The following is a 71,653-nucleotide window of genomic DNA, read 5'->3' on the forward strand; positions in this document are numbered from 1 at the left end:
CAAAATGTATGTGTAGTGATACAGTGAAGTGTATAAACAGATTGGTTGATTATGAATTTACTGTTGGGGCTCTGCCATATCGTATTATTCGCAATAATTGTTTGGTTACAAAATATCAGATGTACTATAAACCTTGGTAATTGTAAGATATGAAAGAAGCCTGTAACAACAGAAGGGAGAAACACAACTTCTGTTCACCACATCAAGCACAAGCACCTAGTTGAGGATGAGGAAAGTCAAAATGCCATGAGGAGAGTTCAACAGCCAGTGGGCTCTAACCCAAATAGACAGACTACACTGACTCAGCACAGCAAGTATTTGTTTTGTTATTTATTGTAAAGCTTTTAAGTGATTTTTGTATAATTGTTTACATTTTTGTAGGCACTCACTTAATTTTCTGCACTATTTCTGAATATTTGAAAATGTTACATTTGTACTAAAATAAAATTTAATTTAATAAAATGAATACATACCAAATTACATATATTGTTAATTTAATATATTTGATATTAATATTGCCCTGTGAAGGACTGATGCCCCCTCCATGGTGTATTCCCGCCTTGCGCCCAATGATTCCAGGTAGGCTCTGGACCCACCGCGACCCTGAACTGGATAAGCACTTACAGATAATGAATGAATGAATGAATGAATTAATGATATTAATATAATAATTATTATGTTGCAAGCGTGTTCCTGAAATAATACAAGTGTTTTTCAGTGTTTTGTCACTAGGAATATCATTATCGCCCAAAATACCCTAAAATATATAGTGATATAATTTTAGGGCCATAATCGCCCACCCATTACTGTTACTTGGAATGTAAAATAAGTTGTGACCTCTGGCTAATACTTGAATGTCTGTTTTTATTCATTTTTCTCCATTTATAACTCTATAAAAAGTTACATTATATCTCTCTGAAGCACTGATGATGGATGCAATCTTAAGTCCTACATTGTTTATATAATTGACACTAGCAGATATGTACATTAAAAATAACTGATATTTGCATTGGGTCAAAATTACCCATCATTGTCTGTGGATATGATATATGCGGCATTATTTAATACTTAACCATTTAATTTGATAGGTATTTACCTGAACTGGTTGTTGGTCCCGCCACACCATACCTTCTCCATCACTCTCCCATCTCATGTGAACTTCCTTGCCTTTCCAGGCCTCTGGCATCTTCAGGACAATTTTGAACCAGCAAGTCCACCATCTATAATAAGCTGTATTATTTATAACTGTTTTCAGATTCAGACTCCACAGAAAAACAGATTCAATATGAACTTACGTGGGACCAAAGGCATCTCCAACTTTGTATGGCTGGAAATGTTGCTGCACTGCCTCTGAAAAGGGGATACGCTTTGAAGTCTGAAAAACTGCAATGGACTCAAGAGGACAGGAGTCTCCATAGAGTCTGAAATGAATGAATGAACGTCTACTAAGTTCATAGCCATAAACCACAGAAGTCAGCAGGGCAGGGGCAAAGTCCCTTACAGACACTAGTCTGGAAATAAGAATAAACCCTCATTTCAAGCACTCATTGTGGGCAAAAGTTTAAGATTGTAAACGCTGACGTGTTCTAAGAGCGTTTTTACAACATCTGCTTCTGTCTAATAGTGTTTGCATCTGACAAACTAGACACTGCTGTTGAGCAAAACAAACATGTATAGTATTACAGAGAATCAGAGACCTCCCTCTAAGGTTGCAGTCGGTGAAATACACGTTAGAGATGAACTTCTCCGCGCGTTCCAGAAGAGTGCGTCTGTTCTTCAGCACCGGGAGGTGATACATGATTAAAAACAAACCGGTTAATATGAACGGAGAGAGATCAGACCAGTGCCACAGAACATACTGATACAAACTACACTTTGCACCCGGAAGCAAAAGGGTATTCATTGTACATTGGTCTCCCCCAGAGGGCGCCGTGACCACGAGTTTCTCTGCTGTCAGAGGCCTGACTCCTGAGAGGGTTTGTTCACTTCGGGGATGAAGTGTTCACACACAGCTGTAACGCACATCTGTATCATGTAATTTAGCTGATAATGATTTCTACAACTGTGTTCTGTAGTTGTGTTTTTGTGGCAGAAGAGAACGATTGGACACCATATATCTTAATTACAATGGGGAAAAAAACACAAATCTATGGATTACCCCAAAAACAACTCAGTACATTCAAACGTGTGCCCCAAGACAATTCATATTTTTAAGAAAGATTTTAACACTCCAGTCATTTTGCATTTTAAATATTGTTAAACTTTAATGAAATTACATTTCATTCATATATACATTTCATATTTGTTTCAGAAAAAAACAAAATCAGAATGATAGCACTCTTTGTGTGGAGTGGACCGAGAGAAACCCAGCCAGACTGTGCTAAGGACTATCTAAAGCACAGATGTGTGACTGAAATCAAAATTCTCCGTTAAATCTCATTAGAGATTTCATCATTAGACCTTTTTAAAGGCTTTTAAGTCTGAAAGCACTATGACACAGACACATCAGACAGAGAAGGGCTATGTGAGTGATGATGAATTAATATAGAAGTTCTGCTAAGCCTTTGATCTCCAGAATAAATTGGTCTTGTATATTTTGTTGGTGGAACCATCTTCCTACCTTCATATTGCAACACGAGTCTGGTAGCAGAAAATAGGCTGTCCCATGGACTTCCCCTTAACCTGAATATAGTGTGGATTAATGCTCTTGACTCTCTCCTCTTTCTGAAGCCAATACTGGCTCTAAAGTAACAGATAAGAGTGAAAGTGGGACTAAAACAGGTGATGCCAAGAACCATTAGCCCACTCATGTGCATGCCCAAGCCACACCTCTGGCCTTTCCATTCCTCTTAAAGGTGATGATAACGGTATTACATTATCAAACCATAAGGGCAAACTTTAAACTGACAGACTGCTGCCAGTGCTGCACTGCACAGAGCTATTCAACACACCAGCAGTAAGAATGAGATGTCCTCAAGTCAACTTTTCTGTTAGGCTTTTATTAGACCTTGTGTTGCTGTAATCAAACAATACAAACAAAAAACAAACAAATGGCAGAGTGTGTAAGTGATGTGTTTCATTATGATGTTCATGTTGAGCTTTGAGAGTATCACGTGCCCCGTGTGAATTGGCCTGACAAATCCTTTGTGACAGTATTTGTCTGAAAATGTTTTGTAATTGTTTTCTTCTTCTGCAGCCGGTGCTGTATTGTTAGTGAAATATAACCCCTTTAAGACATAGCTTAGCAGTGTCATGACTTTAGTTTGGACCTATCAGATTTTCACCATTATTTTCATTCTTAAAATGCTTTATTAGAGGCACTGAAATTAAAGCTGTGATTATTTCTCAAAACGTTTGAAGGAAATTGTACTATGAATATAATGTGATTGAATACATTTTATATAATAAAATGTTACATTCCAGTGGCAAGAAATACTGCTCAAACATGCTAAATGCTATATGTTTTGCCTGTGAAGCCAGACATTTGAAATATATACAATTGAAATATATAACATGTAACATGCATACACAATCAATAATATAACACTTACAAAAGTCTTTGTAAAATGTGAAAGATTATTTGACTAGATTTCAGAAAAATATACACTGGGTCTTATTTGCGTGTTCAAAATTCATAAATTGTAAAATGAGTAAAGGAATTTGGGCTAAAAAGAAGAATGGACCATTTAAATGGTCTCTGTTTGCTTTCAAAATAAATTGTACAGGAAACATTTATGAAGAATAGTTTATTATTGCATTATATGTCCAACATAAACATAAGGAGAATCAGAAATTTAAAAAAATAAACATTTATTACACTTTTCATGATATGCATATCACATTTGATAATCATTAATATTACACTAGTCATAAATGAATAATAAATACAGCTAAATAAATATGCCATAGTTTGTTCAGTAGTACATATCATATATTTCCAGGACATGTGTGGATCAAGCTGTAAATCCAAAGCACTGAAATGGAGAGAATGCATGTGTTATTGTAAAGGTGGGTTTGTTCAGATATTATCCTGGCAGCTATCTATGATATGGAATACTTCTGTGGTTGGTAGAAAATTATAGCATTTGCATGATATTCAAACCTCTAACAACTCTTTTCAGTGTGAGTTTTATGCAGCTTTAGAGGTGCAGTCGGCTTTGAAAGATGAAAGGGGAGTGCATGGGAGTTTGTCTCATGATTGGTTGGGGAGAGCAGGGTGAAAGGTCAGCCCACGTGCAGGCCAAGAAACAATGGGCCATTTCTGTGCCACGTTCAGTGGGAATGTATTGTGGTCCATTTGCATGAAGCATAGTGCCCTTTCATTATTCTAATCGGTGGCGCTGCACAATAGTAAATACAGGGTGGAGCCGTCCTAACTACCCATCTCAGGCCACCCTGGATCAACAGAGAACCGTAATGCACTCTCTGCTTGGACAGTGGCTGTGCTTTTCCACCATGTCTGGCTGGACAGAGAGACACATGTCATGATCTGGGTGAACCACAGAGGAAGGACATCCTAAGTTGACCCTTTTTCCTGGTGTGTTTTCCACATATTCTGTGCCAGCCTCATGTCTATGAAGCATTGCCCTCAGTGGTTGAGAACACTTAACACGCAAATTTTAATGGTATAGGAAAGCGTAGGAAACAGTGGCTTTGGCACATTCAAGGGACTCTATATATACTGTGTGAAATGAAAATGCACCCATTTCCCATTGTCTCTGTATTCAGAATCATTTGTGATTCACAGGGTCTTATGGCTTCAGTCAAAGTGAAATAAAATAAGAAAAGTCCATTCTTGAACATGGCTGTAGGGACCCAGTTTGCTCAAGCGAAAGCTCTGGATTCACACTTCACCCCTCTGTTCTAAATATAAATGCATGCTATTGGCCAGCCCCAAACTCATAAGTCAAATTCAGGAACACAAAGATGAAAGATTCACAGTGTTCTTTTCAGTGATTTGGACAAATTTTGAAGATGCTCCATTGCACAAGTCTTCAAATGCAGGGAAGATAAGTGTGGTTACACACTCGAGATTTTTTCCTTCCTCTCTGTAGGTTTATATCCATCAGTGCTGAACTTCTCCTGTTCAGCCTGTGACCTGAAAACATATTTCACCGTGAATTCATGAAAACCTGTTGTTTAAAAACTTAAGCCCTTAGAGTGACCTCCTCACCTTGCAAATACACCACACATGTCAAACTGTGTGTTACATTATTGTAAGGCAGTAGCACATAAGCAGTGGAATACTGTGGCATTTGTTTTATAGAGGTCTGTGGGATGTTGCTGACACAGACCTCAGAGGTTAATGATCTGTATGATTCAATTAAGGGCAAGACAGAGAAAGATTGTCAGTCACAGCAATGCTCAGCACTGTGTCAATGACTGAAAGTCAAAGTGCTTTGCATTTAAGAGCCTGACAGGGATGAATGCTCTTCAGTTCTACCTCACAGTCAGAGTCATGCAGTGGTGTGCTTTCTAAAAATATACTAGACACAGTATTACATAATAATACATTTGTCCAAACCTCTAGTGAATTCAGCAAATGTAAACTGCACTCAATGTTGACCCAGACATTCAACTGTGTGCTTACACCTATACATGAGCTACTAATCAATTTGCTCAATGCAAAAGCTTCAGCTATAGTGGGATGTAAACCCCTCTCATCACTGGGATTTCTGGAAGTAAAACTGCATTCTAAAAAATGATGGTGCTCCGTTCAATGCCTGAGATTAGTTGGTATGGCTGTTGTGATCCAGAATGAATCATCCAACTTCAGCACCTGATTTTACTAATGACAACGTTGAATGCCATCACATTCTCAAAGCAATGATTCAACATCTATCCTAAGCCTCACCAGAAGTGCTGAAGCTGCTACTACAGCAAGGGACACAATCACCATATTAACATTAATAGTCTTGATTTCAGAGAAGGCCACTAATCTCAGTCATTACATTATTTGTTAGAGAAGAAAAATAATTAAACATCACAATTGTCATGTATTTACTAAATATCCATCCCAATGGTTGTGTTCATGTCAAATTTACATAACTAAACATGAGTCACCCTTATTTTGTTTCTGTCAGAACAACTGTGAAGTTGTAATGTCTGGCTTTGTTGTTTGGTTGTTTGATGTAACATGGCAGCCTCTGGTGTTAGTGTCTTGTCCTATAAGTTTGGAAACGTCTTTCGTTCTGTTATCTGATGATTGTACAAAACCATTTGTTTAAAATGGATACTAATAATGTGACAATTATAAGTGGCCTGAAATCTTACCTTTATTAATGCTTAAAACACCTACCTTTTCCTCAACATGCACCAACAGCATGTGATGAACAGCAGCAGCCCCAACCCAGAGGCCATCACTATTGAGGTCAGAGCACCTGTAAAAACAGCACTGTGTGACTGAATTCCTCTGGGTGTGGGGGTGTACTGAACTGACACACAATATGACTGAAATATGTCAGTGTTTCAATCAATTCAGTTAATGCAGAGCTTATTTAAAGCCAACATAAGCCCAACTAAAGGCACATTTTGTAACTTACAACAGAAATAATTCTTCATTTGCTTATCAAAGTTTTTTTGTCTTGCTCACACAAATTAATAACAGATGTTATTGGATGTTAAGAGAAACAAATAAAAAATGATTATAGTCTGAATGTGAAAAAGCTGCTTTGTTTTGTCATATTATATGTAAACCCTGGTAATTTACATATATTTAAAAACTAAACAAACATTTGCATAAAGTTACACATGAATATATGAATATATCTGGAGAGTGCTGTCTGAACCTAATCTCTATATTAAATTTGGTAAGTTATAGTAGATAATGTAACCTGAAATTGAACAATATACTTTAGCAGAAATATGACTTGAAAAGGTAACTTGACCTCAAGCATATTTGCTTCACAAAAATAAAAATAAAATAAATAAATAAATATTTTTAATTTAAAATGATCTGAACATTTAATTTAAAATGATCTAATATACATATAGGGGCAAAGGGACATATCGTATATATGTGATATATTTGCTCTTCCTCCTTCCAACAAATGAGTCAAAATGACTATGGTCCTAGAAGATTATTGCTAAACCCAGATGAGTGAAATGGCAGAGTTAAAGTGCAACCTTCATGTATGTCAAAGCTATGAAATATCTTTCTTACAGCAAATTCATACCTACTGTTGCAAATAGTAAGTATCTACTGTGTTCCTTAAGAGGGTTCAACTTTACCTCTGCCCTTAAGAGAATCAAATAATACAGAGAGGTGCAAATTATGATGTGCTCTGGATGAAGGAAATTTAAAACCATGAATGGAAAATAAACTGGAAAAACAGTCTGGTTTCAATTGCTTGTTTCTGTGATTTTACAAAAAGCAGTTTTCATAAAAGCACATTCAGCCAATAGCAGTCTGATTTTGCACACTCAGGCCTTTATAAAATAAAATACAAGGGCAGGTTAATATGGGCCTTTTCAATTCTAAACTGTATTATTCAAAGCAGAAAAAAAGTGTCCAGACTTCATGTGACTTCAGCTGTAATGTAAGGAACTCAGTTTAACACTGATGTAAACAAATTGGCTTTAAGAAGGCTTTGCTGAATAGCTGGTATGCTACTGACCTCACTGTGTTAAGTACAGTATGCTACCATCAACAAACCATTTATAATTTGCAAGCTAACCACTTCATTTTTAATTTTTAAATCAACAAAAATATGTTATTTAGAGATGATTAGTGTCATCTTTGTCCCTTGTGAGGCAGCTGCATATGCCAGATAAACAATCATCAAGCATCAGTTGTTTTGATTGTAACACAGCCATAGATGTCATAATGACAAGTGACAAGACAAACACAAGGCCACTGAGGGAGTACATGACTAACAATATGACATCTACTTAGACTTTGATTGTACAGCATAATGTCTAGAATTAGTAACAATAACACTGACATGCTTTGATCGTTTGAATCTTAAATCATCAACAATTGTAGCATGGTTAGAGAAAGAGACAGCTCTCTGACGCAGTTTACAGGCCACACGTCACTGGGCTGCCGCTTACTCATTCATACACTGTGTATTAGGGCTTGCATTTCACTGTGTAGTAAATAATGTCAGGCCAGTAACCTAGAGGTGAGAGAGTCATGTTGCAGACAGAAAGCACACAACACACACAACTTTGCTAAAGTTTCAACATAAAACATACCCCAGCTCATCCAAGTGACGTCATCTTAATGAAGAAAAGAATAATAAACATTTCATTATAAAAGGACAAAAGGTTGGTACAAATATATTTCCCTTAAAATACATTTAAATAATATGATCTAAATCCAAATCATTTCAACCGTGTAATGATTTACATAACAGTAACAAAAAGTAACCATTAGTTCCAGTCCTATGGTAAAAAAGCGACACTGCTGCAGGTTTGGTATTTTATGCAATGCTTTATTTTATAGTTCATGATCCAGACACATAAAAAAATCTGTGTCAACCCATAAAAAGCGATCCCTCTCTGGAGTTTTATTTGGGCTATGCTCACACCCAAATAAGCCACGCACCACTAGAAAACCAGGAATGTTTAAAAGCTTAAGCACCATTGTTTTTCATCTGTAGCTGCCCTATAGATTTTTTATATATAATTACTGCCACATTAAAGTACACTTCTCCACAATAATGTAAAAATATTTCCTTGCCAACAGAACATAATTTCAGTTGTTGTGCTATTTAAATACTTCATCCTACATCTTCCCATGCAAAGTGAGCTAACATTTATAGCAGCTGCTGTTTGTCTAGACTGTCTTTGGTTCAGCTACTGGAAATGGAAGAACTTTGAAGTTTGTGAAGTATCTGCCTATTGAAAGAGGTACTAGGTATGTCCATTATATGTCATACCAAAATCACAGGCTCTGTCATTGTCAGACTAGGATGTTTCTAAAGTGCTAAAAAAAAATCCTGGCACAATATAAATAATAAAGTTCTGTGTGCCTTTCGCTATATAAATATCGGCTAAATTTTTCTAAATATTTAAAAAGTAAAATGAGTTCTAACATGAGCAGCATAACACAAGCATTACAAATCTTGCTGACATTAGCAAAGATCTGTAAGAACTGATGTGAAATGGATATCAAAGTATTTAAAGTACAGTTCTGAGTACTGTACTGCGCTCTGCCAAATGTTTTCAGCCTCAGATGTGGTTCTAATCTTCATACTCTGTGGGCTGAAGTCTGTGATTAGTAGGATTCATGTTGAAGACATTTTTAAGGCCAGTAACTTGGTTCTGCCCTGTCAGCTTGGTCAGTGCTGGACTGTGGTATTGCGTCATGGCTCGCTGTCTTTCCTTTTTGGTGGCTTTGGTCAGGGTCTCCTCCAGCTCAGCAGCTTCATCTGTAGGTCTGGTACGGAGAAGATTTCTAATGGTCTGCAGGTCTAAATCAGATTTGCAGTTTAAGTAGCTCCTCAGATTCAGCTCAGGGAAGACGGTTTTCTTCAGAGCATGTATAATCTCACCATCCTTGTGATGCTTCCTCAGCAGTAGAGAAACATTCTTTTCCATGGATAAGAAACAGAGTTCATCTTCATTTATAACAATCTTCTCCAGATAGGGGCTTGTGTGTGCATTCTTCCCGGCTGAGGGATTGTTTCCATGCAACCTGTTTTTTTGCGGTTTATCAGTGCTGCTGTGCTGGTTGATCTGATTCTCCTTCCACGTCTTAGGTGCCCAGGGCTTGTGTTTGATCTTTGGCAATAGTTGCTGAAGTCCTTCATCAGCCAGGTCTGCAAGGTCTCCACTCAACAGCTGTTGGATGACAAGCCTCCTCTGCATGGGAGATGCCACTGAATTAGTAGCATACTGCTCCCAGCCTGTACCAGACACAGGATGTAAATAATTTTAATCACTGTACAACCGAGTAAGAAAGATCACTTTGAGCCATGTGCCTCAGGTTGGGCAAGCAGCAGCACTGAAAGTCAGATGTCTTGTACACTTTGAGGGGTACAGTGCAGAGGAAACCATAAGCAGCAGGAAAAATAAGCAGCAGGTAAAACTGTGTTTGTAGATTACACATTTATTTCCAGCAAAAAAAATAATAATAATCAGAGATGATATGCATTGACTTTATCTTTGGTATTGACAGCAGCCTGAAGCATTCTCTCTTACTATTAAAGTCTATGCCATTTAAACCAAACCTCTGTGGCAGAAAACCACCTAAAACTATGGGAGGAAAGACAGATTTATGTCCGCATAAGCATCTAATTTAAAACCTCAAACATTTAGAGGTGCAGTAGTTCAACTGAAGAAGGTCACTGACCAAGATTACGACAAAAAAGCACAGCTGGTTTAATATATAATATTCCAAAAGCAGCAAGCAAGCCCAAGCCATTTCGTCAGCCCATCTTTCATCATAGCTCATGCTACAATCCTACATCCAGCAAACCATTTAATCACACAGCCATTTAGCAGGTGAAAATTGACCACAAGCTTCCCCAGCATAGCGAATACTCCACACAGTACTCACCCTCCTGGAAGGACACCAGCACCACTCTGTTGTCCATTATCTGAGGCTTACGGTAGTTTCCGAGCAAAGGCATTGGGGCAGATTCTTGAGCGTGAGAAGAGAACAGATCAGTGGCCAATGTCAGGTACTGTAAACACAGAGCAAGAACAGAAACATAACATTATACTGAGGGTTGCTATGGTTTCATGGCCTCTAGATTTTGCTTCATTGTACTCACCTCATTAGCATATGTGTTTACCATCCATATTTCAATAAAGAGCTAGTATAATTAGAGATTTCTATTGAAAGGCCCAATCAAGCTGCAACTGACAGGCCATGTTTGACATGAAAAAAAACAAATGTTTTAAAAGGGACATACTAAAAATATATATATATATATTTTCAGTGTATTAGCACATTAATTTGGGGATCTGGAGATCCTACCAACCCACAACTCTGAAATAAAACAATCCAGTCAGTTTTTCGTCATCTTAGTCTGAAAACATGATTAAACTAGTCATTCTGATTTTGTGCTGGGTTGGGTTGTGATGGAATTCAAGCCACAAGACCAGACACCAAATAAGCAGTAAATTATGAAGTCTAAATTGTGCCAAGCTAAATTAGCCTATAACAAAAGTTACATGCTTCCCAGTATAAGCCAACTATTTGCAGCTCAGTTGTATTTAAGAAGATTTTCAGATAAGTTTTCTGGTCATTTATTTTTAATGGCCTGCAGTAAAAATAATGTCAGTGATTATCATGTGTATTCCAAATGTGAGGTGAAAAGAAATTCAAGTGAAAAATATTATAGCATCATTCTACTTAGGTTAAATAAGTTGCCCTAAAACAATCTTGTAAGGGCTAATAATCTGGACAGTCCTGGAACGTACCTGTCTGAGTGAGATGGTGACAGGCTGCCTGAACACTGTCCACAGCACACTGGGGAAGCAGGGTGGTGTTGTAAGAGAGCCGTCATAGCGGTAATACTCATCTAGACGGGGAGGCAGCAGCTCCCGGATATTGAATGCAGGCACCTGCACTTTCTGGTCTATAACATAAGCATAAGACAAAGTAATATTTTAGTATATTTACATTATTATTTAAGTGACATTTAAGAGTATTTTTTTACCCAAATTTCTTCTCATTTCCAATCCCACCTGCCACACAAGACTCCCCCATTCACAAGCAATGCCTTCAAACTGGGTGGCTGGGAGGTTTAATGATGCAACTGAAGCAAAATGAAACCTTACCTCTGTACTTAATGCCTTTGACATATCTGAGGAACCGCTCAAAAGCAGGATTGAACTCACCCACCTATAGTTCAAACACATATTTAAATGTAGAACTTCCTTTAATATATATATATATATATATATATATATATATATATATATATATATATATATATATATATATATATATATATATATATATAACGTTACACTCCAAAACTGTTAAAATGTTATTACTGATATTTAAATAACTTTAAAGTTTTCATTTAGGATATATGACATTAAGATTTTAAGGGATTAATATCAGCTCACCTCAATGAAAACACCCAGCACAGCAAGACCATCTGATTTGTCCACTGCCATGGAGATGTTGGGATACTTACCAGAGTTGTAATGTACCACATGCATCTAGAAAAGCCAGGGAAGTCAAAGTCATATAAAGAGATTCTCTTTTGTCACGTGACCATTAGTGTGTTGATGTGTGGGAGATAATTAATCTGAAAGAGGCTTTTCCCACATTTTGCCACTAGGAGAATAAAGTTTATGAATGTACCACAATGAGCAGAATGCAGAAATCAGCAGAAAATCCCTGCAGAACCAGGGAAACCTCACAGAATCTCTTTCAGCATTATAAACAATAGGCTGCTGCCCCAACAGCAGGAAAAAAAGGTTCTGTATGGACTGTGTCAGGAAAGGCTGATTCTTTGATGCAAACACACAACCATGTACTGGAAAGTGTATTTATAGACTGGGTGTAGGCCTTGGGAAAATAGGGGACAATTTAGCTACTTCAGAGAAGTGCTCATTTGAACATTATTCTTCCCTTTCAAGGCAGAATGTCCTCATGAGCTATCCTGACAGAATTTGTGGTCATGAAACCAGAGAGGGGAACAAAAAAAAGGATGAAAAAATTCCATCTGTTCTTAACGTGTCTGGAGAGAAAGGCACATCAAACCACAGGATGCCCCGACTGGATACACTGTGCCCATAAAGACAATTCACAGCAGGCAATATCCAGACACTCACAATGGCATTCATCATGGCCTCAAAGCTTTAGCCCTTCTCAAATTAGTTCTTGAAACTCTTTCCACATTTAAACACACTTTCAGATACAGTTTATTTAAAGATATCTGAGAGTTTATCCTTAATTACAACAATGTTACTTTGGGGTCCACAGTTTAACTGTACACATTCTCTGCAGTGAAAGACAACAAGCAAATACCTTTGGGATCAGTACCCGACCTCACGTTTTATAGCTAAAAGCAATCAAACCTTTATGGCAAATATTTCAATATCTAGTATAAAGCTTTTTCAACAACCAAAGAAGCTGTAAGTGCAAAAAACTTGAGATGGAGGTGGGGGGAGTGGGCATTTTGTTTGTAAGTGTCTGCAATATGTCGGCCATATTTTATGTGCTTTCACTGTCCATAATATATTTATTTATTTATTTTAAATAATTGTTGGACCTCTATATTAATATAATGTTGTCCTAAACAAACAAGCAATCAGAGGAGTCTCATATCATTATTCTGTTGTTTAATTGCACAACAGGAACTTAGAACTCAGAGTGCAGTGACTGCATCTGTTCATATTCCTATCCATATTCAATAGCAAGTCTCTGTATGGGTTAAGGTTCTTTGCCAGACCATATTCTGATTTAAAAAGGACATCTGAAATGTAGAACAGAATATTTTGTGACAATAACACAGTACATCAAATTGTAGATCAAAAATATTTAGTCTCAGTTATACAGCCATGTAAGTGCTTGTTTCCTCAGCCCTAAATTGCTCTGAGCCTAAAATCAGACTGTTACATACACTGCTGGGGAAATTTAAGGATGGGTTGTGATGGAATCCAAGCCACAAGACCAGACACCAAATAAGCAGTCAATTATGAAGTCCAAATTGTGCCATAAGCTCGTCTTGCCCTTACCAAAGGCTGTATGATTCCAAGCGTAAGCCAACTATTTTCAACTCAGCTGTTTCCTCTGCCTTAATCAACTGAGGTTCGGTGTAACCATCTTGGCTGCTTTGTATTTGCTGGCCAAAATCTGGAGCCTGACTCATATAACCACTATGAGTAAAAGCAAACTAATGAGATGGAATCCTATTCACTTTGTTGTGTATGAAAACTGTCTCACCTCAGCCGCAAACTGCTTGCCATCCACAGTGTGCTCAGAGCCAGCCAACACATTGGGAGAGCCCCAGTGGAAGTGAAGCTGAGCTGCTGAATAGTGATGAGGCAGACCGGAGAGACGCATACGAGAAGACAGAGACAGCTGCACTGTGAAGACAAACCCCACACAAAATCAGAAACATACCTTTGCAATTCACTGAAATCTTTATATTAACAACATTTAGCATATGCTTTTAACTAGAGAAATTTACCGAAGTGCTTAGTATCACGGAACTTATTTGCATATTATTTACCTCAAATAGACTAGAGTCTAATTGTATCAATAATCAATGCCCTTAGCTAACTAGCTAACATAGATATACCAAGATTGAATTAAGCCTTCACTGACACTCTTGTTGTTTCTGCATGTGAAGACAGCAATAGATTCAGTTGTTTGGCGGTCAGTGGAAGTCTATCATACCCACCTGAGGTTCAGTGCAGAGAACAGATTTAACTCTTGGCTTCATTGCTGAGTCAAGCTGAGCTGTACATGAGGCTCAGAGAGCTTAAGGTTTGGTGCAGGATAGGCATGCAATAATGCTTAAATATAATCTCTGGTAGCCACAGGATAGCAATGAAGGGAATGTAGCACTTGAATAATGTGGGTAAATGCAAGCCAACTCTGAATAAATTACAAGGACATAAAAACATCAAGACAGACCAATCAGCAAAGAGTTGTGAAAGACATGCTGTGAGATGCCAATGGACTGGAAAGAACCTGAATGGAAACCCTGGACATAAAATGTTGAATCTTTTTGTGTGTTCATGATTTTTCAGTATAGTGCACAGAGTAAGCATATAATATTGGGTCATTTCAAAGGAAATTCATGAAACCTACTGTTAAACTGAGATGCACTGGTCCAATATAATATCATTAACTCGAAATGAAAGAAGCAATCACAGCAGACCCACTTGCTTTTTGTCGCATTACCCAGATTCTCGGTATCTGCTTTAGATAAGAGCTCAGTGTGTCTCTGCGCTTTCAAATAACACTGACTACTGTAACCACAGAGCTGCTTCGAGATCAGCATCGGTGATGCAACCATCCCAGCTGCAGTCAGGATGGCCAGCAGTGTACAGAGAGCTTGGTCAGCATCCCTCAGGGACATGATTCTTCTCTTTGTCAGAGGCACACGCTCAGAACCTCACCTGGCATACCAAACACAAGCGCTTGCCACACAGAAACAGGAAGCAGTGCTGAGGCATAAGAATGTGCTGAACACCTGCAAGTCTGTCAGTCTGTGTGATGTGTTTACTAGCACAGCTCTCTCTATGACTGAACACACCATATCTACAATACAGTTTAAGAACAGAATAACTGTCTTAAGTTAAAATAAAAGTTTAAATTAATTATATTAAATTGGAGCACAAGGCAGACAACCTGGCGTGTATATATATATATATATATATATATATATATATATATATATATATATATATATATATATATATATATATATAACTTATACTTATTATAGCCCACATGGTTCTTATTATTTATGAACTAAATACAGCTGTATGGTAATATGTCACGTACACTGAAAACCAATACACAAAATGAATGCCCATTAAAAAGATGACGATAGAAAACAATTTTATCTCTGGCACTGCATATTTTCTTTAAGATAATTACCCAGGTAAATACTGTGTTTTAAACTTGAATTATGACTGAAAATGCAACAGAAGCCCTTAAGAGGGATGGCATAAATTTTGTTGTTTAACAGATTACCTGCAGCGTGAGTCATGACTCAGAAGACTCCATACTTTACTTGCCCAATATATGAGCTGGTTGTTGCGTTTGCGTACACGGACGGTTATTGTAATAAGCAGGTGATTACAGAAAATTGCTGTGGTGGACATGCAAAAAAGATCCTCCTGTCATTTTCTCCATGTTCAGCTAGAAATTAGCCATGAGAAGAAAGACCATTTCAGACATTGTGGCTAATGCACATGTCTCCATTAGTTTAGCCATATTTAATCCTTTAGCTTTTCTGTCTATGCAGTCAAAGAATCTGTCGTTTTACAGGACATACATTAGCATGAAAATAAATATATGAACGCAAATAAAGGCTCACCTCGCGGACTGTATGTAGAATTAAACATATAATGTGTTAACATTTTATAATATGAACAAAATGGTAAAAGTTAATGGACAAAAGAGATTTCTCTTACCGGAGTGGCCATTGTTGCTAAAAGTGAGTTGCTCTTTGCTGGACAGGTTGTAGTTCTGGAGCTGGATGGGGAGCAGTTCTGGATCATATCTTAGATGGTCTGACTGAAAGTTTAGGGGAGACTGGAATGCTCCTCCGCAGTACGGGAAGTGTTTGGGCCAGTGGTTCTCTCCATTAGGCCCTGAAACCAAAGGGAGTGAACAAAACTACTCACTCTTTGCCATAACACATTCTTCTAAATTTAAGTGAATTAGCCAATCCTCTTTTCTGATGGGACCTTTGTATAAAAAGATTGTTCTTTTAAACTTTGTCATAGAAAACTTCTTGATGTTCTGCTGTACCCATAACTGCTTCTTGGATACGGCTCATGGAGCCTGTGTTATACAAATGTTTACAGAATGCCGCCCTGCAAAAGTAGTGCCCTCAGAACAAAATCCCAGAAATTGCATATGTTTTCTCATGCATGATTCTCAGGCTGCCCACAGAAGGAGAGTACAATAACAGTATCCATTTACAACAATCCTGTGTACACCAGGATTGTTCAGACCAGAGATGAGATGTCAGAGGTGCCAGCCTGCAAAGTAATTCCTCTCAAATTACAACCATGTTATTGTATGCAAAACAGCTTTAGAAACAAATTCTATTAGCTTTAATTCTAAAGCAGCCAGTGTCAGTAAACAGTCTGAAGTTAGTCATGTTACAGAGGGAGACGGCTCACTGACTTGATCCAAATGAGAGGCTTGTATAATTTACTGTTTACCCCAAAAAAATAAATAAAAATAGAGCCACGTAATGTGGGACAAACCACTGTCTAACGGGTAATGGTTATCTTATAGGCCTATAAAATACTCAACCAGGTAAATGTATGAAGTTTTCAGCAGCCAAGAAGTCATTTCAGTGCATCAATTCATTAATGCACTTAAGGTATTTGCTTACTCTTAAATCACAATTACCTAAGACAGTTGAAAAACAGAAACACCCTGATATGTTCTTCCAATTTGAAAATCTCTTACTCCTTCTGTTGTGTAACACTATGCTTAATCAATTGAATGGATTCTGCTAAAAACCTGACACAAATGTATGTAGATAACCACTGCTGTGTCTGCAGCAGTAGCTTGGAAATTACGTAATTTATCATATCTTATTTTTTTGTTTGTTTATTTGATTCAAAAACTTCTCTGCTGGTAATTCTATAATATGCAAAATCCTGAGGTGAGGGGTAAGGAAATTTGCATAGTATTAGACTATCTGTGAATTTATAGTACGTCAGGAATGGTCATCCAGGTTAGGGCAGGCAAACTGTCACTATTAAAAGCAACACACTCCCATTGGTCATAATTACTCATTTTGTGAGGTTATTTGGCATTTTAATTGAGGTAATTTTACAAAATTTGTGTTGCTCACAGCCAACACTTTGGCACAGACAGCAGTGTTTGTGGTGAATGGCACACTACTACATTCATAGTATCATGAATTCTGTGATTCCTACAAATAAGCAAAATTATAGGCAGCTTCCTGGACTAAATGAATAGTATGATATCAACAGCTTGAAAGACTAATGAAAAATTAGAACAAATTAAAATTAAAAAAGTAAATGGAAGTTTTGGCTTAATTCTAAGATAAAGCTTATGTTTATCAGGTCAATATGAATAACGTGTCTGATACCGCAGGATAATTAGCTCAGATTTGTTAAGTCACAAGCTACTTTCATGTTTTAGGTGGACATGTTTTTAAAAAGTATTTGGACCGTTTCTATTCAATACCCCTCCAGCAAGCGAGGAAAGAGAGTTTGACTCATCTAGAGTCAGCAGAGAAAGTGAAATGGGCCTCAGGGCCATTGGTTAGAGAGAACCACTCAGCTCAGTTTAGCCTGATGAAAGAGATGATCCCCCTGAGTGCTTCTTCCAGGGGAGTTGTGCTGGGACTCTCATCAGTGGCATGGCCCAACGCTAAAAAGCTTTGGGAACTCACTCTCATCTTATTTGCTTTAGAGCTGAATAATACTGGGATAAGTCACATTGCCAAAAAATCCAAAACGCACAGTGAATACTTTGAGGCCAATTAATCCATAAAAATTCATTTTATACATTTTAATGGAAAATGTAATTACATTATGTATTTTGAACAGTCACATGAAGATGAGTACAAAGCAGAGTAGAAAAAGGGAAGAGACAGAAACAGAGCAAAAGAGAAAGAACAAGATAACACAGAAATTCCATTGTAACCATAGCAGTATTTGCAGTATATTATATATTGTGCAGTTCTTCTAGTTTCATTAATATTTCTTGAGAATTCTGAAGTGCACAATTCAACCGGTTTGGTCAGTCGGGTTGGTTAGACTAAAACAATTTATAACTACTGTGAAAATGTGCTCAAATTAACACAATGGAGTCAAGTTCATATTCTCATTAAATTTCTAAAAATGTGCAATGTTCAGGCAGTACATTGAGGGAGCAATTACAGACTGTTGCTATCTAAGTTTAGGGAACACACTAAGTGGGAATCAAGTGCCAAGTAGTTAAGGGAACAATACATTTCTCAAAATAAAATAATTACAGTAGCTCTTTATCACAGCTGAAATATGGTGTCTGACTACACACTATCTTCAGGAAACCAGAGAGTGTTATAATTCAGCTTAGGGCATGTGCACTAAAGTGAGTTATTTTTCAACATTTAATTTAATTTTGCCAACCATTATAAATACACATAATTAACTAACATACTACAGGGCATCACTCCAGCCACCTTAGACTTTCAGAACAGTTTGCTGCCCAAGCTTAAATGTATAAAAACAATGACCTGGCAGAATCCAGACGCATATGTAAGAATGGAGGTTGCTGATGCAGCAGATGTAAAGACAATATGACTAGTGGCAGGGTCAGAAATGAGATGACATAGACAGTGGGGATAGTGCTCATGTCTCAAGTGCCCAATGGTTCAGAGTGAGGTCAGATCCACAACACAAGGTCCCTTTAATCTCTAGGTTAGTTGGCCTTTTATACCTCCCAAATTACCACTACCAATATAGACTGTGTTGGGACTGGTATGGCATGACATTTTGGCACTGATAGAGATAACGATAAAGCAGTATTTCCAACAGTTATGTAATAATGAGGGGCAGTAGCCAGGGCTCAGTTTCCTTCACTAGAGTTGTGGGCAGACAACTTGGAAACTGCCTCAATTTCAAAATGAGTAAGCATGCTAATTTTATGGACATCATCATTAACATCATGTACTGCCACTCAAATTTGGATAATGATACTTTAGTTACAGTAAAGTAATATTATATTTTTGGGAAGGGATGCTGGGTATGAATCATCTTTCTCTGAAATCTTTGAGTGAACTGAGGCTTGAAAAGATGATACGAGCTGAGCAGCTGTTTTCTTGTCCTTTGACCCTACATTCTGCCTCTGTCCTCTCCCACTGACCAAATACCCTCTGCACTAAAAGTGAGAAAGACCACTACATTTGCCCTGTATGGATCAAAACACAGTACTGTGAAGACTTATTACACTACTCAACTCGGGTGCAGTACAGTATAAATATTAGAGTTGTTAATGCCAGCTAAATATGAACCATATAAGCAAATTAATGAAAAGCTACCACACTACACAGAAATATGCTTACCACTGTATGTCCACTTTACACCTGAAACAAAAAAAAATTACATTCAATTAAACATATTCAATAAAACATTTGCCTTTAAAAACAATGTCTTGAATGAAAATGAAATGAAAAAATGTTATTAGAACAAACCAATTCTTTAAACAAAGTCTTGACTATTCTTGAAACAGATCTCTTTTCCTTAAATGGGTTACACATACAGAGTCCTAAATCAGCTGAAATAATGCATTCCAGTGGCCCAACACTGTCTCTGGCTTCAGCCAGCTCCTCTGATTAGTGCCAACCTATTTTAGCCAGCTCTGATTTCAAGCTGTGTCTGACACCCAGGGTCCCTACAGAGAGATTATTGGACAATACATCATCCGAGTCCCAAAACGCAGTCCGCTCTAATTCAGCTATCTATAAAAATGCTAAAAGTTTATAATGAAATAATTTCTTGTTCATAATATATGCAAATTCCACATAAAACTGTAGAATGACTGCTTTAATAGACACTGGACACATTGTGTCCTAGACAACAATAAAAACATTCATGAGAGAAATCATTTAAAAAAAAAAAAAAGCTAAACTGAAAAATTGTCTTAATTGCAAAAGGAAATAATTATAATATGAGCTCCCTAAGCACAGGTCCTAAAAAACAGGAAGTGAAAAAAAACTCCTCAGCAGTTTAACCCACACACATTTTCTTTCAGCCTCTCCCAATCTGGATGTTTAGTCTGCAACTGCTGTATATTCACTCACCTGAACTGGGTATGTATTCAAGGATGATTCAGGGATGATATTACCTCACAAAAGTTAGACTAGTGTGGACTGTAGTGTATAGGAAATTTTGGTTTCCTGCAGCTGTTTCACTGTTATAGCTTTCACTATAACCTGAGGCTACCTGGTGTACACAAGTCCTGTTCTGCATGGGCACTGGTGCAGATTCAGAGGGGTGATAGCTTTTGAAATCAGCCAGGGATGGCTGTTTTTTTTTTCACTTATTTTGTTAATAGTTCCTGCATCAGTATTGTTTTGGTTATTTCTGCATATATTATTTTAACTGTGTCTAAATACTGACATACACAGCAAGAGATATCCTATAATATGTATAATCATAGAAATACTGTTTTATATTCACTTCTGACATGGCTTCCCTTACTTCTTATCCATACATTCATACAGTCATTCACACAGAAACAAAATGTCCTTAAAATCAGGCACTATATATTCCCACTAAGTTTAAATGCCAAACTCCAAGCTATTGTATAATGGGAACTGGAATCAAAACTTCACAGACAGTCCAAAGTGCAGCATGCAGTCTCCACATCCAAAAATCTAAATCTGCTCTTTTTCACAACTATGTCTCTATGGATACAGCATCTCTACACCTGGTCTGTGACATCGTCACTCTCTGAGAACCTGAGGTGAGATCTTGAAATTGCAGACCTACACTGAAAAATCTAAAATTAGTTCAGCTCATAATATCCAAGAAACAACTTAAAATAATCACACTGAAAATTTTCTGTGCCAGTTTAAAAAGTTACATAAAATAGCACATAAAACACAGTGTACACACAGTGTACACTGTAGAAAAATACAGAAAGCGTAATGCATAATTTCATGTGGTAACAGGAACTGAAATTATTTTATTCAGGTTAAATAATAATAATAAGAAAACATTGGAACAGTATTTATAAGAGTATAACTTCATTGGCTTGTAACCACATAAAGTCTTTTCAGTGTATGTTAATTAGACAGCACAAATCAGTTAAAACCATCAGTAGTCTAAAATACTCATTAATAAATACTAAAACTGCAGACATTGTAAAAGATAAATTTAAAAAATAATCTTACCACTGGAGGACAGTGGAAAGGATATTAGAATCATTATTAAGTGAGTGATGGGCATCATTGCCTCAGAATCTTCTGCTCTTATCGCCTCAGAAGGGAAATCATAACAGTGAAACGCGAGCTGGCTTTTATAGTAAAGCATGGCAGGTTCACACTGTCGAGCCGTGACGTCACCGCGGTGACGCCACTTCTCCTCAGAGCACGAGATAGAGTTGGGCTTCAAAACGTAACTCCATTCACAGGTAATTAACAACAAGACAAAGACACCGTGACAAACACCGAGGCGCTACATGAAAAAAACGAGAGAAAACTTACCTTAGAGTAAGTACACAGTGACAAGCAGAGTCCAAGCCGAGTCGAGAGAGAGAGAGAGAGAGAGAGAGACTACACATCTGATTTATTTACTTGCTAATAGAGGTGAGCGAGTGTACCAAATCACGTTGTTTTTAACTAACTTAAGTTCACGTCACTGGCTACCATCTCTCACAGGCAACATCCCTTTACAAAACAGAATAAGAGCTTCCAAATTATGTGAAAAAAAAACAGATAATACGAGGTTTCTGCAGCACACTGACGAAATGAGGGGGAAGAGAGCGAGGTGGAGTTACACGCGGTCCACTTAACGTGTATTTCAATTAAAGGGCCCATATACTACATTTTGTCAGGTTTTCTATTTTTTAACCTGACGTTAAAAAGAGTTTTCATCTCCTTTTATCCCTTGCAATTAAATGAACTCCTAGAGTGCACTTATGTTATTGAGCGGTACTACTCATTGGCTGCTCTGCAGAGTGCTGCATTCAAGAAGCATGTGAAGCAACCCTGTTGTTTTTTTTGTAATACCACAAAAGGTAAAAACAATGTAAATACCTTTTATGTAGCCTAGTGTCAACATATGGACTGGGGAGTTAATGGTACTTCTTGAAACTTAACTTGTACTTACAGTTTACTTCAAACGTTTTAAATAAAAAAAAAACGAGGGAAAAGCTAGATTTCCATCTTACTGGTCCTTTAAGTTAGCACACTAGGTGCACATAGGACATGACTGTATATCTCAAATGTGAAGTGCATTAGGAGGAATCTGGTATCAGCCCATGAATGCTAACGTGGAAATTAGAAGAACAAAATAATAACATAACTTATGCAATTACTGAGAGCAGGTTTGCTGGTCGTGTTGGAAAATAAAGATGTTACAGCAGCTAAAACTACCTAAAACAAATGTTTTATGTAATATCACATTTTTAAGACTCCCCTTCATGTGAGATATTTAAAAGTCATTCCTATAGTGACATAAATTTCTTGTTACCGTACTGCACTTTGAATGACTATCATATCAAAAGAATCATAATTTAATTTTTTCCTTCTTCACTGTTACAGAAGAGTGAGAAGGAAAAATAATGACATTTTACTTTGCTTCCAAAGGGACCCTTACCCTTGAATTTTATAATATTATTATATTTTATCAACACTGTTAAACTGTTAGTCACACAGCTCCAGGGACCTGAAGGTTGTGGATTCAAGTCCTGCTCCAGGTGACTGTCCATAAGGAGTTTGGTGTGTGGGTTTCCTCCTGGTGCTCCGGTTTCCTCCCACGGTTCAAAAACACATTGGTAGGTGCATTGGTGAAATTAAAGTGTCCATAGGTGTGTGTGTGTGTGTGTGCGCCCCCTCCAGGTTGTATTCCTGCTTTGTGCCCAATGATTTCAGGTAGGCTCCTGACACAACGCGAACTGGATATGCGGCTACAGATAGTGAACGTGAATGTTAAGATATAAAAAACATACGGTTTATTTATCAGTCTTTACATGTCCATATCTCAGAAAGCAGACAAACTTATCTGAATTCACTGTCCCCATTAATATATTTTCTCAATGAATTCAATATACCATCATCACCTATTCAACTTACAGCCAATATATTCAACAAAAATAGCATAAATAAATTAATAAATAAAGGGACAACACAGGTCCAGGATGCTGGTGTTGTGGGTTTGAGCCCTGCTCAAGGTCACTGACTGTAAGGAGTTAAGTGTGTTCTCCCCATGTCTTCTTCAGGTGTTCCAGTTTCTTCTCACAGTCCAAAAGCACAATTTGGTAGATGGATTGGCTACGCAAAATCAGATATTGGCATCTGAGATATGTGTGTGGGTGATGGACTGTCACCACGTCCAGATTGTGTTTCTGCCTTGCACCCAGTGACTCCGGGTAGGCTCTGGACCCACTGCAATCCTAAACAGGATAAGTGGTTACAGACAATGAATGACTTTAAGGTATTAGTAAGGATGAGCAGTAATAAAGTCAAAAACTATATATAAAACAAATATATTACTCTGGTACACATAAGTCAACACAAACAATTTAACTGTCTCTCTGGGGAAAAAAATAAATACACAAAAGCCATAGGACATGAGCATGTAAATATAATTTAATTGTATCATTTGAGAACTTGGAGGAAAATATAAATAAATAAAAAAAAAAATATATATATATATATATATATATATATATATATATATATATATATATATATATTAGATTAAACTAAAGGGCGCCACGGTAGTGCAGCAGATAGTGTCGCAGTCACACAGCTCCAGGACCTGGAGGTTGTCGGTTCGATTCCCGCTCCGGGTGACTGTCTGTGAGGAGTTGGTGTGTTCTCCCTGTGTCTGCGTGGGTTTCCTCCAGGTGTTCCGGGTTCCTCCCACAGTCCAAAAACACACGTTGGTAGGTGGATTGGCGACTCAAAAGTGTCCATAGGTGTGAGTGAATGTGTCTTGTGTTGCCCTGTGAAGAACTGGCGCCTTGCGCCCAATGATTCCAGGTAGGCTCTGGACCCACCGCGACCCTGAACTGGATAAGCGCTTACAGATAATGAATAAATGATTAAACTAAAGAGGAAAATATAGATTTGCCAAATAGAATGATTAAAAGCTGAGCTTTGAAGAAGGAGAATGAAAAGCAGGATCATATACTATGGGATAAAATATGTCACAGTTTAAGCTTAATTCAGAATGGAAGTCAATGCCTCTGACTTTTCTATTCAGACATAATATATTTGGCACCAGTAGATTTGTTAAAGCATAATTAATCGTTCTTCTTCTGTCAAGTTTCAAACTGTGTGCTTATCACAAAAAGTACAAAGGTCATAATGGCCTACCCTCGTCCACTGTAATTTATGATTCTTCATTCACTTCAGCTAGATCACCACAGATCACAGCACCATGAGGGAGCTTCGCATACTTTTGTTCATTTTAGTGCTATTCCACTACACCAAGGGACAGACTGCACTATCATGTAAGTGTGTGACTGTTTAACTTTAAAAAATATGTTATGTTACTTATATTACTTGTATGTTGAAAATATTATTTGGTGTTCTAAATGTGTAGTTTTATTTAAGAGGTCATTGTTGAAAAGTGATCTACTTCTAAATGTTTCCCACTCTGTCAGAAAAGGCTGTTCTAATCTAAATTAGAAATTCTGATTTGATACATATGCTACAAAAATGTATGGCTCTTCATATTATATGATGTTTGATATTGTACAGGATCATAAAAAGACTGTAACTTGGTTGTACAATGTCAGTTATGACCAATAATGCATTTGAGATCAACAGTCACTCCCACCTGACCAAAATGGGCCTTGCCTTTGAATAGCATTCAGTGTAATAAAAGAAAGAGAAATACCATAAAGCGGTTTGAAATAGTATTTTAATTAGTAGTATTATACTAACCATTAATATTAAAGTAATGATTGAATAAAAACATTTAATTAACTAGAGTAAAAACATTAAATATAAGATATATTGAAAGTACTCTGCAGGAGCAAAGGTTATTTGAACAATTTACAATGTCACATTCCCACCCAAAACACGGCCATCTGTTCCTGATCTCTTTTACTGCAACTGATCTAACGAAAAGTTTAAACAATAATATCCCCACACCCAGCTATGAAAATCTACACTGAACAGTTTTACATTTTACAGATCACATCATTAGCTCATGGTCAGGTTTTTCAGGAGCTGGTTTTTTAGGTGTGTCACAGCAGGGAGAACACACAACTGGGCAGTGCAGAAAGTGGACTACAGGACTGGAGCATGTTCATGTTTAAACAATAAGTAATTCAGGATATAAGTTACCAAAGTAGATATTGCATATACTGTAGAATGTGAAAAACTATGGTTTAATTGCTGTAAGTCCTTATTAAAGCTATAACAGGCATCTCTACATCATTTTACCTTGTCAGGTCTAACAACCTGAAATCAATGGTACTAAAGAAAAGCAGCTGGTCATCAGACTATTTTCCTCAAACATTTAAATGTGAATATACTGTGAAAACAGTCTGGTTAAGAGCTGCATTTTAGTATATTTAACTAGTGCAATGTTTTAGATATAAGCCAAGTCATCACACTTTCAATTACGAATCACGACTTATATTGTTTTAAAAAAAATTATTCCAGAGCAAAACTCTTACACTTAAAATATCTAAGATATTAAGTAATATACAAATAAGAGAGTATATTAAACAGTCCAAGAATATTCACTAATGCATTAATGGCTGTCTTTTCATACTGACTCTTGTGAGACTCATGATTATAGTTATATTGCACTGATGTAATTTATCCTCATATGAGGAGTTCTTTTATCTAAACAGTTTCTGAACAAAAATGAACAGAAAATGTTTCAAGCAAGGAGATTTCTAAGGTGCCGTGAACTATAACACAAGACTTGTTAACAGTATTACCAGAATCAAAATCAAGTTTCAGGTTGCCTAGTACTTTTACAGCCGTTATAAAACTAGGTGTGGGCTGTCTCGAAACTAGTTAAACATTACTCTTTTGATAGAGAATACACTCTTATATGATGTTTTCCTGCACTTCTTTTCCATTTAAATATATTTTAAATTTGTTTTATTATTTTTTTTAACCTGGTTCATTGTGACCACTATTTAATTGTGCATCCTGAGGTTCTAGCTAAAAATGTGACACAGGTTATATGTTACCATATCATCACTGCCCCAAAGAAAAAAACATGTATCTCCCAAATTTGTAATTTTACAAGATAAGGGAAAAAAAATCTTAACTTTCTTAAATTCTCTTAATATTATTCATTCATTATCTGTAACCGATTATCCAGTTCAGGGTCACAGTGGGTCCAGAGCCTATCTGGTATCATTGGGCGTAAGGTGGGAATACACCCTGGAGGGGGCGCCAGTCTTTCAAAGGGCAACACACACATTTACACATTCACTCACACCAATGGACACTTTTGAGTCGACAGTTCACCTACCAACGTGTGTTTTTGGACTGTGGGAGGAAATCGGAGCACCCGGAGGAAACCCACTCGGACACAGGGAGAACACATCAACTCCTCACAGACAGTCACCCGGAGCGGGAATCGAACCCACAACCTCCAGGTCCCTGGAGCTATGTGACTGCGACACTACCTGCTGCGCCTATTTCTATTGGTCCATTCATCATGACATCTTCAAACAATGTGAAGGACAGCTGCTGTGTTGAAATTATGCAAACTAAAACCTGACAAAAATGGAGATACATGTTTTTAATTGGACAGCGACAATATATAAAGGTTAAAAATTTTTATAAAATAAATAAATAAATAAATACACATTTCTGGAATCTCTTACCCCAACTACAGCTGTCTGTGACCTGCCAAAAGATGAGGGAACAGGCTCATATGTAATAGTCTACTTGTACTATGACAAGGCTAATGACTCTTGCCAGCCATTCCGTTTCAAGGGAGAGGGTGGAAATGGAAACCGTTTTATTGCTGAGAAGTACTGCATGAGAAACTGTTCAAGCAGAGCTGAGTCTTTGTACCCTACAGACCGTGAGTATCTACATTATTTTTATCATTTTCATTTCTTTGATATAATAACTCTATCTCTCTTAGACACTATTGCAATGTTTGTTATTGTAGGATCTGGTGCAAGCAAGATCTGCCACCTCCTGGTGAAAGAAATAATATCTAGCACTATTTGAATTTGCAGTGTTTGTCCCCATTTTAAATGTTAAAGTTCTTTATTTTCCAGCAAACAAAGCCTGTCGTTTGCCTAAAGCTCAAGGGGAGTGTTTAGGTACTTACATTCGATATTACTATGATCCTGCTCAAAGACAGTGCAAGTCATTCTTCTGGACTGGCTGTGAAGGCAATGGAAATCGTTTCCTGGATAAGCAACGCTGTAACGACACATGTTTTGAAATAAAAGGTAGGTATAAAATAGAATGATTTTAATCTATTGTCAAGTGTCTAAAAGAGAATGCCATGCCTAAATACATTTGTTTCAGCAGATGAAATAGAGGAAAGCCCAATAGAGTCAGATGAGGAAATAGACACACCAGTCGGTAGGCCACATTTGTTGCGTGTTTTTTGTTTGTGTGTGTATGTGTGTGCGCATGTATAAAATCTCCAAAGTGATAGTTCATCAACAATCGTTTGTCAGTTTGTCATTTGGATGTTATCTTCTCTTTCCACAGGCATCATTCTGGGAGTTGTGTTAGGCATTGTTGGAGTGATCATCCTCATTGTTGTGATTGTTCTGGCAGTGAAGAATAAGTTAGTTTCTTTACATTTTTATGTTTTACTCATACTAAACAAGTTATGTTCTATAGTGAATTTCTGTTCTAATTTCCATTCCACTCTCTTTTGTGCTTTTCTTTGATTTTCTTCATAGGCCTAGCCCTAAAAAACCCCAAGCAAAAGCCAAAAAAGATTCAAGCTCTCCTGGACCAGAATCACCTCTTCAAAATGATAAAATTGAAATGGCATAAGGAAACACTTTGCAGCCTGAAACACTGGAAAACCACTTTCACGTCTTAAAAATCCCAGTGGGTGTACACACTGGCAAGATGATGAACTAAGAGAGTGAGGTTTTTCTAGTAGTTTGTTGTCATTCTCCTGTTTGTTTTCGTATTGTATTGAGTCAGATTACTTTGTTTTGTAAAGGGAGGCCATAAGTTTCTTTAACACCCCACAGGCATTTTTAATTTAAAAATGTAATTTAATTTAATTCCAGTTCAGAACACCCTTTCTCAGCTCCACTGTACACACTTCTCCACATCAAGGTGCATTGTATATAACGATTTTAGTTTTTTACAGCATTTATTTCTAATTCAGTTAATACATGCTCTTAGTCTGTACCTTTCATTTAATCACAGGGTAAACGTGTGCTACTCATTCTACTAGCTGTAACAATGCCAATAACATTTAGTAGAAAGGAGTAGGGCTATAGATTATTTTTGTTACTATGGAGTAATATGTAATGACATTGACAGGACATGAATGTTTAAATATTTTAAAAAGCTAAAAATTCAATCTGTGATTAATATTAAAGAATATAATTAATAAAAACAATTGATTTTGTCAGTAAGTCTTGAAACCTTGAGCTAATAAGAGTTTGAACATATCTTTGCATGTTTACCAAGACTAAGTCTTAGTTACACTGTTGATAATACTAAGTATTCAGGTATGATGGGCCAAAATCTATTCCACACAAAGTTCCTGAATAGCAAAAGTGTAAAATGTTGGGGTGAGCTAATCGCCATAGGACAATATTAAGATTAATTACAAAATTATTTAACAGATGCAAACAATTGTTTATTAAAATGAAGAGAAGTCATCAAGACAAATTTTAATTGAAGCTTGAAATTATTTTAAAAATGCAATATTTTACTACTGTATTTTAATGATAAAATACAGATAAAAGAAGTGACAAAAGTGTTGCAAGATTTACCTACCTAAACACGTAGGATATAATATTTTATTTTGTACTAAAACATCAAACAAACACACAACAGCAAAATGGACTCTATTTAGCAGTCTATTTCTCCTAACGGTGTGTAGGGTAGTGCGTCTTCATCATGTACAGAATCGCCTGTTTAACTCTACTATAAAGGGACAAATGTGGGGCAATGAAACCTACTGGAGGTGTGCCTTCTATTTGTGTGATAATGAACATTTTCACCCACCCACCCTGAGGCCTTATCTTTGGGGGAACGGATGGCGGTTTTTAAAGACCACTGTAAAGTCTCATATATTTCTCGCCTATGGACTCTGCGACCCCGTGGCCACTGACGTTTTCGTCACGTCATTGCTACGTTCTACTTCCTCCGGTTCAGTTTTGCTCGCTTCATACCCAGGCCCAGAGGACCAGGATTAGTCTTTTTAAACCCCGAATCTACCTGAAGGCGCTTCAGGCGCAGGTTTGTGTCCGTGCTGTGCGCTGACCGCGACACTGAAAAACAGCAATACTCATTCACGTCCCGAACGCTAACGTGTTAGCCGACCAACAGAGCTGGGAATCGATTCCTTAACGAGTCGACGCTCCGAATCCCGCCTGTCCAGACTCGAGAGTCGACTCCAAAGCGTTGGACTCGAATCCACACAGATGATATGCTGCCACTTTAGACTTTTACAGAAACTAATTTTTTTCGGCAGTCAGGTATGACAATATTAAATCAGTTCAGCACACGCATTAATGTTGCCATTCATGATCACTGGTTAACAATGAACATCACAAGAATCACAAGATGATGTGAATACTGCAATCCACTCTTATTCTTGGACACTAAGGAGAGTTATATGAGAATGTTGTTGAACTCCAAGTCAGCATTCACATACCATTAAAAATAATCAGGGAACTCCACACACTTGGATAGAACTACCCATTAGGCACACTTGTTGGCATATTACAAGGACAAAAAAGAAATGATTATTGATCCAAGGACAAGGAGGGAACATCACACAGCTTTACATATAGGCGAGGCAAAGGTGGAGAACGTGAACGCGACCTTGCTAATGTCTGTAGCAATGTTATGTGCTATTGTTTCTATGTGAATTGTTTAGAATCGACGAACCAACTCTACCGATGCGTCTCACAGCAAATCAGAGTCTGACTCGGAGTCGACTCGTAGATCTTTCGAATCGAGCAAAGCGCAAGGGTCTGGTGTAGTTTAGCTCAGCTTTAGCCGCTGATATTGTTTCCCTTTAGTGTTTTTTATTCACTGTGTTTATCTGCGGCCTTGTATTTCTCGGTGTTGAGCTGTCGGTGTGAGTTTGTGTTGTGCAGTGTGTGTTTTTTTTTTACTGTGTGGTGTGTGCGCGCCTGGTGTGTTTTCTGTGCTGACCCTGATGGAGTGTCCTCACCTCGGCTCCAGCGTGTGTGTGTCTGTGGACGCCACTCGGTTCCCCAACGGCTCTCCTTCCTCCTGGTGCTGTAGCGGTGAGTCCTGTCCGTTAAGGACCGGTGAAACACCAACCTACTGCGTGTGAAAATAACACTCAATTTGATTGTATTTACACTGTTGGCTAACGATAGCGAACGTTACGCCGGTGTTCGGTGAGCTAACGTATAGCTAAGCTAACCGCACAATTAGCCAGCTTTTAACTTCAGCTGAATTTACTCTTATTGTTTGTTATCACACGAAATACTTATCTTTTTTTATCAGCACTGTGTGATTGGTGTTTGTTCGTTAGATGAAACAATTGGGTTGGTTCCATGGCGGAGGGTAATCTATTTATAAACACCGTAAATGATAGATAATGGGGAAAATTAACTCGAAACATTCTTTATATTAAACACAGGCATTTGCTTTTATGCCAGAGTTTGTCTTTCAAAATGTGTTTCTGTGATAAAAACTCAACCTATAAGGAGAGACTTAAAAATCGCATAAGCAGAGCTTTAGTTGATTAAACCGAATCAAAAGGTTGTATGGCACGGTGGCTTAATAAAATGAACGGGATGAATTTACAAAAAAATCATTTATCATGCTTTACCTGTTTTGGGGATGTTTAGACAAAATTATATAAGGAAGCTGCTTAAGAAGTTTACTAAGTGAACTATGTAACAAATTAATATAATACTGTTATAAGCAGCAGTGCTGTAATATAAACAATATTACTGATAGTATTATGCCTGTGATGGCACATTACATACCAAATCCAGGATTTTTTAAAGCACCAATATTAGCTAGACATGTCTACACAAATCCAGGGTACTCGTAATGATCGGATGACTTATAATAATAATAATGTGTCTTTTTCCCAGTTTGCCGGTCAAACAAAAGTCCCTGGGTTTGCCTTACCTGCCTGAGTGTACATTGTGGAAGGTCAGTTTTTGCTTCTGCTCTTTCAGTAACACATTGAGTCCTTTCGTGTGCTTTCATTTTACTTATCAGCTACAAACAAAATACTCGCAGTGATTTTGTCATGCAAACTGTAAATGTATCTCTTTTGTAAGATATGTCAATGGCCATGCAAAGAAGCATTTTGAGGAGATTCAGACTCCAGCAAATTGTCCAAGGAAACTTGAAAAGGAGAAGTTACAGCAGCACTCTGTGTGTATGGATTGCAGCAGTTATAGCACTTTCTGGTTTGTATTATTTCACAGATTCTCTAAAATTATAGACCTGATAGAAGTATAAAATTATTGAATACATGTATACTTCCTTTTCTTCTCTGTTCAGTTACCGATGTGATGACTTTGTGGTGAATGACACCAAACTGGGCCAAGTGCAGAGGATGAGAGAGCATCTTCAGAGTTTAGAAAAGTGAGTACTAGCTTTTTGATGGTTTATGAACCCTCAGTTTCCTCTTTATGATTGCAGGCTGTTTATAGGGGTTGAAGCAGTTTGACGTATTCAACTAATGAATGTATTGCAATAATTAGGGTTTATCTTATTTTCCCTGTCCTGTCTTAAAAGGAATCATTCAGGCTAAACAGTAAATTGTAGAGACAAGAAACTTAATTGATCGATAGTTATCCCTCCTGCTACTCAGTAACAATGAATCTAGTTGGCCTCAAGGGGCGCTACAGCACAGGTCGATGCGTTTGATGCTCAATATCTTAAACTGTAAGGTGTTAAGCCAAAATTAGTTTAGATGGCTAGAAGAAGCCCGAACTGCTATTTGCATTATTTTTGCTAATTTAGCAAAATCTACAAAACATACTTTTGCAAATTAGTCCCTGGGTTTTTGTCTGATTCTTGCCAAATTAGTGTCAAAATTTGTGCCTGAAGTTCATGAATAATAAAAGTCCTAATATTATTCAATCATCGTGAAGCATGAATGGTATGTTCATGGATTTAGTTTCTAGTACCCAGTTAATAGTCATGTCAACTGGCACCTGGGGATGTTACTGTTATTTTCAAATAACCAATAAATTAAATAAAAAAATAGAGGTCTGTTGTATTTGCACTGTGCTGCTTCTCAGTTATGCTTCGCTCAGTCTTGCTTTCAGATAAGTCCCGAGTACATTCTACATGCCCCAGTACTGCGAGTTTTAACTCTCTCTGTCTCTTTCACTCTGTACATATGTGTACATTATATATATATATATATATATATATATATATATATATATATATATATATATATACACACACAGTACTCTCCCCTTGCCCTGCAGTTCAGCTGAGCCACCACTGTCTCTACACACACACTGCTGAACTTAGAGCAAGAGCAAAAGCTATCTACATCAAGAGCAAGGTGTGTGTGTGTGGAGCGGAGATGGGGACTCGGACTCAACTTCAGACTGAAATTGAGACTCTCTTTCAAATGACTTGGACTCATGAGCAATCTTTGTGTAATCATGTAATTTATTATTCTTATTATTATTTTCTTAATGTATATCTTGGTTTGTTTGATGAACTCTCATGTGCAACACATCACCTGCGTGCAGCTACAGATATCAGCACTGACCATGGCAGCAGCAGAATCACCTGCTGGAGCTGAGCCTTTTGTTGTTAAATTTGGTTACAAAATATCCATCCATCCATTATCTGTAACCGCTTATCCAATTTTAGGGTCGCGGTGGGTCCAGAGCCTACCTGGAATCATCGGGCGCAAGGCGGGAATACACCCTGGAGGGGACGCCAGTCCTTCACAGGGCAACACAGACACACACACATTCACTCACACACTCGCACGTACGGACACTTTTGAGTCGCCAATCCACCTGCAACGTGTGTTTTTGGACTGTGGGAGGAAACCGGAGCACCCTGAGGAAACCCACGCAGACACGGGGAGAACACACCAACTCCTCACAGACAGTCACCTGGAGCGGGAATCGAACCCACAACCTCCAGGTCCCTGGAGCTGTGTGACTGCGACACTACCTGCTCCGCCACTGTGCCGCCGGTTACAAAATATACTTCTTATTAATAATTATTGGTTAAATTTTTCTTTTTTTTTTTTTTTTTTAGGCTGCATACATATTTGTAATTATCTGGTTAATTTAGCCAACTACTGTCTATATTTACTATGCTGTCTGCAGCAAAGCACAACCTACCGAATTAAAGGTATAATATTTTTATTCTTGCTTGGTGTTTATTAAAAATATTCAATATTCAAAGCCCCCTCAGTCAAGTGCTAATTCCCCGCATGAGAGTTCACACGCAAAGCACTCTGTGATTATTCCACAGTTCTGTGAGTCAGAGCACAACGCAAACGCAGCTTTCTTTTCGTTTCCAACAGATGTGCTGTGTAACACAGACCTCTACAATAGTTAGGTATGAGATGCCTAAGCTACACAGCAATGTAAGAGTTAGTTATAACTGATGCTATATACAAACAGCTCCAAGGATCCTGTAGTGCAGAAAAAATAGCTAAAATAGTGCAAAATAGAATTGTAAACCTTTTGTGGGTTTCTACATTTTGCATTAAAATATACTTTTAAAAGTGATCATACAGCTGATCCATTTTGATACTGTAGTGTGTGCTAAAAATGACAGTACGGTGCATGATTTAAAGTCACAAGAAATAGAAATGCAGTGATGTGGACAGGGGCCAGATGGCATTCATGTTTTTCAACCTTAAGAGACTTGGACTCGAGCTCAGAGACTTGAGACTTGACTTGGATTTAAAATGACTTAAGAACATCTCTGGTGTGGAAGTGTAAAACCCGCTGGCTTTTGCTGATGGTAGTGAGGCGTGTAGAATATGCTCCATGGGCTGGGCTTATCTCCAGCTGCCAATGGCTGACCAGATCCTGCCCTCCTGTCAAAACGGCCAGAGCTCAGAAGTAAGAAGCTTTTGATGTTAAAGCAAGACCGTGGAACTTAAAAGCGAGAAGAAGCACAGAACAAATACAAAATAAAATTAAATATGGATATATCCTCTTATAAACCTGTTTTTAAAACTCTCAGTATTAATAACAGTCCTCTCCATTTCAAAATTGACACGATTTCTCACTCTAAATTATAGAAAATTATATAAAATATAACATGTACACATGAGATATGATCCATTTTATAAACTGTGCAGTCTCTTAACTACTTTGAGATTACAGCTGTTGTCAAAAAGGTGTAGTATGTAGTAAATGCTAGTTTTCAGACTAGCTCTGAATATTCATCCAGTTACTACAGATTAGGTCTTGATTTAATATGTAGTGCCTGTAGGCAAGTTGTTATTAAAAAATAAAAGTGTTTGTGCTGCAACCTGTCAGTTAATTCATGTGGGTGGAGTCCTTTCAAATGTTTTAGCTACAAATAAATGTATTGTAATGTTCTGAAAGAGCTACTGGGGGCTAAATTAAAATAGAGTTAAATTAACATATCTCTGGCTAACTGCGTTAAATACATAATGTGTCAAATTACTCAAGTCTTTCTTTTGAGAGGTTTTGTCAATAGATTTTGAAATAAGTGCTAGAGACAGATGAACAGATGGAGCCCTTAAAAAAAAACAAATAAATAAAAGTAAAAAAAATGTTTTCTTTCTTTTTTTCCCTTCTTTTTTCAAATCGGAAAACGAAGACCATGTCCACTGCACCATAACTCTTAATGCCTTTGCTCTTTCTTGGACTTCTTTGACTTGACACCTGCAGTTCTTTGGTTCAAATTCATGTAATTTGAAGTAGCTATTATTCTTTCATTAACGCTGGGAACCTTTCGGGTTCCTGAAGTTGTATAATGTCGTTGTCTTATTAAAAACATGTATCTTCATTTTTGTTCATTTTTAGCTTACTACATCATTTGAACACAGCAGTTGTCCTTCACACAGTGTGAACATTTCATGATGAATTGTGGGGTGATGCAATTTGAGAACATCATGTTTTTATTGCTAGAAATTTTTTATTGTAGAGTCTAACATCAGCACACGAGATGCTTAGTCTACCATTCAGCCAAGTGTTCAGCTGCAACCCCTTGTGTAGTGAGACTTGAAGTAGTTGTATAAGACTACTGCGGACAGCAGGCATTAACTGGGCATTGGTATCTTGCTGGTTGTATACCAACATCATTTGTAGCTGATCATACAATTAACAGAAAAATTTTACCTTTCAGCTCTGTGGTAAATCCTGACAGACAGAGGAAAAGAAAGCTGTCGGGTAGTTCCTCTCCTGACAAAATGCCAGAGGATAGTGTAAGTGTGTGCTGCAGTAATTTACATTTGAGCAAGCTGCCTGTGTCTCAGGGGAAGATAAATAGAATTATTTAATTTACTGTGAGTGACATATCTGAATGACGTTTATGATAAATGGGGGGCCCCATGCATTGTTAAAATGTGTGTTTGTTGTTTTGGTAGACAAATATAGCCAAACCATGGATGCTGTCTGTGGATAATAATGCTCATAGGACATTGTTTGTGTAAAGGGTTTGCGTGTTAAGTTTACAATCTGTCCTGCTAGTTACTGTAATTTTCTAGTTAGCTTATTATCATATCTATTTCATGAACAGATGAATAGGGTATAACCATCTATTTAGAAAGCACAAAGCATAAATGTATTTAAGTATATAAAAGTAAAATATACACACATTAAACAGAAATCTATAGTACCTTTTCAATTTACATAGTTTTCAATGTCACTTATCTTTCACTATATATTGTAGGTATACTAATGAAGAACAATTGCCAGAGTACAGTGTACACAAGATTATGGGGCACAAAAAGGTCCCTGATTATGTGGTGCTTTGTGATTATTTACAGCAAGAACAAAAATAGTGTTGCTGATATTGACTCCCAAAAATAGCATCATCTTCATAGTCTAGCATAGTTGGCAGTTGTTGGCAAAATGGTCTGGCAAAAATCATCTTCTGCCTCTCCACATTTTTTATAGCTCAAACTCTAAAAAGAAAAAGGGAAATTCCTATCAGAACACTTTATCAGATTCTACACTTAATTTATTCATGTTCATATTCGAAATGTCTAAATGTTACTGATTTTGTAATGAGAGCAGAAACATTTTCAGTGTGTGCCACATGCATTTGATACTAACGTATTCAGTAGTGAGGTACAGCCTTGTAATTGGAAAGTATAAACGTTTTAACGACATTTTTTATTTTATTTTATTAGGGTGGCTCTCTAGCCCTGTGTGCCACTGGCCTGCGCAACCTGGGAAATACGTGTTTCATGAATGCCATCCTCCAGTCTCTCAGGTAAAAGCATCTCTAGGTCCTTTTCCCTGGGCACCAAGTCATGTGTGTTGAGGTGAGGTGGGAGTGGTTGGCCTGGCTTACAGGACCTGGAATACACTCCAGTCCCTTGTGGAGCGACTGGGCTTAGCTACACAGATGGAGAGCGCGGCCTCTGGCCAGTCAGCTGCCAGTAATGGATGCTGGGCAGCAGCCAGGAGCACTGGGCTGACTGCCTTCTTACCACAGCCAGGCTCACACTAGCTGACCTGACTGTTAAACCACAAGAGTGGGATAAGCCAGAGTTCACATCGGTCATTCAGTTCAAGTTAAAAGCTGGACATAAGCTGACATTAGCTGGGCAAAAATGTCCCTTGGATTACATATAACTTCCTTTAAATTAGTGTATAAATGCCACCCAGTGTTTATTTTGCATACAAATCTCTTATTTTTTGTTACTGAATGACAAAGTATAATAAATTGTACACTTTAGCCTGTGCTTTAGCCTGGACTGCAGTGTACTTACTTAACAGTCTGTACTGTTCTGACTCTGGACCTATGTCTATGAAAGAACACTAAATCTGAACTAAATGCCTCTGTTGGCTCCATTTCACTGTCCCTAATCCATGAAAAAATAACCTTGCCAAAGCTTCAACAGTAATTTTTGCATTATATGTGCTTTCTTCAAAGCTGCTGTCCGAACTGAATAAATACTCAATGTACTCAAAGTCAGGTTATGTGGCCTCTATCTTTGCTACCATGCACTACTTCATTTTATGGTTTAAAGCTGAACTGATCCTTCTTTTCCCCCTAGTAACATTCCGGACTTCAGTAGCTATTTTAAAGACTTGCCAGCAGTGGCGCTGCGAAGCGGAAAAACAGCAGGAAGAAGAACGTACCACACCAGAAGCCAAGGGGACAGCAGTGTGTAAGGTCCTTCTAGTGGATGGGGAAAGTGGGGGGAAAATGCTTATTTTTCTACTCTGATTGTGAATCAGGTAGAGAAACTGTTTAAGGAATGTTGGCTTTTAAAGTTAACATAGTTTTCCTGGTGATTAGTTTGCCATCGGTTCTGAGAATGTCAGTATTGTTTTGTCAGCCAATTTTACAGCTATAGAGTCATTTTAAAATGTTTTGTAAACATTAAGCATTCAGCTTGTCAGTCTACCCATTTAATTTCACAGTGAAATCTGTGCTTCTTTTGCATCAAACAAAATCAAATGATATATTTTTATTATTTTGTTGTCAAGAATTTAGATTTCTAGACTTGGGTTTCATTTCATTTGTATTTAGTATCCTTTTCTGACCTAGTTAGCTAGGTTGTTGCCTGTTTTATTGTAGATTTTTGTAGTAGATCCTAAAATGGCTCAGAAATATAATAGACATTGCACCCATACCCCTCAGCATGCCTTTAGCCTTTTACAAGCTGGAGGACTCAAATGTGCCAGTGGGATTGTCAGCCACAGGGCATCTCCTATGCTCAGAATGCAGCAACAATGTGAAATCACATTACAAAGCAATGATTCTAACTAATCAGACAAACCACAAGCTTTAATTAGGAAACAAGCTGCATGTGTAGGAACTTTTGTAAGTCTTGTTTTTATTTAAGGTAAATCCAGAACTGATGGTGTTGAAAATGTGGCAACAAGAGCTGTTAAGATGTGATTTCATCCTGAAACCGCATACATATATTCTTTGTCTGCTGACAGGTCCCTGGTAGAGGAGCTCAGGAAAACCCTGTGTTCCCTTTGGCAAGAGAATCAAACTGCCTTCAGCCCAGATGCCCTGTTCTATGTCATCTGGAAAATTATGCCAAGTTTCAGGTAACAACTTTAAGCTACTTTCTGTCTACCTTCCAGATAGGGCCATAGTGTGGTCCACAATCTGTTTAGGCTTTGCCTCTTTTAATGGTTCTGCCTTATGAGAAATGTGAAACCAAAAGGCATTAATTTCACAATCCAGCTGTTATATTTGAGAGTTGGTTGCTCACATTGCTGAGCTATCGTCGTTTCATATTTACTGGAACGTGGTCTCTGGTTTTCTTTTCATTAATTTGTTTGTAATCTAACTTAATATACTGATTTATTTTAAGTGCATTTAAATCAATCTCATATTTGCTGAATACTCACTTACATACCTTTTTCAGGGGCTACCAGCAGCAGGATGCTCATGAGTTCTTGCGATACATGTTGGACCACCTACACAGAGAACTACAGGGAAGTAAGAATGGATTACCTGGCCCCAGCCTGATTCCAGACAGGCCTGACCTTACCTCAGACAATAAATGCTGCATGTAAGCACAGAAAACAAATACACACACACACACCAGCAACAACTACAGTTTTTGCTCTTCTGTAGACTGGATCAGTCGCCGATTTTAATTTACTTTTAAGAATGTAACAGGTATTAAGCAATTATTTTCAAATCTAAAAGCTGTACTATGGAGCTCTGTAATGAAGCAGGCACATTTTTCTGCAAGGCAAGTCCCACATCGGTTAGTGGAGAACCAAAGATTAAAGTCACACACAGCAGGGTGCCTCTCGTTTACTGTTCCCAATTATTTTAGTAACTTTTTTTCTTGCATTAATAGCGTCAATGCTAACTCTGCACTACTCAAATATCAATCTCTGGCCAGCACACAGACTGCTGTTCTGACAAAAGTCGCTGCTGGAAGCAAAGCCATCCTGTTGTGATTAAATTACCAGACGTACGTTGAACGAGTGAAGCCCACCACAGGCTGAGAGGCAGCCTAAGTGGATTTGTTTGGGGTATTGAAAAAGCAGAGCTGTGTTGTGGCGTGTTCATTGGGTTGTGTGGAGTGATATGGCAGAGTAATCCTGTTCTGAAAGAGAGGCTGTGGGAGATGGGGTAGACATGCTTTACTGAAAGCAGATTCTGGGGAAGTGATGTTTAATGTATAATGGAAAGTGAGGATGGGTAATATAAACATTTGCATTGAATCTTACAGTGTATTGTGATCACTGAATCACATTGAATCGGTCTGTCCAGACAGTTGCAATTTATTGATGCCTGATTTGTCCATTGTTTATTTACAATTGAGATGTGTTCTTGGTGTTCATTTTGCTGTAAATTTCTCTGGAAGTTCACAAGAAGTTCATATTATCCCCATATTTTGTGGTTGCATGTTGACTGAAGATGGGTATTTGGCAAAAAATATGCATGTACTTTAATCCGTTTCGGTTTCTTTTTCTCTCTTTCAGTAATGGGACCCCCACTGTGGTTACCTCTGTATTTGGTGGTGTGTTGCAGAATGAAGTCAACTGCTTGATATGTGGCACAGAGTCAAAAAAGTTTGACCCATTTTTAGGTGAGTCTTTCCTCCAAAATGTCTCATCTGTATCATTTCAAAAAGCTTTTGTTTACTGAAGTGCTTGCCTTCCAGACCTCTCTTTGGACATTCCCAGCCAGTTTAGAGTGAAACGGACTAAGGACCAAGAGCCGGGGCCAACCTGCAACTTGCATAGTAAGCATTTCTGTTGGATGTTTGGAAAAAATTAATAGACCTTTGCTGAATGGTGGTCTGTGAAGTGTCTAAAGTGTATTTTTGTGTGTGCTGGGTTTGAATTTTACATTGAAGACTGCCTTTTAAGTTTCACTGACCTGGAGGAGCTAGATGAAACTGAACTCTACATGTGCCATAAATGTAAAAAGAGGCAAAAGTCTACAAAGAAGTTCTGGGTTCAGAAACTGCCTAAGGTATAAGGAGATATGCTTCAATACTTCAATACTTATATAATTAAAAAAAACTTTGTGGCTTTAAGCAATTTTTTTCTTCCTCTTATTTCAGGTCCTGTGTTTGCACCTAAAAAGGTTCCACTGGACAGCTTTTCTGAGGAACAAAGTTGATACCTATGTGGATTTTCCACTACGAGGCCTTGACATGAAGCGGTATTTACTGGAGGTAAGAACTGGACATGTAGTTCATTTTTAACTTTTTTAATAATTTAAATTCACTACAACTCCTCTAAATCCTACACAGTAATGTTAATTTTTGTCTGTGTTTGCTCTAAGCCTGAAAACAGTCTTCCTGGGAGTTGCCTGTATGACCTTGTTGCAGTAGTGGTGCATCATGGATCAGGGTAAGAAAACCTCCTTTTGTATAAAAGTTCCTTTAAATTCCCTTCTATATGCATGTTTTTCAGTTGTAAAGATATTTAAATACTAATATATATATATATATATATATATATATATATATATATATATATATATATATATATATATATATATATATATATATATATATATATATATTTCTGTTGTAGTTTGAACACCACTTTGTTTTATCTCTAATCTCACCAGTAGATGGAGATATTGCATTATTGCTTATTATAGTGCTTTGCTGACTTCCTCACATTCAGTTTTGCACTTGCGTGCTCTATCTCTCTCTTTCTTGCCTGTATTATTTATCCATTGTGCTGTAGTACTGCTCAAATGCTGATAGTTTATTTCCTGTTCTGTCTCCTGCAGTGTGGGATCAGGTCATTACACAGCATATGGTCATCACGAAGGCCGCTGGTATCACTTCAATGACAGCACTGTGACTCTGGTCAGTGAGGAGACGGTGGCCAAAGCTAAGGCTTACATCCTCTTCTACACAGAGCAGATAGAACAGGACCAGGCAGCCTCAGAGACTGAGACCAAGCTTTAAACAGCCTTACTGTACCAAGTAGCCTTCAAAGTAATAGCCCACCTCTTCTGCATACATTTCCATGCTCAGCTTCAGTTGGCATTTCACCCACACCAACAACAGAAGAAACCTCAGTAAAACCTCATTGCTGCTTTTTTTTTTTTTAAATAAACATTCCTGTTGTTTTGTTTTGAGTCCAAGGCAGGTGGTCACATTTAAAAAGAATGTTTTGTTTATACTGAAAATTGGTCTAATGAAATGATGGAGCAAAAGGAGAATGCTGCAAATGGTGAAATCAAAAATGTGGTGGTCTTTTACGTTTTTATTTTTTATTTCTTCAGATGATTAAGCCAATCATGTCTCTGTCAGATGCCGACAGTGATCATCAGTTTGATCAGGTCAGTTAGGTTCCACAGAAAAGAATTTATGTAGACTAAACCTCAAATGTTTTCTTACTGCTGTTTTTGGAATAGAAGCAATTCCTCAAAATTGTAATTTACATTCATTTTTGTTTTGTATGGCACTAGTTTACTCATGTAATACCTCCTCAATGTGAAAATGACTTTTAAAATGGAGGTCTATTAGCCCTTGAAAAAAGTTTGTTTATACTGTTTTTAATGACAGTAAGCATAGACTGATTTAAAACCTTATACTGCCATAATGGCTGATAACTTCATGCTGGCACTTACAGAAGTAAAGAGATGCCAGTTGATCAAACCTTGGTCAGTGTTTTTAATATCATAGTGTCCTGAAGTGCAATCAAAAACCTGAATTGTTTTGTTTATTAGCTGGAATGTAATCATGTTAGAGTTATGGTGCTTATCTCGTATATGATCACATCAGAGTTCCAGACATCTGCTCTATCCCTGCTCACAGCCAAATGGACTGGGCATTCAGTGTTCTTGGGTTTTGTTTTGTTTTTCAGGCATATTGGCAATGTTCCTCTCTAGCAATAACTGGAGAGGACCCTAGAAACTGTGTTTGGCAACACTGGTGTTAGGGTATGACAGGAATAGATTTATAAATCACAACCATGACATGTACAGGGTGGGTCATTTATATGGATACAGCTTAATAAAATCGGAATGGTTGGTGATATTTCACAAGAAAAACAATGGTGTGCTTGTTTTTAACGTAACTTTATTCTTTCATGAGTTATTTACAAGTTTCTGACCACTTATAAAATGTGTTCAAAGTGTTGCCTATTGTGTTGGATTGTCAATGCAACCCTCTTCTCCCACTTTTCACACACTGATAGTAACACTGCAGGAGAAATGCTAGCACAGGCTTCCAGTATCCATAGTTTCTGCGGTGTTGCAACAATGCACCGTTGTTTTTCTTGTGAAATTCCCAATAAGTTTGATGTGTCACATGACCCTCTTCCCATTGAAAAAACAAAAGTTAGATCCAAAATGGCCACCATGGTCACCACTCATCTTGAAACGTTTTTCCCCTCCCATATACTAATGTGCCACAAACAGGAAGTTAATCCATATAAATGGCCAACCATGTAGATATGTTGTTTCTTGTCCTGCCAAGCAGGAAGCAAAATGATTGTGAACTTACAAAATGTTGTTTGATTTAACTCACTAAAATGTTTCTGGTGATATGTGAGTAAGCCTGGTGCATTGCTCTCTCCAACTCCTTCCTCCTTTCCTTAGAATTACAGAGTTATAAAAATGTAGGTGCGTTTCAACTTATGCAGATATATGAGATAAGGTTAGCCTAAACACAAGGAAAATCATTATTAGCTTGAGCTTAAAACCCACAGGTCAGCATCTTATTTATTACTAAGTAACTAGAACTGCACCAGCTCTTTCTGCCCCCTCCATTACATTTATCATATTAACTATACTTTAGTGGTGAATCATTCTGAGCAGAGCAAAGTTACTGACATGATGGTCTGTATGTTGAGCAGTTACGTGTGGATCGGGTACAGCAGCACTGCTGGAGTATTGAAAAAACCATGTGCCCTCTGTCTATTAGACAACAGTTTTTGGTCCACGTTGTAGATGCAAAGTCAGAGAGAATAGCTCATTTGTTGCTGCAGTTTCTATTGGTCATTCTCTTGTTCTTCATCTGTGGTCACAGAACGATGATGGATTAATATTTTTGGTTTGTGGACTATCAAGCACTGACACGGGCGATTTGAATTTGCAGTATCACTGGGTCTGATTCACTCTCTTATACATCAGGTCCTAGTCACCTGCAGTGCAGTGACTATTGATTAGGGAGAAGGGGGGCTAACAAAGTATGCAGAGCAACATAGACAACAATCTGTAATTGTAGAACTACAAAGTAATCCGTATATGTGGTAATTGTCGAAGCTGACAACATAAAGGACATACTCACACACATACGTGTGACGTCAGTCCACTGTGTCGTCACAGTGGGAGGAGGTTCCCAGGCACGGCTCTTCGTGTTCTCAACTATAGGCGCGTGGGCGAGTCCTGAGGACGTTGACCGAGCTCACGCGACTGTTTTGTCCCAGCCCCATGTCCCAGTTTCACATGAAACGCTTCTCTTAACCACACAAACATTAGCAGGTACATGTCCACGACGCCCTCCCCCTGTGGTTTTTTTTTTTTTGGTTTGTTGTTTTTTTTTTATTGTCTTTTCCTTGGCGCTCTTGGTGAAATGATAATGAAAGCCAGCTTTGATTATGTAAATAACAGTGGCACGGCGCACCTAAACCCTTTTGTTTTATTTTAATGATACTGCCCGCCCACACACAGACACACCTCCCTGGGCCAGAACAAACAGGACTCTAGGCACACGTGCCGCTAAAGACAGCCTCTCTGACAGACTCGAGAAACAGGACCTCCTTGTGTTATAAGGAGGAACAGCTGTAGAGTGAGAGACTGCACACACAGGTGTCAATCTAAGGCTGCAACACTATCCTCATTAAGTACATATCCTGAGCTATACCGTCTCTCTCTCTCCCTCTTTTTTTCCTCTTTCTCTCCCCTCCCCCTCTCCTCTGGTCGAGCTGTTTGCAGATAAGCTCACGTTGCCCTGTACGCTGTGCTGGAGCGTGCGTTGCGCTTCAGTCGTTGCCTGAGCGCGTCATGACTCAGTGAGAATGAGTCAGAGGAACAGGCTGTCTCTCTCTCTCTCTCTCTCTCTCTCTCTCTCTCTCTCTCTCTCCTTCCCTCCCTTCCTCTCCCCGCAGTCGAGGCAAGTGTGGCACGTAGCAACTCCTAATGATATCAGACTGAGGGGTCACATACATATGCACTGCGTTCTATAATGAAAAACCCAACAAATATGGGATTATTTAATTTCACAATTTTACCACTGAATAATAACAAAGCAAAAACAAAACACAGTTGTACAGAGAGACATGACATAGATAACATCTGTCGATAGACATCTTACACATCAGCACTTAATTTGTCCATTCTGTAGGTCATCCTACACATTCTTCAAGCTTCACCCCTCTTTAACAAGCAGCGTATTCTGTCCATCTTTCTACTGTAAGAACATTCAACAACGTGGGTCTGAAAGGACGTGACGTGGTAATTTGGAGTTAGGTTTAACTTGCATTGTGGTAAACAGAAAATGCAACCAAGTTCAAAGACTTTTGAATATTGGAGGTGTGTATTAATATTTTTTTATTATTTCATTGTTCAAATTAAATGTACTTTATTTACCACAAATGAATGACTTACTGAGAATTTACAAATGTGTGCTGAAATGCAAGTGAATATATATATATATATATATGTGTGTGTGTGTGTGAGTGTGAGGGTGATGTAACATGAAGCAGTCTTTAACATATTTAAAATGTGCATGTACATTACTTTTTCTCCAATGTTTTTAAAGCCAGGCTGTTTGGCTTCTTCTGGGACACTCATGATGGTGCACAAAAAATGGCGCTGTCATATTTTGCTGTTGCCAATGTAAACTATATTATTTTCATGTCAAATTTCAAGTGCATATTTTTTAAACACAAGAATACTTTTCCTGAGCACTCAGAACTTGCTTGTTCCCATGCAAAATAAACATGGGCGTGTTCAGATTTGCACTCATGCTCAAGTTTACCTTGTGTGATTGCAACACAATTCTGTTCTGTGTTCATAGTATTGCTGCAATAAGTTCTTAAGTTTCAATCAGAAAAGGTTATGGGTCACACTGTTACTGCCAATGTTGTCATTTGCATTGGTTAAGAAGGGCACGGTAAACACACCAGATTTAAAACTGACATATAAAGAGTGAACAACAGTTACTGACTACTGAATATATATAAACACAAGCACAAATGCACAGAGGGTAAACGTGAGAAAATGCACCACATATTTAAAGCTCATAATTCTTTTACAAGAGCAAACATACTGCTACTTCAAATGTGCTCTCATTTCTTAAATTAAAATAATGCAATAAAAACCCAGGCTCACAAATATGTGTACATGGAAAAAGCAACTGTGTCTTCAGGCCCACTGTGGAAAATGTTCTATATATACTTTGTTTCGACTGCAGTAATTAAAGGATATTTAAAAAAATTATAATTGTAACATTTTTCAAAAGTTATATTGGTGTTTGTTGTTAGCCAGGTACCAGAATGACCCACTGCCCAGTTCTGGTCTGCCAAAACTGCTCCAGCTAACACCCAACACCCATAAAGTACTGTGAAGTTATTATTATGATTCTATTGTGATTGTACAGGGCCAACTTAGAACTTGTGTCATTTCAACTGGCATAAAGGTTTCTCCTGACCACAACTCAGCACTAACACGATAGCTGAAATCTATTGGTTATCATTATTGCTGGGTTAGGTTTATCCTTTTTCTATTGTTCATATTTATGGCCTTAAAGTCCTTGCTGTTATAGTCACAAATTGCCTTTTTTACTAAGTTGCAACTAAGAGACCGTCAATAAAAATGTACTACTGTTAGATCAATCCATAACAGGCAGTCACATGAGACAGTGTTTTGTTGGGTTTAGATCTAACTCTCCTTCCATCTATCACCCACCTCCTGAGAATGTAAATGTTAATTCCCTTTCTTGATTAAAAAAGCCTCTACTGTGAGTGATAAACACAGGCCACTGTAGTCCAAACATCTGTCTGAGTTCTGACCAGGCAGGAGAGACAGATGGAGCAGCACTGTGTGTGTGTGTGTGTGTGTGTGTGTGCGCGCGTGCACAAGCTTTACACATTTCCATTTTTGACTGTGCCTGCTGTTGTCCTCTTAAAATAACTCCCTTTCTTTACGACCTTATATGTGCAGGGCTACTGTGTGTGAGGAAGAGCCTGGGAAGGGATCGTGTGTCCAGGCTATGCTGAGTAGAGTGCAACCACCATTGCTGTTGCTGTTGCTGTGCCTGTGTGTGTATGTGTTTGTATGTGTGCAGGGAAGGGCATGGTGCAAGTGTGTGCAAGGGCATGTGTGTGCAAGTGTAGCAACAGGCCAAATCTCAGCTTGGGTTAGAAAGATCCATTAGATCCTGACTTTCTTTTTTTGTTTTCTCTTGCTCTTTATAATGCATCTCATTGATCTGAACCAGGAGTGCCTGCTCCATCTCTTCTCTTTCCTGGATAAAGACAGCCGCAAGAGCCTCTCTTTGACCTGCACACGTCTCCGAGTTGTCTTCCTGGACCCCCACCTGTGGTCCCTGCTCCATTTTCTCTCCCCATGCGAGTTGAGGAAGGATAACTTTGTCCTGGGTTCCTCTCTCCGGCACCTCTGTATTAGCTGGCATTCCAGCAGGGTCAAAGTTTGTAACATAGAAGATTGGATGAAGACCACATTCCAGAGAGACCTGTGCAGCAAGCATGAAAAACTGGTCAGCCACTTCCTGGAGCGTGTTTGCCATATGTGAGTTCTTTTTTGTTTTGTCTGAACTTCATCCCCCACTGTTTTCATCACCATACCTTTGATCTCCCAGATGTTAAGCAGATATAAATAGTAGTAGCAGAAACAGTGGGGTTTTTGCACGTATTAAAGATCTTAAAGGCTTTTTATCTGGGGAAATTTTCTAAAAATGATCTCAGTAAAGGTACGCCATACATTAGAACAGGGGCTCCTAAGTCTGGTCCTGAGGTAGTCCCTGCCCTGCAGCTTTAGGAGCTATCTTGTTAACACACGCACTTCAGCTCAGGAAAGACGGGTTAATAGACATATTGTGAGGGTGGACAAAGTGTAGAAAAATCCCAATTAACCAGAAAGAATCATACAGCCATGTTTTTGTCTAAATATTAAGAATTATTTCGGACAATTAATTTTAAATGATATTTATTTTATTTGTCTAGGTCATACAGTAACAGTGGAAGCAGAAATATCTGACTGTCATGTTTTCAACCTACATGTTTTCAACATTGTGATAATTTCACTGCCACTCCTTAATTTTAATTTAGCTGCAACAACAATGTCCGGTTCATTAGATAAACATTTAAAACAAGAAACTCAACATTATGTAGTGACTCTAAGCTGCAGGCTGTTTCATATTTTTACTTGACCACAGTAAAGTAAATAATGAGAAGACAAGATGTGAATGCACCTCCTGGTTTAATGCTATTCTTGTAGGAATGTAACACTGCAACATATCATATATCAACGATTTTGTACTGCAGAGCATTATGCTACACGTGACAAGAATGGTAATTTAGTGCTGGTGTGTTATCTTGCTGGCATATTAGACTGTGGCTAGATTTTTAGACTGAGAATGATTAAAGTTTTTGTTTCCAGTATTATATTTGTGCAGCCAAGTAGCTCGTTATTAATGATGTCTTCAATGGTCTCATGTTTAACCCATCCTGGACCCCCTTCTGAACCTGGAGAGCATACGTGGGTAGGGCCAACATTTAACTCTTTGACAAAACTTGCTGGTACCCAGTTGAGCTGCCCATATGGGCCCCACATGGGTGTGTTTCCTGGGATTTTTGGTTGGAACATAGACAATAACTTAGATGATATATATGTAATTTAATCTTGAATTTCATTATGAATAAAAATATATGCATGGCAGTCAAGCACCAGGACTAGAAACCACTTCATAATAATGTACCAATATATCAGGTATCCATCTGAAAGTGTAATAACTGCTTTCTCAAGTAAATGTAGCAGTTTGCCCATGGCCCAATTTTGTCGAAGCCCCTGTGAGACTGTCACTCAAGCTCTCAGTGTTAACTTTCTTCTTCTGGAGAAAGAAAATTTAAAAAGAAGCATCTATATCATTTTGCCCCAGGAATTCAATTATTTTTCCTCATGATGGTTTTGGAGAGAAGATTGAAAATGGCTGTCAATCATATATATATATTTTAATGTGAACACTATGGTAAACAACCAAATTTTCCAGCAGGTTCAAATAAATGTACTCCACGGTAGCACTCACTGATCAGTCTTAGGAGGAGCAGCTCTGAATTGGAATGGCATGAGGATGTCATTTGTGTGCCTGCTGGAATAAAGTGCGTACTTTAAGGAGCGGAAACTCAAAATGACTTGAGCATGAAAGCCGGTCCGATTTAACTGTGTAAACCCACCAGAAATGGTCTAACGGTTTCCTCTGCTTTGTCCCAAGCTCTAATCATAAGCATACTGAGGGTCCAAGAGATGTCATCTACTTAAAGTAGAGTATGGAAAAGTCTTGCCTTTCTTCATCTTGTTTAACTTGGAGACAGAGAAAGTATTTCCCAAGGTTCTGAATGACGGAAGGTCTAAGGGGTGATGTGTCGTACTCTGAGATGAATTAGCTGCTGGAGCTTTAATGAGGGTGTCTGCACAGTTTCTCTTATGTTGTCCATAATGACTGTAGACTCTGCACTAGTCTGTGACTAAGCTTCATTGCACTGTCACACAAGATGGTTATAGAGGAGCAGTGATGTCTCCACTAAAGCTCCAGAAGATGGACAGACTCTTAAAGCAACCTCACACAGTGCGGCCATGACTCAAAAACAAGAGACCAAGTGCCTTTGCTGAGGACTTGGAGAGGAAAAAGAGCAAAAGTTAGATGAGGATAGAGTTCTGTGTCTGAACAATGGCCAAGGAAAATGTCTTGAAAGAGAGAGAGAGAGATAGAGGGGGAATTAGAGAGATCTAAAGTGTCTAGCCCCTCCCCCGTCTGCTCCTCTCTCAAGATTTACATTTGGCAGGTTAAGTCTACAATCGCCTCTTTGTTGATGTGGGTGGAATGCACGTGTCACAGTCTCTCTCTCTCTCTCTCTCACTCTCTCTCTCTCTCTCTCTCTCTCTATCTCTCTCTCTCTCTCTCTGTCTCATACATGAACACACTGATGCTATAATGGCGACATATTTCATCAGCAAAGGAAAATCTATAAAACACTGAGTGCTCTGGGAAGCTAGTTTTAGATGTTGTTATTAAGTTCATAGAAAGATCCAATTTGATTTCTCATAACAGTGTCTAGATCCATTTCCATTCAACTGACTTTAACTTAAAATGCATCTGTATGGCTGCTTTGCTGCAAGGAGACTTCATCACAGTCCTGCTAATCAATTTTGACTGTTTACAATAACACTTTTACTTAGGGTATTAAAAGTATACAGCGTTAAAGTCCTCTGTGTTTTGTGTCTTGCACCTTGTCATGACTTATTGTTTTGTAAATATTACTTGATGATGTGTAACTTGTAAAAATAGAGAGCTGTACATCAACGCAAAAAGGGAAAGCTCTATGCCGCAGACAGAATGACTGATGAAAATTATATAATGGTGTGTCAAATGAAAAATAACATGCCTCCAAACAGACCATTTAGAAAGAAAATAAAAAGCCCAACTGTGTTTGACCACAGTCTTCTGCTTCACGCAGCTGTGTTCTGATACTCTTGGCTTGGACTGGTTGTTAGGTTGGCCAGGTTTTGGGCAACCCATGTGATTTTTTGTGTATTTTCAGTTATTCCAGATACCATGGCAACATTTTTATGGCAGAGGGTCCCAAACACCAGGCCATGGGTCATTTAGTACTTGGCTCAGCAACTATTGCTTAGAGAAGTAGCAGCATAATTCCTGAACACTTTTTAAAATGCTCAGATTATTTTTAATAGCATAATCATTATTGCAATTAAAACATAGTGATTTCATGATTACTGCGACCCTGAAATGGATTAAGCAGCATAGAAGATGAGATGAGATGAGATGATTTTATGTTTATTAGAATCATTATTTATATTTTAATAATAGGAGTGTGGTGTGTTCTCGCCGTGTCCGCGTGGGTTTCCTCCGGGTGCTCCGGTTTCCTCCCACAGTCCAAAAACACATGTTGGTAGGTGGATTGGCGACTTAAAAGTGTCCGTAGGTGTGAGTGTGTGAGTGAATGTGTGTGTGTCTGTGTTGCCCTGTGAAGGACTGGCGCCCCCTACAGGGTGTATTCCCACCTTGCGCCCAATGATTCCAGGTAGGCTCTGGACCCACCGCGACCCTGAACTGGATAAGTGCTTACAGATAATGAATGAATGAATATTATAATAATATTACACAAAGTGAAAATGCTGCAGCCTGTATTTGCCCCAATGGCCCTGAAGAGGCAGTTGCTTTTCCCTCCAAATATTTGTCCATAATCATTTCAGATTGACTGCTAAACTAAGACAGGTACATTGCAAGTACAACAAAGAATGGAACACAAGCACTGAAGATAAACCTGAATATGCAAAACAGAGTGAACACATCCATCCTGCACGAGAGAAATTATGTGTTTGTCTGCTGACATTAAAATAATATAATGTACAGCAATAACAAAATATAACAATGCCCCATTTTTGGGTTTTCAAAAATCTATAGGAATGTTCTTCCACAGTTAGTTTCATTTTCTGCTTCTTATGATCAAAGTACTCCCACATACATTTGCTTTATTAGTAGATTTTAATTTTCCCCAGTCTCTCCAAGAAGAATGTTTTAAGTGCAGTTTATCTGATGTGAAAGATTTGGAGCTATACAAAGTTTAGTTAAAGTCCCATTTTCTTAGTATATTTTCAATAGTGGATTATCTTACATTTGATCTCCTTAATGGCCATTTTTCCTGGAAATTATATAAAGGAAGTGTGGTCACTGACTTTGGCACAGTATTCTGAAATCAATAAAACAATGCAGAATGCCACCTACAGTGTTTTTATTCATTCTCAACCCATACAGGGAAATGTCAATCAGATTTGCTCCTGATCTTACACACCAAGATAATTTTTGAGAGAGAGAGAGAGAGAGAGAATGAGAGAGAATGAGTGAGGACTGAGCAAATTACGGAAGTGCAAAATTGCCTGATGGTCAGGCTGCTTTGTTGGATAAATGCCGGTGCTTTAAAAAAAAAAGTGAAAAACAAAAGGAGGGTGGTGCCATAAGAGGAGGGCATGGTTATGTAACAGGGAATGAGGCATGTATATGTGCTATGTTTACTTTGCTCACATAAATATATCTCATGCTACAGGACAATGACCAAAACCAACAGAAATCAACCCTGTATAAAAACCTACCAATCCATTGCATTGCCAGACTAGCTCCTCCTTTCTCCCCATGTGATCGCCTTTTGGGCTTTCTGATGTCATCAACATCCAGTACTAGTAATAAATGTAGGGGCACGTGTTGTGTGCTGCCCCATGTCCAGGGTTATTGGGACAGGACCATAACAGTCAGAGGCTACTGGAATGCATTTGGCCTCACGTGATTAAGTGGTAAGATTATGTAAGCTTTTATGTAATCCACATCAGTAAACATGAATGACATCCCAAAGCTGCAGCCATCAGGTGTGTGTGTGTGTGTGTGCGTGTGTGTGTGTGTGTTTACACATATGTGTGTGCCTACTATCCCTGTGCACGTCCAGCAGCAGGCTGCAGCACTTCCACTAAGACAATGGGGCAGAATGCAAGACAAACCTCTTCAGTTTTGTGCAAACATCCCCTGGAATATTTTAACGAATGTAACCTGGTGGGAATAAACAGGAAACATATAATGTGGCCTGCTCAAAAATAATAGTATGTTTAATATTTCATTGGGTTTTTCCCCCAAAATGATAAATTCAGTAAAATTGCACTAAATTGTACAGGCAACTGCAATATTTAAGTGTGTTCCTTGTAAAGGAGTTATTAACTTATTCAAAACATTTGGGATACTAATAAGTATCTAACTAATAAGCTGATAATATTTTGTCATTAAAAATAACAAACAGTTTGCTCTAAGCTATTATCAGAAAAATACAATTAATTGCTTAATTAAAATTGATGCTGAAGGTATTTTATAGAGAAACAGTAGAACATTTGTGTTACATCCCCTTCCCCTGGAAAGCACACACAACACTATGGTTAGTTCGGGTTCCTGAACTGTCTCCAAAATGTCTCTGTAGTCAGTGAAATCAGAGAGTTATGTCAGTGCGACTGTTATTTACCGCCCCATTGACACCTGGCTCAGATCAGACCTGTCTGCGTTGGAGTGCCTGTCAGTTGATATTTCCACTGATCAACCAAGAGCTTTCATCATGCAGACAACTCACCACTCTATTTTCACTCCAAAGTGAAATGCAAACACAGCTTACAAGAAAGATGTGCCCAACTCAGAGAGGTTTCTCCTCAAAAGGAAAAAAAAAAAAGAACAACAAAATTTAATCTTTCACAACTATACACTGCAAACAAAGAGGCTGAATCCAAGATAAAGCTCCTCAGGCATCTATTTTTCATACAAACATTTCTCAGCTATGTACAATCCTTGTCATTTATATTTTCTTCACCATTTCCAGCTGTAAGAACATGTAGAATCCTAATGGGGTGTGGCTGTTCTGACCTCCCAAATTGCCCATGTCCCCTGCTTATGCCAATTTTTCAAATGATGTAAAAGGTGTTTAAATATCTGATCCACAAAAATTCAGTTTTATTATAATTTTGAGGAATATAGTGCATTTGATATACATGGAATCTACCTACCTAGAATCATTGGGCGCAAGGCAGGAATACACCCTGGAGGGGGCACCAGTTCTTCACAGGGCTACACACAGACACACACATATGAACACTTTTGAGTCACCAATCCACCTACCAACGTGTGTTTTTGGCCCGTGGGAGGAAACCAGAGCATCTGGAGGAAACCCACGCGGACACAGGGAGAACACACCAACTCCTCACAGACAGTCACCCGGAGCAGGAATTGAACTTGTGCGACTGCGACACTACCTGCTGCACCACTGTGCCGCCCCTCCTTTAAATCAAAATAACTCTTTATGAAACACTATAGTGTAGTAGAAAACACTGCTGCCTTATTGAGGTTTGATTCACAAGCAGGAACACCATACTACCCCAAGAACCCTAACACTATATTTGCCTATATTTAACATGACTTAACTGTAACACACTCTGGATAAGAACATCTACCAAATATGAAAATGTCCTCAATTAACCTCAACTATGACCCTCTTTTTCTTAAGGTGTCCAAACCTGCTGTCCCTGACCCTGTCTGGCTGTGGGCACATTACAGATCATGATGTCATCCGTGTACTCCAGAGCTGCAGGAGGCTCCAAAGTCTGAGTCTGGAGAACTGCTGCCGGGTGACAGATGCTGTCCTGCAATCTGTAGTGTCCCATGGCAGTGGTCTGCTGGAGGTCAGAGTGGATTTTTGCAGGAACGTCACACAGAGTGGACTGCAGGGCGTCAGGCAGAAGAGGCCAAGTGTCCGGCTGAGTGCAGACCGCAGTGCAGGAATGATCCCAGACTGCCAGCCAGAGGAGAGACTAAACATAAGAAAAACTCTGCAGAAAATCCTTGTGTTCTCTTAAAGAAATTTAATCTTTTTTTCTTCAGAGCAGATATGAATTGTACCGTCAACACTCCTACACATCTCTAAAAAAAATTTATATCTAAAAAAATAAATAAAATTATGTTTTTCTACTTTTTAAAACTTTTTACATATGTTTGCTGTGATCTGTTATTGTAATTTCAAATGGTGTGAAAAAGTTTCTAGCCTACATGTTTCATGTTTTTCTTTTTGTCTTTTTTTTCTAATCTGTCAAAGACTTTTAAAGCATATTTCTACCAGTCATTTTTAATTGTCCTGTCAGAAATGTCTTTCCTGTCTCTCAGTTTTCATTACGAGACTCTGGCTCGGCTCTTTTAAGTAAAAGCAAAAGAGCAACTTCTTTTGTCTTAAACTGTCAAACTCCACAATGAGCCCCACTCTGATGACTTAAAACAGTGTAAACCAGGAAAATTCCAAACTGCATACAAGGATATTCAAACGAATGCTTCTTCCAATATATCAGTAATTTACGAAGATTGTGACTCATATAATTTAATTTATATTTATATAACTTATTAAATGGCCTTACTCTGAATGCATATGCCACATATTTTCTTCTTTTTGTTCATTTTAATTTGGTGGGCTCAAGACCAAAAACAAACAACAAATAAGTAAGTTTTGTTCAATTCGGTTTGAAATGAACATTTTTTTTATTTTACATAAGTACATTTTCCTTTCAAAATGATGATAAGTATTTGTTCTCAGGAAGTGGGCCAAAACTAAAGTCCTAATGAAAGGGTGCGTCTGGGTCAGTAAATCGTTACGTGGACGGCAGTAATTGAATAAAGAAGCTATGTGCTCCTGTAAAACCTCAGGTTGTGGCTGTGGACATAGCTGCTGTGGATATTGGCCGCGGTCCCAGTCCAGTTGCTCCGGGCTGCTTCACTAAATCCCGGCTCCCCGGCCGACTGTCTCCCTTCACCCTGCCCGGAGCTCGGGGCCCTGTGTTGAAAGTCTGGAGCTGCGAGAGCGCGCGCGCGGGCTGGCGAAGAGAACCGCAGTGACCTCTGTGCGCGCGCTCGGCCGGGTCTTCTCAGGGCGCGCTGGCACTGAGCCACACACGCGATTACTCACATTATGTAAAAGAGTTAGAGGCGTGTGGAAGTAGGTTGGCCGGTGTCTGCGTGCTCCACGTGACCGCACGGCGCGGAATGCCTGCACTACAGCGCTCCGACAGGATGGGGGCGCTCTTCTTATCTTCCCCAAAGCATAAAGCCCTCTATCAACTCTGTACCCTACTGCCGCTCAGCTCCGGAGCATAGAGGCTCAGTTACTGTCTGCTTATACATCAAGTTCACACTAAACTGGTCACGGTCTTTTTTTACGGTGCTGCAAACTTACAGCTCAGTCGGTGGAATGACGTTTTCTTGACACTGGACACATGCACCAAAAGAAAAACTTCAGAACTATGAAGCACCACATCTGAAATGTTGCAGTGACAGCTCATGAGGAGCAGATGATTTTCCAACTGTAAAAAAAAATGATACACACATGTTTAGGCCATTCATTTACACTTAAGACTGTCTCCAAAGCTGACATGAGGGCAAAGCAGACAGAGAAATATATACATTCATTGGACAATGAAATGCAATCCTCTTTAATATCATACAATAAAACCCATTAAACATTTAGCCGTTGATTCAACGTTGAAATAATGTAATGACTGCCGTCTAATCAACGTTCTCTTAAGGTTGAAAATGAAAGTTGGAAAGACGTCCAAACACAGACATTGAAAAGACGACTATTAGACGTATTTTGTACGTCCATTGACGTTATTAATTGGTTCCGAAATAAATTGCTTGTATAAAACGCATTTTGGACGTCCACTGACGTTATCGATTGGTCACCACTTAACTTATTAAGATGGATTTTGGAAGTCCATTGACGTTTAAAATATGTCCTTGACGGACAAACTACTTTTAGACCTATTTTGAACGTTCCTTGTTTACTGGGAAAGTAATTAAAACTAATGAAAACATTTACTTAGGCTAGCGTTAAGTAACTGTTTCTTATATTGCTTCAGTGTGATCTTTTTGTAAATCAAGGAAAATTGCTTAACTCTTAGTGAAGCATGTTGAGATTTTTTAAACATAAATGAAAAAAAGGCTATTATGTTACTATGTTATTGCTGTAACTGGTTGACCAAAAGTGTTTTTGAATTTGCTATACACACAATGTTCAGACTTACTACTACCTTGTAGCAGACTTCATTTTAAGGCAAATGGCATCAGGATGCCACCTCACATGAGTCAAAACGTCCTATGTCATCAGTTGAACAGGAACACTAGTAATGCTCCAGAACTATTAATACAACAGCATGTATACCAGTAATACCTCAGAAGGAATACCAGTAATATATGAGTAATAATCATGAACGTTTGCCAGTGTTTCTTGTAGTTCTTCAAAAGGCACACCAGAAATAGTCTGGTACAAATAGTAGTAGTAATCTAGGTTGTTGCTGAGTGAGTTTGAGCTAAAGTTGGTTATGTAATATCTATGAATGTGCTGAGGAAATTATCTGTACACTGGTTGTTTGTGTCTTACTTCTGTTAAGCTCCATTTTTGGAGGCCTTTACCATTTCCTAAGAACTCCAGAGAACAAGTGAAGCCATGAAACGAAAACAGAATTCAATGAACTGTGATTGCCTGAATTTCCAGTCAGGTATTTCTTTTGTTGTGGATGCCAATCCACTCCCAGAAGTTATGTAATCACACAGGTTTTTAGATAGCCAGATAAGGCCATGTGTTTGGCGTCACAACATGTGGACCTGAGAGGAATTACAGAGTGACCAAATTGTCTCCTGCTGATGGCTGGATAGATTACATTATCTACACATATTGCTATCGTGTGGACAATTTTTCCAACACCCTCTCCCATGTTTCTCATTCTGCAATATCTCAACACGCATTTACTTTTCCAAATAAGAGTGGACAAAGCAGCTGGCTTTCTGAGATTGTCCTTGACCTTGGGCAGGAGATGCAAGAGGGACACTAGTGGTGGAGGTTTTATCCCAATATGCAGTTGTTTCTTTCTGGAATTGCTAATATATATATATATATATATATATATATATATATATATATATATATATTCGGGAATTGCACATACAGTTATATACAAAAGTGAAGTTGCACATGGTCTAATGATTTTCAAAGTGAGAATAAATATATACATTACAACACACACATCTGTTCTACTATCTAATACCTAATTTATCTTTTTGAATATGTCTGTATGTCTGTCAAGTATCTTAATGGAACTCAGCCGAAAATCTTCCAAAGGCTCTGAGATCAGTTGCTTGAATAAAGTGATTAAATATATAAATATTAAATCCCTAAGGAAACTGTGCTACATTTTTTTCACTATTCAGGTGTAGTCAGTGGTGTAGAATTACAAGTTCCAGGTGGGCTGCACCATCTGTAGATTTCTTGAGGCATGTCCAGCCTATGGCTCCAAACACAGACAAAAGTGTTAACATGTCTCCACATGTGGGCATAGGCATTTGGCTGCATGCTCCCTCTATAGCTGTGCGTCAGAGCAGCATGTGTCTGAATGAGCTTTTTTTTCCCTTTAAGTCCTAAAACTGGCACGTGAATGTGAAAGTCATTCTCTGCACATTTTTAGTCTGTGATGTAAAGTTTGCCTGTAGGCAGAGCATAGAACCACCCAAACGTTTGTACAAGATGAAACCACCATGCATGTATGGTTCCATATGTCTTCTGTTCAGAAAAATCTAAAGAATTTTTCTTATTTTCATGTTTGAAAGTCTGACAAGAAAAGCAAAGTTTCCAAAATGGTTCCTGCCTTGGAGACATAATTTTAAAGAAAAAATGTTGTTGGTATAGAATCTTTAGAATTGTATAGAACTAATAGGTTCTTTAAACTTTAAGGAATGCTTTTCCAAACCTCCTTTTTTTTTAGAAAATTCTTTTCTGAGAGCTACACATCTTTTCAGGCCCACATGAGTCAAATATTTATGATATCTTTAAACTAAGTATCAAACTTATATTTTACACTTATTGGATTTTTTTTACATTCTTATGCAATTGGATTTTCTTAACTTCTCAATATCTCCTGAAAATGAACAACTGGTTCTTATTGACTATTTTGACTGGAAACAGAAGTTGTCTCGTTTGTGCACAGCATTGTATGAGGGGTTCTTTGGAAGTTATTAGGCCCAAAAATAGATATTTTTTTGTTTTCTGAAAGGTTTTCTCATTGATGCAATAATGTATCATATAGAGTAAAGGACAGCAACTACAAAACAACCTTTGTATCTGATTACATGAATTTCACACTGTAATGTAACTTCTGGTAGAGCATGTGTTGTGCAGAGCACCATACACATGACATGTCAATCTTATCTCATCACATTCTGCTTCTAGGCAATAGACTTTACGTAAATAGTCTTTCATATTCTCTCTCTCTCTCTCTCTCTCTCTCTCTCTCTCTCTCTCTCTATTTCTCTGTGTTCCTGGGTGGAATGCAAAGGCAACTGAGGCCACAAGCTGGCTTTTTTTTTTTTTTTTTTTGAGAAATGTTGGTGGGAAGTCACGTTGTAGTGAGCCTCACAGGCTGAGCGGAAAAGGAGGGGGCTGATTTATGTCATCCAGGAATCAGTGCTGCTTTTTTACACCCTCACAGCCATCGTCATTCCCATCACATCTCCAGTGCACCGAGCCTCCTGAATATTTCACAAGGTCTTTGTCTGTCTGTGTCAATTCATACAATTTTGGTCTCTCTCTCTCTCTCTCTCTCTCACACACACACACACACACACACACACACACAGACACACACACACACCTCTGTGCCCTGAGTGTCCTTGTGGACTATTGTGAATTCATACAGACTGCGGTAAGTGGTATCTATGGGACTGTGTAGGTGTTTGTGTTTGGAGTGGGTGTAGTGTAGTGGGTACTACCGCAGCCTTATATGCAGCAGACTAGGGATCGATTCCCTGCCTGGGGTTAGTCTGCTGCGCTACACCAATAAGAATCTCGAGCAAGACTCTTAACATTACATTCACCTACCTCTGTAAGGTGATTAGAATTGTAAGTTGCCCTGAATAAGGCCAAATGCCATTAAAGTTAATGTCTCTGTGCAAACTGCCCTTACATATCCCTCACAGGTTAGGACTCTACGACTCACAGTAAAAATTAAACTGTTAATTTAACACCTATAGATGTGAATTTAACTCCCATTTCAGATAACATTTGGTCCCACTCAAAAATAGTGTTAAATTTACTCTATGGATAGTATGAAATTTTAAGAGCAAATTCAACTAAAATGTAGTTAATTTTAACACCAAAATGTGTAAATATATTTAACACTTGTTTAATCACATTGCACAAAGAAAAATAATTACAGTTCAGAGTTCATTTAAACTGAAAGTGTTATAAATTGTCACTTAAATGTGTAATTATATTTAACACTACAGAAGTTGCATTTAGTATATTTTATCCTCTCTAAAGTGTAATTCTTAAAAATTAATTGAGATTATTTGACGTCAATAATCATTTAAACAAAGGTAAAAAAGAAAAAGAATCCTAAATTAACACCCCCTACACAGCCTTTTTATGTCTGCCTTATTTAAAGCTGTGTAAGTTTTAATATGAGATTTAGTAATCATTTGTGTTAGGTTTTATGTATAACAGTAAATCATTAGTTTAACGTCATAAACGACATAAAATAATATCTTAAACCAATATTTTGTGGAAATACATTTTCTACATAGATCGTCTATTACATGTTTATGTCAAATAGCTCGGAGAGAACATGAGCATAAAGACCAACACGTAAACGTGGAAAATGCGTCTGAGTGTAAACGGTGCACCATTTAAGGTGGACCACAGAACCAGCGGAATGTACCCAATTCGTTAATGTGGACCGAGGCTCAGAAAGGAACTTTGAGCACGCTAATATAATTGCGGTACCATTTAAGGTGGAACCGAGCGCTAAAATGTAAACTGCCGTGACATTTAAGGTGGAACGCGGTTCAGAATCGAACTTCCCCCTCATTGCAACGTGTGAGGGGCCTCTCGACTATGTTTACTGCACCATTTAAGGAGGAACATAATAATAAAAGGTAAACTGTTACTGGAACGAGGCTCAATGTAACATCCACACATTTTAAAGTACGAGAGGGCATTCGAATACAACTGTTTTTAGGGTTACATTTAAGTAGAACTTAACGCAAAAATCTACGCTAAACTGCTGCATCGTTTAAGGTGGAGCAGAGCGCCAACATGAAAACTGTTTCATAGTTTGGGGTGTAACCGCACGCTAAACTCTACACAGCTGCACAATTGAAGTAAACTGAAGTCTCTAACCAGATAGAATGTTCTTTTTTATGAGACCTTTTATGTTTAAAACAGAAGCAAAAAGACCAACAAAATGTCCAACAACTATGCTGCTAACGGAAAGCTTTACACTACCACAACACAAGACTTAATTATGATCCCAGTTAGCGTAAATACAACTCAAAAATGATCTCAAGTTGGAAAAAGAAACGCTATTTACGGTTTAGAACATAGGTTAATTACCAAACAGTAGCACTTTGAAGCCAGCAAACAGGACACTATTTAATATTGAGCTTTGCACATTTTTAGACGTTCTTGAGCAGTATAAAAGTTCGTTTTAAATTCTAAACAAAATGTAACAAAAAATACTACAGTTATACAGAATATAAGTGAAAAAAGTGTATATATTCATAAGCCCATTCCCTGGATACTTTTAAAGAACTATTGCACAGAATATGCCCCCTCCAGGGTGTATTCCCGCCTTGTGCCCAATGATTCCAGGTAGGCTCCGGACCCACCGAGACCCTGAACTGGACAAGCTCTTACAGATAATGAATGAATGGATGCACAGAATATATTGCACATTCAAAAATAAAACAGAAGTGGAATTAAACATTAGAATATTATTCAGTATTCTATTAGAGTCGATGCCTGTGTGTGTGTTTTGACACACAATAAAATGTACTACAATTAAATGACTACTATTTAAATGAAGAAAATATGTTTAATCTGTTAGATGTACACATAAGTTTAAAAAGCTTTTATCTGTAATGTATAACTGTAATTCAAAATTCAAATTATTCTCACACTATTTTGTCGTTTTATGCTAATTGTTGCACTTTATTAAAAATATTGTATCCAAAAGTTTTTGTTTTACACAATTTAAAGATGGTGATTTTAATGTTAGCAACATGAATGTGGCATATTAATTCTTAGTTTTTATGTTTATTTATTTATTTTTTTAGGTTAAGTTAATTTTTCTCATTTTTTAAAATGACGACTGTCACACTCAACAGTTACCATAAAATGACATGAGAGCAGGAGAATGTTTGAATTTTGAATTACAATAATATGTTACACAAAAATGCTTTAAAACTTATTTGTATAACTAATACTTCAGAGAAATTGACCAAAAAAATTAAAAAAGCAGGTAATATTACTAGAGCTCATTAAGCTTGACCTGAAAAGGCTTCTTGGGAGAACACACCAACTCCTCACAGACAGTCACCCGGAGCGGGAATCGAACCCACAACCTCGAGGCCCCTGGAGCTGTGTGACTGCGACACTACCTGTTGCGCCACCGTGCTGCCCAGTTCTGTTCCAACATACTTTTAATTTTTATACTTGAGTAAATGGAAAAGCATTGTTCCTGTTAATTATTTACAGAGAAGCATATATATAAATACAGCTCAGTCAACAGGTTAGAGTACTTTTTTATAAAATATCATCAATTGAACTGTTCTCTGGGAAGATACATTTATTTTTGAAGCTTTAGGGCCCTATGTGTTAACAATTACTATTCATTGTAGGGTGTGTAAAAGATGTCCTTAGTATGGTAAAAATATATTTTTATATATCTTTTATATATATTTATATTAGGTCAGAAAATATCTCAGAGCTCTATTGAACCCGATTTCTGCTCTAACATCAGACTTTGTAACGTTGCTAGCTTTTATTCATCCATGCTTGTCCAGGACTGCTTTCTTTCCTGGTGTAAGTGGGGTAGCACCAGTCTAAATCAAACAATGTGACTCTCTTTGATTCAAGATGAATTGTGAGCAGGCTTTTTGTGAAATTAGTAAGCCAATAAAAACAGCCACATATCTGCAGACACAGCCCTTTGGTCTGGCAAAGATACTGAGCAGATTTATATTCAGAACGGCAATACATGAGGATTATCATACTACTCCAGTGTTGATCTTGTATCTTGAATATTGTACTTTTTTCAGATCCTCCTCACTTCAGCAGTAGGAAGAAATCTCAGAGCTTAGAACTGTGTGCTGAAGACTTAAAAAGTCAATGCACACTAAACGTGGTAACATTTCAAAGCAAAGCAATCTTACTGAGCATGGCCTTGCTTCAATCGGTAATATCATTTCAATGACACCAGGAACCACAATGTAGAGCTGTGAGATAGGCATAATAAACCATGACTGATGTAATTCATAATATTGAAAATAAAGTTGAAGCAAACAAGCCTTGAAAGGGTCATTATCCTAATGCTTTACTTTTTAATGGTTTCCTCCACCTATAGTTGCCCTCTTTCTTATCATCTTGGATTTCCATTCAGATAACACTTCACTACTTGTTATGTCCATCACTGCTCATTTTCAAGGCTTAATTTTTAGAATCTTTGCCAAAGCAATATACATTGAAGAAACCCTTTAGATAATAGGAAATTATAAGCAGTCTAAACAGTCTTAATCAGTAACACAGTATGCACAAAAAAAAGGAAAAAATAAGAGCCTGATACAGGGTTAAAAAAAATACCATATTATAACAGCTGTAATTTCCAGCTCTTGTGCTTTTTATTCTCAAATAGCTCTATGGAGAGCTTGTTAAATACATAATTATTGACAAGCTCTTCATGTACTGGCTCATAGCTGTTAGAGAAAGGACCTAAAAATGTATTTCACATGTTAAACTGAATTAATATTCAATACTAAAATATTGCATACACATTATAAAAATGTGATGGTATCATAATCCAATAAAGCATAAAATCAACCAAGGATTACAAACATATATTATATATTATATAACATTATGTAATCTGACATCGCCTAAGAAATTGATGTGAAACCTTGAAACTGATTGCCCATATAATTAATTAGCCCACAGAGGAATTAGTAATTATCAGCATTAATCTCTAATCAATAACCTTTGCAGACGTTGGAACTCCTGATGCCTTGATGGCAGACTGTGTTCAGAGCTGTTAGGGAAATTCTGTAGAATGCTTCAATTCTGCACTTTCAGTTTTAAGGACAATTTTTTGTAGATGTGTCACATTGCGTATGCATTGCCTTGAATTAAAACTTTAAAGCTGTGTTTGTTTGGAACCAGTGTCTGATGTTGGAGTCTGACCAGCAGAAAATGCTTCTCTCACTTAGTGGAAGATCAGATGATAGCAGGGAGGAAGCTGTGGGCAATGGAGAGTGGAGTGTGTGAGAGGAGAAGGTTGAAATGGTGGGGGGGGGGGGTTGTGGGGGGTGGGAGGTGTCGTCACAGTGTCCCAACATGCAGCTCATGTCAAAAGATTTATAAAGCATACACAGTTCTAACAATAAAGAGCCATATATAACCATTTCTATATCTGTTGTTTTGAGGGCAATGGTTCTCTTAGCAAACCAATTATATATACAAAAATGCCTAAAAAAAATTAAATACTCTGGGTGGGTTGATCTATGCTGCAAGCCAGCACTTGCGTTTGGGCAATTAACGTTCTCCTCCAAGTGCAAAAACTGTCCAGTGGTGTTTTGTTAAATGGAGTAAGAAACAAAGTGCTTCACATTGTCAACCAACCAAAATCAAATGGAAACCAAATTGGCATTACTTCACTCTCTTTAATAAAACAAGTGGACTACTATTATTACTAACAGTAATAATAACAAGATTAATAATAAGATTACACAATAATAAGTGCACAAGATAACAGCAATCTATGAATAATAATTTCTGTGGAGGCAGCTGCAGTATAATTACAGTACAATACCAAAATCCATAAAAAGAACCAAGGGCTTTATGACAAATTGCCTGCACACATTTCATTTTAAAATCTTCCACGTTTAAGTAATGACATGCATAATAAAATGTAACACTGTGTGAATTTACCTTGATATTTTAATGTCCAAGTTTCCACTTTATTCCACCAAACACTGTATTGGCACCGTTCATGTGCTGCAGCTTGTGAACCATGAACATTGTGTCTTTTGAAAGCAAATGCTGAAGATACATTTAAAAAAATAACAAATTTAGCAGTTTATATGGTGAAGGCTCTATATTTTTTCAAATATTCACATAGATTTTTAAGTTTTAATGGTTTGAAACATAACCTCATTCTGTACTAAAGGACCACTAAATAGTCTTATTTTCCCCAAGAGTGTAGTGAAAGTGAAGTGAAATGAAGAGAATGTAGGGCAGAGCTGTTGGGGGCTTTTGGGGTGAGCTGGGGGGCTGTCACACATTCAGGAGAATGCTGGAGTGAAGGTAAATCTGATCCCACTGGTAATTTTAGAAGTCCACAGGGACTCACACATCAATGCCAGCCCCTTTCCTCCAGAGCAGGATGCAAACAGGATATGATAACAGACACTGAGGCTGCAGTGTCATCTTATACCCCTCCTCATATAATTTGATTCACTATTTGAATATAATGTTGTCTGGACATTCCTCATAAACACTGTAATAAAGATCGCCTTTATTCTGCTATAGTGAGAGGGCCAGTGAGGGGACTCTTGAATGTGCACTAGATTGTTATATGTTGGCTGTGTGTGTGTGTGTGTGTAATTAGCCGCATCCTTAGTGTGCTAACGCCTTTATCATGAATCTTTATTTTAACACCTGCTCAGGTGTGTGTGTGTGTGTGTGTTTATTTGTCTCAGCACATTGTGCTTTTGCTTGTGTGTGTGTTTGTGTGTGTGTGCACACTTCTTCTAACTGTGAGCGTGTTGCATCTTGTAGTGCTGTGCAGGTGCTGTGGAGTCTTTTAATAATGCACACTAAGGCCGGTTGGAAGGCTCTCGCTGCTGGTGCTGAATATTCCTTCTTTCCCTCTGGATTGCCCCATCAGTTTTCTACCCTCAGGCCAAGTTGCCTCCACAATCAGCCTGCCTGCCAATCATCCACCTAATGGTGCAACACACTTTCACCAGTCTGGGATTACTGTAAATATAGTAGTCCCCGTTAAGTCCTTCTCCAAACAGTTCAGAATATAATATATATAATTCAGTGTTTATTCTCCTAAAATAATAACAGCTATTTATGACTGATGCCATAAAATGTGCTATATAATATCTTCATGAAAGTAGGTTTGAGTGTTTAAATGCCTCTGTTATGCAAAAATGATCATAGAAATAATATCTTGCTATCTGTCCAATTGCATGCTGGAAACCAGTTTAATGTGTTTACAAAGGCCCTGTGTCTGTAAATGATTTAAAACAACAAACTGGGATGCTATTCTCTCTTTCTCTCTCTGCTAATGGCAGAGGCACCTGGAGTTTTTTTTTAGCCAATTAAGAAAACTCCAAACGTTGAAAAGCACAAACCAAAATTAGTATATTGCCCTATTCCTGCTCCATAGGTGGGTAATATTGACTTATTTTTGCGGTTTTGGATCGCTTAAGGTGGAAATATCTTCAAACTCAAGAGACAGCTAACTGCATTATCGAAAGCAATTCTCAGTGCTCTTGCACTTTTCTGTCTTTACAATATGCTACATTTGCAGTTCTGGTAGATGTGGAACTGCTTTTTGTTGCCTTGTACTTGTACAGAACTATGACAATAAAAATGCTTAATCTAGCTATTTATCTACCTACAAAAAAACTCAAATTACCAATAAATGTGGTAATTTAAACAGGTTACATTTCAGTCATGTTTTTTCCTCAGACACACCATTCCACCTTAAAAGGCTTCTGAATATAAACAGCTGCATTTACCCACAATCATAAACATTCCCTTTAACATTCCTTTTAATGATATTTACTAGAATGTTTTTCAGAGTGTAACAGTGGAATTATGTTCTGAGTCCTGTGGTTCAAAGAAAGTGAATGAATAATTACAGATCAATTACATAAAGTGTCAAGCTCCCACAGTATCATTTGAACTCCCCTTGGAGATGTAAGCTATATGGTCAGCTTTGGCAAAGGCCTGCTTAAAGAGAGATTGGTTCAAATTCTCAGGTGTTTATTTTTTAATTCTTTCATGGTAACCTGAGATACGACCCTCGATCTTATCATCCATGCTGAAGCAGATAGCACTTAGAAGAGCCAGACACTAAGTAGGTGCTCTTATAAACAAAGCCTGTTCAGTGAGGGGCTCTCACATGGTCACGTGGTGGGCTGCAGATGGAGAGAAAGAAAGAACTGAATGAACTGAGAAATAAAGCACACAGGGCATTCTATGCAATCAAATGCCAAATTCCCATTTATATCTCAATTCAGATTGAGATAGCTCAAATGAGGGAAACACGAAGTGCTCTACGATTTCCTGGTAGGTGGCTGTGCTGACTTTGGACGTAATATAACAGTGGACTAACACCAGCAGGTGCTCTGGGCTCCCCAAACCATCACTGATTGTGGAGACTTCACACTAGACTCAAGCAGCTTGGATTGTGTGTCTCTTCACTCTTCCTCCAGACCTTGATTTCCAAATGAATTGCAAAATTTAATTTCATTTACTTTTCAAACAAGACTTTGGACACTGAGCAACAGTCCAGTCCTTTTTCTCCTTGGCCCAGGAAAGATGCTTCTGGCAATGTCTCTGGGTCATGAGTGACTTGACACAAGGAATGCAACAGTTGTGGCCCATGTCCTGGACATAACTGTGTGTGGTGGCCCTTGAAGCACCAATTCCAGCAGTAGTCCACTCCTTGTGAATCTCCTCCAAATTTGTGAATGGTCTTTTCTTGACAATCCTTCCAAGGCTGCGGTTTTCCCTGTTGCTTGTGCACCTTTTTTTACCACACTTCTTCCTTCCACTCAACTTTCCATTAATATGCTTGAATACAGCAGGAGTTCAATGACTTCCTTCTGGACATTTGTCATTAAAAAAAAAAACATTAAAACCCGTGTCCGTGGGTTTCCTCCGGGTGCTCCGGTTTCCTCCCACGGTCCAAAAACACACATTGGTAGGTGGATTGGCGACTGTGTAAACTGAAATAGATTAATTGTGCTTAATTAGTGTCCGTAAGTGTGACTGTGCATGTGTGTGTGTGTGTCTGTGTTGCCCTGGGAAGGACTGGTGCCTCCTCCAGGGTGTATTCCGGCCTTGCGCCCAATGATTCCAGGTAGGCTCTGGACCCATCGTGATCCTGAACTGGATAAGTGCTTACAGATAATGAATGAATGAAAAAACATTAAAAGAAATAAATACTTAAATATATACTAAAATATCACTGTTTTGTAATTAATCAATACAATATATGAGTTTCAGTTTTTGAATTGAATTACTGAAATAAATTAACTTTTTGATATCCTAACTTATTGAGATGCACCTGTATGTATATGTACAGAACAATTCACAAGTTTGGACACATCATCTCATTAGTCATTGATGGAATAGGGCTATTCACTGTATAAAACTGTGGATCCTACCTCTGTACAACACAAGTTATGGTCTCAAACACACTGCGAAGGCGAGCAGTTCTACAAATTAACTCCTGATGAGGCCACAGCTGTTCACTGAAAACCATTCGAGGTGACGACCTCATGAAGCTGATTGAGAGAACACCCAGAGTCTGCAAAGCTTTCATCAAAGCAGAAGGTGGCTACTTTGAAGAATAAAACATAAGTATAAAACATATTCTGGTTTGTTTAACATTTTTTTGTTTTCTACATAATTTCATGTGTTCCTTCATAGTTTTAATGTCTTCCATAATCATTTACAATGTAGAAAATAATAAAAAACAAAGAAAAAACATTGAATGAGAAGATGTTTAAACTTCTGACTGGTACTGTACATTCACAATATGTGGAAAATGGCCCAAAACAAAGGAAACCCTCTGTGAGTGGGTGTATCCAAACATTTGACTGGTACTGTATGTATGTATGGTCATGTCAGTAAAGCTTACTGAATTGAATTGAAAAATTGAGAGGAGAAAGAGAGAGAGAGGCGAGTGTATGATTTTAAATTGTGTGTGTGTGAATATAAGGCCATCTCAAGGACAGGTTAGCTGTGTTGTCTAGGCAGAGAGGCCAAACTGCCAGAATTTGACCTGTCTGCCAAATAAATAGAATAACAGAAGCATAGCTCTACATACAGAGAGATAAGCATGCGCGCACACACACACACACACATGTATACAGAAATGTGTCATATATGTATTGAGTGCATTGATCATACTATATGCAATGAGAAGATAGGCCAAACTTAACGTTAATCTGAGCATCAGTAATAAATGCAGGTACTATAGAAATGTCACTGCTGTATTAAACCTTTCCTTTTTTTTTTTTTTAGAATTCACTGTGTTTACAATGTGTCAAATTTTGGCACAGTCCAAAATGTCTGAGAAAAACCCTTCTTAACAAACACCGGCCAAATTTTTCAGGGGGCAATGATGACTTATTCACTGGGTAAATTAAGAGCTAGCCATCTAGACAACTGGCTCATTGAGATATTCCGATGCCGGACAATCCATTTGGCCCTTTCAATTTTAAACAATTAAATATTAAAAAAGTTAACAAAAACCTTAATATAAATGTAATGGAACTTAATTATAGTATCAATCCTACTGATTTCTGTTTTTAGACGAAATCATTTTTCCTGTAAATGTACAAAAACGGGCGACACACTGGCAGGTGGATGTGTGTGTGAATTTGTGTGTGTCGCCCTGTGAGGACTGGCGCCTCCTCCAGGATGTGTTCCTGCCTTGTGCCCAGTGATTCGGGGGAGGCTCCGGACCCACCGTGTCCCTGAACTGGACTAGCAGTTACAGACAATGAATGAATGATGATGAAATGTACAAAAAATACATACACTCTATCAATAAAAATGTTGTGTGACAAGGTTGTGCCTAAGAGACATGCTGTAAATCTTGTTTGTCAATCATTCTGTGATATACACAGGTTTACTTTTTATCTCCTGCCAATGGCTGTAGTTACCACCCTTTGCCAGTGTGCAGCTTCTTTCTTCAACTGGGCCTTCAAACCTGGCACAGGCAGATTAACTGAGTGTCACTACAGTTTGCACTGCTTTGAAGCCAGCTCTGCTGTTTCTTGTTTATAGATGAGACTAGAAGTTGGACATGTGCACGGGTCCTGGATCAGTGTGATAGCGTGCTGCTACCTCAGAGGTCCAAAAGTGTGATTAAATTAATCCTAAGGTTATATGTTTTCTGCTTATAGTGCATCCTTTAATGTCCTAGTTATCATTTATTTATCATTGTCTGCATTTCTGCTTTTGGTGACAAGCAATGCATTTTTCCTGGCTCCTCCAACACACTCTATTCCCCTGTTAATTTCAAAACTAGTAAAAGAAGGAACCTTTCTGCCCCCAGCGAAAAATAAGTGTTTAAGGATGTACAGTATCTTAACACAAATAGGGTCTCTTTACTATGTCAGACATTACATTCAATCACCATCGGTTCAGTGTCAAAGCAGTGCTTCGCTACTAGACAGCATTAGACAAGAACAAATCATACCTGAACTCGGCCTATTTTTAAAAACTGTGTTTATGCATGGGTGTCTGTCTTTGGCTGTGTTGTGCATGGTGATCCAATAATTCCAATTTTAATTTCCCAGTGGTTCTTTGCTAACTTCTTTTGGCCTGGGGCACAGGCGAAATGAGAGGCAAGTGTGTGCAGAAGTGGGGCTATCGCTCCCCTGTGGGCCACAGGACGGGTCTATTTGTGGCTGTTTCTCTCTCTCTCTCCGTCTGTCACAGCATCCATCATGGCTTTTGCCAAGGCTTGGCCCCAAAAGCACAGGAGTTGAAAGAGGAACTGGAGCACCATGACAAGAAGAAGAAGAAAGGAAAGAAAGGCAGAGAGTGACAGTCTTGTTATAGTTCTGCTTTAGACAATTCATTCATGTAAATAAATCTGCCAAAAAAGTTCTTCTGAGCGATACGGTGTGGTTCCCTGAAGCAGCAGTGTTCTCCTGAATATTTTCCTACTCAACATTTCCAACATTGATCAGCTGGTCTGAAAAAAAATCCACAAGTATTTCTTTCCATCCTATGGCTCTTAATACAATTTGTAGCTGACAAGAAGGCTTTACAGAGAATTTGCAGATCAAATCAAGAAGCTGCCAGTGTTCTTAGAAAAACAGACTGGCCAAGTTATGGCTTACACCTCAACCTCACTGAATGTTTTTAGGATTACTTGGATCTAGAAATGTAGAACATCCTACAGAACATCTGTGTATATTTCTGGGAAAAACTGAAATAGTGGAAGCTGTATTAAAAACAGGGATTTCAGTTGTGATGGCCATTTTGACAGAAAATTAAACATATTTTATTGAATTCATTTTATTTAATTTCCAGCAGATGATGTTCTTCACCTTGAAATGTTCGTTCTGCAAGAGTTTGCTAGGGGCCTGTTAGCAGGGTAGAGAGTTTGGGTCAGAGACGTGGTGTTCCCAAACTGTTCCACTCTTCATTTTAGCACAGAGGCAATTATGATTTGTGAGTGTTCCTTGCCGTTCTCCACACTGTCTTGGATGACTAGCCCTGCTGACGTGATTGAAACAGGACTTCACAGATGCCATGTGAGATCCTATGTGGGAGGATGAGTGGAAGGTACACTTGCCAGAGACAGCACAAGTACACGGGGGTCCCAACATAATGAGAGACTTTGATCATCAGGGCCTTTCAGCACCCTGCTGCTCCTCATGTCTGGACTTATCTGATAGAAAGAGAGCGAGAGTGGAGACAGAGAGAAGGGCACATACCAAGTAAGCATATAGTCACCCTATACTTGCTAAAGAATATTCATGAGGCCAAAGGATCCTCTCGCTGTGTCTTCATAAGAGCCTCTACTCTACATTATAAACCCTTCTCTCATTGTCACATAGCTCATAACTAATTCTGTTTCCTGTGTCAGCAGCAATTTTTTGTGCAAAGAGAGAGAGGTGGGTGTGGTGGTGGTGGGGGGGGTGTTCTTTGCTATTTCAGTTTACACAGCAGAACAGGCAAAAGCTCCCTGGAGTTATTCATAAGAGAAACAGCGTGGCCAAAGGTATAAGCATTTGTGACACATCCAACAAAACACTGACTCACTCTTAGAGGTCATCACACACTAAATGAGCTGAAGTTTGGGAATTTTAAATATGCTGTTGCACCATAGAGTGAATCATGGGATCAAGAAAGCATGTTGTGAGTTTAATCTGACATGAAACATTTGGTTTGCTAATGAGTTCCTGTAAGGTTGAAAATCATTTCCCAACAAAA

At 38.1% G+C, this 71,653-nt stretch overlaps 5 protein-coding genes across 10 annotated transcripts in view; 3 read left to right on the forward strand and 2 right to left on the reverse strand.

The window, feature by feature from the left end:
• man2c1 (mannosidase, alpha, class 2C, member 1) overlaps nt 1-1,863 on the reverse strand; it is a 10,820-nt gene extending 8,957 nt beyond the window's left edge. Inside the window, exons 1-3 of the mRNA XM_066668080.1 lie at nt 1,698-1,863; nt 1,296-1,421; nt 1,097-1,220 (exon numbers count right to left, since the gene is read on the reverse strand). Coding sequence (XP_066524177.1) covers nt 1,097-1,220; nt 1,296-1,421; nt 1,698-1,798 — 351 coding nt within the window. The 5' untranslated portion in view covers nt 1,799-1,863. The remainder of the gene's footprint in view (nt 1-1,096; nt 1,221-1,295; nt 1,422-1,697) is intronic.
• Nucleotides 1,864-8,638: 6,775 nt separating this feature from the next.
• On the reverse strand, nt 8,639-32,079 carry ca12 (carbonic anhydrase XII). 3 transcript variants are annotated; one of them, XM_066668430.1, is made up of 11 exons: nt 31,966-32,079; nt 30,676-30,791; nt 27,616-27,710; nt 19,689-19,709; nt 16,063-16,242; nt 13,856-13,998; nt 12,028-12,123; nt 11,734-11,797; nt 11,374-11,531; nt 10,505-10,631; nt 8,639-9,851 (listed from the first exon to the last, which is right to left on the reverse strand). In XM_066668430.1, exons 3-11 carry the CDS (start codon nt 27,656-27,658, stop codon nt 9,187-9,189), a joined length of 1,497 nt encoding a protein of 498 aa, XP_066524527.1. In that variant the 5' UTR covers nt 27,659-27,710; nt 30,676-30,791; nt 31,966-32,079; the 3' UTR covers nt 8,639-9,186. The 3 variants fall into 3 exon arrangements, with proteins under 3 accessions (XP_066524527.1, XP_066524525.1, XP_066524524.1); XM_066668428.1 differs by lacking the exon at nt 31,966-32,079 and having other exon boundaries at nt 30,676-30,882; XM_066668427.1 differs by lacking the exons at nt 27,616-27,710; nt 30,676-30,791; nt 31,966-32,079 and adding an exon at nt 21,522-21,599.
• si:dkeyp-73b11.8 (BPTI/Kunitz domain-containing protein) lies at nt 21,687-28,802 on the forward strand. 4 transcript variants are annotated; one of them, XM_066668432.1, is made up of 7 exons: nt 21,687-21,760; nt 22,999-23,125; nt 27,169-27,360; nt 27,563-27,739; nt 27,819-27,875; nt 28,008-28,086; nt 28,205-28,802. In XM_066668432.1, the coding sequence occupies exons 3-7, from the start codon at nt 27,315-27,317 to the stop codon at nt 28,299-28,301; spliced, it is 456 nt and encodes a 151-aa protein (XP_066524529.1). In that variant the 5' UTR covers nt 21,687-21,760; nt 22,999-23,125; nt 27,169-27,314; the 3' UTR covers nt 28,302-28,802. The 4 variants fall into 4 exon arrangements, with proteins under 4 accessions (XP_066524529.1, XP_066524528.1, XP_066524531.1 ...); XM_066668431.1 differs by having other exon boundaries at nt 21,712-21,935; XM_066668434.1 differs by having other exon boundaries at nt 21,712-21,935; nt 27,822-27,875.
• On the forward strand, nt 29,615-43,201 carry usp3 (ubiquitin specific peptidase 3). Its single transcript, XM_066668426.1, has 15 exons — nt 29,615-30,751; nt 31,577-31,637; nt 31,769-31,900; nt 31,995-32,078; nt 35,808-35,886; nt 36,817-36,899; nt 37,690-37,803; nt 38,585-38,698; nt 39,022-39,168; nt 40,097-40,203; nt 40,279-40,359; nt 40,474-40,592; nt 40,684-40,797; nt 40,908-40,975; nt 41,367-43,201. The coding sequence occupies exons 1-15, from the start codon at nt 30,661-30,663 to the stop codon at nt 41,545-41,547; spliced, it is 1,575 nt and encodes a 524-aa protein (XP_066524523.1). The 5' UTR covers nt 29,615-30,660; the 3' UTR covers nt 41,548-43,201.
• Nucleotides 43,202-43,441: 240 nt separating this feature from the next.
• Nucleotides 43,442-54,227, forward strand: fbxl22 (F-box and leucine-rich repeat protein 22). The gene is made up of 3 exons (XM_066669666.1): nt 43,442-45,122; nt 46,755-47,342; nt 53,879-54,227. Exons 2-3 carry the CDS (start codon nt 47,008-47,010, stop codon nt 54,225-54,227), a joined length of 684 nt encoding a protein of 227 aa, XP_066525763.1. The 5' UTR covers nt 43,442-45,122; nt 46,755-47,007.
• The last annotated feature ends 17,426 nt before the right edge of the window (nt 54,228-71,653 follow it).

This window comes from Hoplias malabaricus, chromosome 4 (assembly GCF_029633855.1).
Source record: "Hoplias malabaricus isolate fHopMal1 chromosome 4, fHopMal1.hap1, whole genome shotgun sequence".
Lineage (NCBI taxonomy): Eukaryota > Metazoa > Chordata > Actinopteri > Characiformes > Erythrinidae > Hoplias > Hoplias malabaricus.

Coding starts and splice junctions, on each gene's coding strand:
- ca12 (XM_066668427.1), bottom strand. CDS start 21,579: ATGATGCCCATCACTCACTTAATAATGATTCTAATATCCTTTCCACTG. Junction 19,710..21,521: donor CTTTCCACTGTCCTCCAGTG/GTAAGATTATTT, acceptor TTTTTGTTTCAG/GTGTAAAGTGGACATACAGT. Junction 11,798..12,027: donor TGCTGGGTGTTTTCATTGAG/GTGAGCTGATAT, acceptor TTTGAACTATAG/GTGGGTGAGTTCAATCCTGC.
- si:dkeyp-73b11.8 (XM_066668432.1), top strand. CDS start 27,315: ATGAGAAACTGTTCAAGCAGAGCTGAGTCTTTGTACCCTACAGACC. Junction 27,361..27,562: donor GTCTTTGTACCCTACAGACC/GTGAGTATCTAC, acceptor TTTATTTTCCAG/CAAACAAAGCCTGTCGTTTG. Junction 27,740..27,818: donor CACATGTTTTGAAATAAAAG/GTAGGTATAAAA, acceptor CATTTGTTTCAG/CAGATGAAATAGAGGAAAGC.
- usp3 (XM_066668426.1), top strand. CDS start 30,661: ATGGAGTGTCCTCACCTCGGCTCCAGCGTGTGTGTGTCTGTGGACGCC. Junction 31,638..31,768: donor CTGAGTGTACATTGTGGAAG/GTCAGTTTTTGC, acceptor CTCTTTTGTAAG/ATATGTCAATGGCCATGCAA. Junction 40,976..41,366: donor GTGGTGCATCATGGATCAGG/GTAAGAAAACCT, acceptor TGTCTCCTGCAG/TGTGGGATCAGGTCATTACA.
- fbxl22 (XM_066669666.1), top strand. CDS start 47,008: ATGCATCTCATTGATCTGAACCAGGAGTGCCTGCTCCATCTCTTCTCT. Junction 47,343..53,878: donor CTGGAGCGTGTTTGCCATAT/GTGAGTTCTTTT, acceptor CTTTTTCTTAAG/GTGTCCAAACCTGCTGTCCC.